Here is a 72,089-nt window from a genome sequence, read left to right on the forward strand (position 1 = left end):
CATAAGGGGGCCCAGTCAGGTCAGCCTTCCAAACTCAAGGTAATTTTCTCCATTAGACTATCTGAGAAGATAATCTAAAATATGATAATGTAAATCCAAAATTTCCTGATTCATCAAGAAATTTTTTAGGTATGATTTGTATGTAACATTGTATTCAGTGTATAACAACAATACTATATTTGTACATATTGCAAAATGTCCACAAGTCTAATTAACATCCAACAACAGTTTATATATATATATATATATATATATATATATATATATATTTATGAAGAGGACTTTTAAGAACTACTCTCTTAGCAACTTTCAAAGATAGAATATGGTATTGCCAACTATAGTCACCACGCTGTATATTATATCCTCAGACAGGACTGACTTTTATAACTGGAAGATTATGCCTTTTTACCAGCTTCACCCATTTCCTCTATCCAGCATCATCTATTTTGGGAAATATGAGTCTGTTCTCTATCTATGAATTTGATGTTATTGTTTTAGAATCTACATATAAGTGAGATAATACAGTATTTCTTTCTCTGACCCCTATCACTTAGCCTGATGCTCTCAAATTCCATCTATGTTACAGCAAATTGCGATTTCCTCCTTTTCCATGGCCAAATGATATTCCATTGTGTATTTATACCACAATTTCTTTCATCCACTCATCCATGATGGATGCTTAGATTACTTTCCATGTCCCTGATATTGTAAATAATGTTACAATGAACATGGCATCCTTATATCTTTTTATGTTAGTGTTTTAATTTTCTTCAGATAAATATCCAGAAGTGGAATTGCTGTATCATATCATAGTTCTTTCTTAACTTTTTGAGGAATCTCTATACTGTTTCCCATAGTGGCTGCACCCTTTACATCCCCACCAACAATGCACAAGTGTTCCCTTTTCTCTACATCCTCACCAGCATTTGGCATTTCTTGTCTTAGTAATAACCATTCTAACGAGTGTGAGGCAATAGTTCATTGTGATTTTGATTCGCATTTTTCTGATGATTATTGATGTGGAGCACCTTTTCATATGCATGCTGCCCATCTGTATGTATTCTTTGGAAAAATGTCTATTCAGATCCTTTGACTTTGTTAATTAGATTGCCTGTTTTGTTTTCGCTGTTGAGTTGTATAAATTCTATGTATATTTTGGATATCAACCCCTTATCAGATGTATGATTTGTAAATATTTTCTTTTAGCTGGTAGGTTGCCTTTTCATTTTGTTGATTGCTTCCTTTCCTATGCAGAAGCTTTTTAGTTTGATACAGGCATATTTATTTCTTTTTGCTTCTGTTGTCTTTGTTTTTATTATTCTTTTTTTTTTTGAGTTTTTTAGATTTATTTATTTATTCATGAGAGAGAGAGAGGCAAAGACATAGGCAGAGAGAGAGAAGTAGGCTTCTTACAGGAAGCCCGATGTGGGACTCAATCCCAGGACCCAGAATCACACCCTGGGCCAAAGGCAGATGCCCAACCTCTGAGCCACCCAGGCACCCTTGTTTTTACTATTCTTATTTGTTGTCTTTATTATTCTTTGTTCAGTCAAATCCAAAGAATCATAGCCCAGATTAATGTCAAGGAGCTTACCACCTATGTTTTCTTGTAGGAGTTTAATGGTACCAGGTCTTTTATTCAAGCCTTTAATCCATTTTGAGTAAGTTTTCTCTGTCTGGTGTAAGACAGTAGCCCATTCATTCCTTTGTGTGTGACTCTCCAGTTTTCCCAACGTATTTATAAGAGACTACCTTTCTCCATTTTATATACTTAGCTCCTTTGTCACAGAATAATTGACCAAATATGCTTGGATTTATTTCTGTCCTCTCTATTCCATTCCATTGATCTCTAACTCATGCCAATACAATGCTGTTTTGATTACTATATTTTTGTAATATAATTGGAAGAAGGGAAGGTAATGGTTTATTCTTTATTCTTTATTCTCCTTTCTAAGGATTGCTTTGGCTATGCAAATTTTTTGTGGTTCCATACACATTTTAGGACTGTTTTTCTACTAAGATTTTTTAATTCGTAAGTTTGAAGGGATTACACTGTGTATTACCCACCCTCATGTTCAGGTGTTAGAGTAACCTTTTGATTATAATCAGTAAGAAAACTTTGATAGAATTTTTTCTTTTTTGTAGGATATATTAAATTACTCAGCACACAGAATAATCATATTTCATTCACACGGATAGGGGTAACCACTTCACGTTTTTCACACTCCTTCAACACTCTGTAGTCTTTATACTATAGATTTATAATCAAGAGATTGCTTATGCCACATCAGGGGTTAGTGGTTAGTTGATACTGGTTTAAGTATTATTTAAATTTAGTTGGGCATTTATAAAACCTAAAGGAGATCTTAAATTTCAGGTAACAGAATCTCTAGGACACTGAAAAATGTAGTGATCAGTCATACTCAAGGAGTTTCTAAGATTATTTTAATTATGTATATTGTAGTGTATGTAGAGGGAAATAGTAAGAGTTTCTTCATATATATATATATACACACACATTTTAAAATTATTATATATCTTAAATATTTTCATTGTCCTGTTGCTTTTGTGTGACACAAAAGACATACTTTGTACTCATCATGGTTATGAATATTATACATCAGTGATTTAAAAATTAAATATCATACAATTACAATAATCATTTCTAATCAATTCTTGAAGGTGTATTGGTGAATCGTTGAATTTTTACTTTAAAATAGTTTTTGCAAAATATTCCTTTCTATTAAATAGTAATATGACAATAAAAAGGAAAATTCAGATTTCAGTATGGAGCTCTAATACTTCAATTACTGAGGAGCTGAAAATCCTTCCAAGGATTCATGAGATTTGGCTTAGTCTGGAATCTACAACAATGAAATATAACATATATATATAAAATGCATATTTATATTATAAATAAATATACATATTTATTATAAAATAAATATATACATTTAGCTATGGTTCATAAACTCTCAGTAATGATGACAAAACTATTTGTCATAACTCCATAAAGATATCAAAATTGGCTTAAGAATCATTATCATTTGATAGCTTAATAGTAGATAAGGAGAAACCAATCTTTGGTATTGTTCAATAGTTTTGAAAGCAAGTATTCAAAATGCAAGTTTAGGGCAGAAAATAACTGAATATTTATTAGCCAAAAAGCCTGAGGAAGTATGATCTCAGTAATGCATTTGATAGATTTTTCATTGACCTGCTGTCATGGTACTCTCCTCCTCCCTCCCTCCCTTCCTCTCTCACTCTTGCTCTCTCTTTAACTCATCTGCTTCTTTCTACATGAAAATCCCATTTGCTCTTACTGCCTCATTTTTCATTTCATAGAAAACAGTCACATTGCCTGAGTATCACAACTGCCTCAGCTAAGGAAGAACTTAAAACTAGTTTAGAATAATCATGGGGGACTTCTGTGATTGGTTCAGCTTGATGTAGGTGCCCACTAGAGACAAATCAATAGGAGCCAGAAGAAAATGGCACCTTCAAATGGAAGCAGAAATAGTTATGCTGTAGTGGATTAAGAGTTCTCAAATCTGTAATAAAGGGCTGTGTTCTAAGGAAGAGGAAGAATGACTGATTAGCATACAAACCTGTTCAAAACATGAATCTTTTTTTTTAATTAAGAAGTTATAAATAAAAATGCATAGCTAATTATGACAATGTATAAGACTTTAACCTAAATTTAATACTTGAATATCATGTAAAATATCTACAGGGTCTCCTTTTTTTTCAGTCAAGCAATTGAGTTTTCAGTGTTGGGGAAAGGAAGGATGAATATGTAAATTCACAGATTTTAACATAATAAGCCTTTGCTAATTGCTTTCAAAAAGGAATTTGTGGCTAAGATTATAATTTTTCACAGTTGTGTGAACAACTAACTCAAAATTTAGGCAGGAGAAAAATAATGATTCCAAGGGGGGGGTTAAAAAAACCCGCCCTACTTTCCAGAATGTGAATTGGGGAATTTATTTCAAAACTTTCCATTACTTAGGCTGTTTACTACAGGGAGCATTAAATAACATGAGATGGAAGTGACAGAACAGATTTTTTGATAAGCACACTATTTTTAAGAAGTATCTTCTGATAAAATGATGTGAAATCTAAAACATCTTGAAAATGAACTGCACTATTTCAAGTAGCTGAGAGCAAAAATGAGACATCTGCCAACCGAGTCAGCAAAAGGGAGACTGACAAGATAACAGAAGTTGAGTGCTTGCAAGTTGTAAAACATTTTACGACATGATCTAGATGTTATTTTTTTTTTCTTTTTTAAGTGAAAGATTGAGGTGATTCTAGAATAGAAAGCTATTTCTGGCAGGAAGGAATTTTCTTGAAATAGTCCCAACTTTGAAAGCCATCAGAGTGAGAGATTGCATATCCATACTGGTGTCTTCAAAAAGAGAATGAGCCATCTTTTTTTTTTTTTTTTTTTAATAAAGTGTACGTTATTTGACAATGTAGAATAACAAGGGACAGAGAAGGGAGTCTTGCAGATAATACCCAGTGTGGAGTTGCAGAGGGTAAACGTCAAACTGAGTTTCAGAATTTCCCACTCCATTCGAAATCCCTTGACCTGTTCTATTTAATATAAACTGTATGTTTCAAAAGTTTTTGGATTTCTCACTATGGTCAGCTGTTAGATCCCAGAGAAGTAACCACAGTCAAGGTACTCTGAATAAGTCAGGGGCAGGGATCCCTGGGTGGCGCAGTGGTTTGGCGCCTGCCTTTGGCCCAGGGCTCGATCCTGGAGACCCAGGTTCGAATCCCACGTCGGGCTCCCAGTGCATGGAGCCTGCTTCTCCCTCTGCCTGTGTCTCTGCCTCTCTCTCTCTCTCTCTCTCTCTCTCTCACTGTGTGCCTATCATAAATAAAATAAAATAAAAATTAAAAAAAAAGTCAGGGGCAGATATTGTAAACTCTCTGGATTCCCCAGACCCTAAAAGTATTCTAAAATACTACAATAAAGGGAAAATGAAACTACAGAACTATCTTTCAGATCTATTCCTCTGCAAAATGACACAGCCACATAAGATATCACAACTGCTATCTCTAATAAAAAAGAAAGACAGATAAGAACTGAACTCTGGCTACCATTGACTTCTATTTCTGCCAAAACTCATTTTGTCTCTAAACTTTATTTTGTAAAGACTTGGTACCTTTTCTTGTCACCAAAAACCCACTGATGTTGCTTCTGTAGATGCTCTCCTTGTAGCTCTTCTGCTCTATGTTTAGAGATAGAGGGGGTTTGAATCTTCTAATGATTTACATGTAACTAGATACTCCAGTTTTGTTAATTAGTCTGTCTCTGGGCTTGCAAATTCTAAACCCTCTCCACAAACATTAGCTGAAAAAGAATACTAAAGCTGTGTGCTTTCTTTCCTAAAGAAAAAAAAAGGGGAGGAAGGGGGTTCTTGGGTGGTTCAAGTAATTAAGTATCCCAACTTGATTTTAGCTCAGATCATCATCTCAGGGTTGTGAGATAAAACCCTGTGTCAGGCTCTGTGCTGGGCATTGAGCCTGCTTGAAATGGTCTCTCTCCCTCCCCATTGCCCCCTCCCATTCCCTGCCCTCCCCCCTAAAAAAGGCAAAGCTCTTACTCTCAGTCCCTTCATTGTAGTTACATAACCCAGTAGGTAGCAACTGGATCCTGGTAGTTCTGGATCCTTAGCACACTGTAGCAGAGGGATATCCATTTATACCAGGTAATGACATCTCTGGTTCCTAAGACATTCTCAAATAACTTATGCTTACTGTCCCAGCCACTGATGCATTGTTTACAAAAAGGGCAAGGAGTCGTGCTTTCTCCATCCTTCATCTGTTTCAAGGGGCAAAGGTATTCAATATTCCTCACAGTGCCCCACAATTACTTAATTTGTGTGGATTGGCTACAAATTACTGTATATCTTAAGTAGAAGAGAACTGATGAATATTTTTTACTTATAAAATACACAGCAAGATATCAACATGAATTAAATTTAATTATGAATATGGACACCAAAAAGTGCCAAAAAGTAAGGAAATATATCCCTCAGACATCTCAAAATTTTACTCATATTTTATGGTCTAGCACATGATGTTTTCAGTGAAAGATGAATAAACATTGAATAAAAATCTTGGCATGTTACAAATCACAAAGCTAATTTAAGCAATAGTTGGACAGTTTTAAAAGAAATACTGTTGAATAGAAGAAAATATCCAAGTTTGAGTTTGTCACAATCACATTCTGAGACTGAGGTTTAGGTACAAGTAGTTAATTTGGGAGATGATCCTAGAAAGTCTGATAAGGATGTGCACATGAAAAAAGAACAGGGGAAGCCAATGAAGCCAACAAAGATATGTTATTGAACTAAACAACCCCCCTCGGCAATGGAGGCTAAATCTGTGTGTGGAACACACCTTAAAATTTCTCCCATGTGGTGAGGAAATGAGTCTTTATTCATCATTTCCATTTGGTTGAGATCAGCTTCTAGATCGGTGGTCAATAAATTTTTTCAGTAAAGGGTCAGATATTAAATATCTTAGGCTTTTAGGTCACATGATCTTTGTCACACTATGCAACTCTCACTGTAACACGAAAACTGCTATAGACAACCTGTTACAAATGGCAGTGACTCTTTTCCTTTTACTTAGAAAAACAAGTGGTGAGCTGTGCTTGGTGTGAAAGCCATGGTTTGCCAACTTCTGCTCTAGGCCACTAGTTTCCTTGCACAACAAAGCTGAAGATAATCCTGGAGCTAGATAATGCCATTGGTCAGAAAGATGCAAGGAGCCATGGGCTTCTATGGAAAGGTCTGTAAATAACTTTGGGAAGATCAGGGGGTATAAGTGGTAAACAAATTAAACAATAAAGTTCAAAGTCACTAAAAGTTATTTGAAAGAAAGATAGCCATAGAGCTAGGTGGTTGTTTTGAAAAATCAGAAGGAAGATAGCATATATAATATTATGTCAATAGTATTTCAAATTATTTTTTAAACTATAAATTTCCTGAATTATAAGGTAGGAAAGATAGACTTTATATCTTTGTTTATCCCCAATGATTCAGTTACTCAAATCCCAAATTGAATCAGTTATGTTCATATGTATAATTATATAAATACTATGTAGGAAAAGGGTATTGCCCAAAACAAAATAAGGCAAATAATCATTGCCTGTGTACTGTTCTGTAGCTATTCCATATGTAATTAGAAATATTGCATGCTGTAGCTAGCTTCTCCTAATGTCTACACATACAATGCCTTCTTTCTTGCAAGTAACACAACTCTAATTAATGCATTGGCTTTAAAAAAAAATGAGATAGCGATCCCTGGGTGGCTCAGTGGTTAGGCATCTGCCTTTGGCTCAGGGCGTGATCCTGGAGTACCAGGATCGAGTCCCACATTGGGCTCTCTGCATGGAGAATGCTTCTCCCTCTGCCTGTGTCTCTGCCTCTCTGTGTGTGTGTGTGTTTCTCATGAATAAATAAATAAATAAAATCTTTTTTAAAAATGTGAGATAAAATTGAAGTTGAGATCCAACTACACTGACTTATCTACTCTTCAATTTAAGCACCTGTGACCATAAAACAATAAAATAAAATGTGAAGGTATAAAACAGTGATTCAAGAAATAAAATCATCATTTTAAAAACACTGGCTAAATAAATTACACAGGACTTGCTGTTTTAAACTTAGTATTTATATTATAAATATTTCACAAAAATACCACTTAAAAACTGGGAGGCCCCACACATATTCCAGATCAACCAAATAAAGAAACATTCAAGAGACATAATTTATAAAAATCTCAAGACACATAGATCAGGTATTTTAATTTTGTGACTTTTCTAATTTGATTTTTAAGTAGACTGTACTTGAAGAATTTTGAGTTCCAACTGTATCTTAATTAGGCATAATTTAAAAATAAATGAAAGATCAAACCAAAATGTTTGTAAGGTAACAGCATATCTACTGTAGGTTTATAAGACTATAATTGAGTTCAATCATAAGCCACAAGATTATTGCCCCATAAAATACCCCAGTAGCATTTCAGTATATGTTATGTTCAATAACTATGAACATAAACATATAAATGTATCATATTTTTCCTTTTTGCCACATCAAGACAGAAGAGTAACAACACAAGAGAAAGTTTTAAAAAATATAAAAAAATACAGGAATCAGGCCAACTGTAAAAATATAAACTAATCTCATAAATTACAATGCTGAAAGTAAAAGTGTTAATGGAGGAAAAATATCCATATTCATAATGTATTGACAAGTGAATGGCTCACAAGCTCAGTTGTGAGTTTGGAGGACAGAGCTCTTAGCATAACCAGTGTGTTATACAGACTGGTACAAAAGAGAATCACAGCAGGTTTTAAAGTTCGTGTCTCTGTACATCTGTCCTTTTCATTTGCCAGTAGATGGAGAAGCCAGGGGAGATATTGTGAAGGAGATGGTATGTGTATAATAGGCCTTCTGAGCTGAACTCAACTTAGAAATAGAAGGGCAGATATCTATGGAGATTGGATATCCTATATTTGGGCACTGAAAATATGAAAAGAATTCATTTTGTTTCCTTTGATTGTTGGCAACAGATTCTGTGGTTTTCATTTTGTTTTCCCAAGAAAGAATGATGCTATGTCAGACAAAAATAGATTCTTACATCTGTAATTTGCCATGTTTACATATATATATAATGTAAATATGTAAATATTATATATATATACATATATATGTATATATATATATAAAATGTAAAAATGCAGACGAGGTGAATGTCAAAGTTCAGGGAGGATGATCAACTTTATAGGCTATTCTTTCTCCCTGTTGTAGGCACAATTCAAAGTGACCACAATAAACCTTCCCCTTGAGTGTGAGTACAACAATTGAATAAGATGGGATATCACTATCATGATTAGGCTACCATCAGCTGACTTGGAGTTAAAAGGGAGTTTATCCTGGTGGGCCTGACCTAATCAGGTGAGTCCTTGAAGGTGAAGCAGCAGAGTAATTATCTTTCTGGCCTGAAAGGAGAAATAAACTGTTGCGTTGTGAGTGGTACTATGAGGGAGAGACCTTTAATTGCTGAGATGGACCCACAGCTGAATAATCAGAAAAACAGTCCTCACTAGCTATAATACCAAACAACTGAGATCTGTTAGCTATCTAATAGATTTTGAGAGAACCCCAAACTCTAGATGACAATGCCACATAGCCAATTCGGGAGACCCTGAACACAGAACCCATTTATTTCCAGACTCTTGACCCAAGAAACTATAAAGATTTTTTTTAAATTTATTTATGATAGTCATACAGAGAGAGAGAGAGAGAGGCAGAGACATAGGCAGAGGGAGAAGCAGGCTCCATGCACCGGGAGCCTGACGTGGGATTCGATCCCGGGTCTCCAGGATCGCGCCCTGGGCCAAAGGCAGGCGTCAAACCGCTGCGCCACCCAGGGATCCCCCAAGAAACTATAAAGATAGTAGGTCTGTGTTTCAAGTCACTAATTTATAATAATTTGCTATACAGCCTTAACAACTGATATTTCAATTTTTAATTTAAATTCTAGTAACATATAGTATATTAGTTTCAGAACTAGAACTTAGTGATTCATCACTTACGTATAATACCCAGTGCTCATCAAAAGTGCCATCCTTAATACTCATCATCCTTTAACCCATCCCCCCTCCACTTCCCCTCCAGTAATCCTATTTGATCTCTATAGTTAAGAATCTCTTATAGTTTGCCTCCCTCTTTTTTTTTCCTTCCCCTATGTTCATCTGTTTTGTTTCCTAAATTCCATATATGAGTGAAATTATATGGTACTTGTCTTTCTCTGACTTATTTCACTTAGCATAATATACTCTAGTTGCATCCACATCATTGTAAATGGCAAGATTTCATTCCTTTTGGTGGCTGACTAATATTCCATATATACCACTGCTTCTTTATCCAGTCATCAGTCAATGAACATCTGGCCTCTCTCTACAGTGTGACTATTGTTGATGATGCTGCTATAAACTTCAGAGGCTTGAGCCCCTTTGAGTCAGTATGTTTTGTAGCCTTTGGGTAAATACCTACTAGTGCAATTGCTGGGCTATAGAGTAGCTCTGTTTTTAACTTCTTGGGGAGCCTCCACACAGTTTTCCACAGTGGCTGCATCAGTCTACATTTGCCTCAGTGTAAGAGGGTTCCCCTTTCTCCACATCCTCACCAACATCTGCTGTTCCCTGTGTTGTTTATTTTAGCCATTCTGACAGACATGAGGTGTATCTCATTGTGGTTTTGATTTGTATTTCCCTGATAAGTGATGTTGAGCATCTCTTTATGTGTCTGCTAGCCACCTGGATATCTTTGGAAAAATGTCCTTTCATGTTTCTTTCCATTTATTAACTAGATTATTTGGTTTTTGGGTGTTGAGCTTGATATATTCTTTATAGATTTTGGATATTAACTTATCAGATATGTCATTTCCAAATATCTTCTCCCATTCCATAGTTGCCTTTTAGTTCTTTTGATTATTTCCTTTGCTGTGTAGAAGGTTTTTATCTTGATGAAGTCCCAGTAGTTCCTTTTTGCTTTTGTTTCCCTTGCTTCTGGTGACATGTCTAATAACAAGTTCCCATGGCCTATGTCAAAGAGGTTGCTGCTTCTGTTCTTCTCTAAGAGTTTGATGGATTCCTGTCTCACATTTAGGTCTTTCATCCATTTTGAATTTATTTTTGTGTAGGATATAAGAAAGTAGTCCAGTTTTTCTTCTGCACGTGGCTGTTCAGTTTTACCGTTTGTTGAAGAAACTTTTTTCCATTGGATATTTTTTCCATTGGATATTTTTTCCTGTTTTGTCAAAGATTAGTTGACCATAGAGTTGAGGGCCCATTTCTCTGTTCTCTATTCTGTTCCATGGATCTATGTGTTTTTGTGCCATTACCACACTGTCTTGATGGTTACAGCTTTGTAACATAGCTTGGAGTCCAGAATTGTGATGCCTCTAGCTTTGTTGTTCCTTTTCTTTTTTCTTTTTTTTTTTAATTTTTTTTTTTTTTTTAATTTACTCATAGAGACACAGAGAGAGAATGAGAGGCCGAGACACAGGCAGAGGGAGAAGCAGGCTCCACCCAGCGAGCCCGACGTGAGTCTCCATCCAGGGTCTCCAGGATCACGCCCTGGGCTGCATGCGGCACTAAACCGCTGCGCCACCGGGGCTGCCCCCTTTTTTAAAGATTCTATTATTTATTCCTGAGAATATACAGAGAGGAGACAGAGAGAGAGGCAGAGGCACAGGCGGAGGGAGAAGCAGGCTCCATGCAGGGAGCCCGACATGGGACTCCATCTGGGGTCTCCAGGGTCACGCCCTGGGCTGAAGGCAGCGCTAAACCAATGAGCCACCAGGGCTGCCCTTTGCTGCTCCTTTTCAAGATTACTTTGGCTATTTGGTTTTGTGGTTCCATACACAGTTTAGATTGTTGTAGCTCTGTGAAAAATGCTAGTGGTATTTTGATTGGGATTGCATTAAATGTGTAGATTGCTTTGGGCAGTATAGACACTTCAACAATATTTGTTCTTCCAATCCAGGAGCATGGAATATTCTTCCATTTCTTTGTGTCTTCAATTTCTTTCATAAGTGTTCTTTAGTTTTCAGCATACAGATCCATTACCTCTTAGGTTAGGTTTATTCCTAGGTATCTTATGGGTTTGGGTGCAATTGTAAATGGGATCAATTCCTTGATTTCTTTTTCTGCTGTTTCATTATTGGTGGATAGAAATGCATCTGATTTCTGTACATTGATTTTGTATCCTGCAACTTTACTGAATTCTTGTATCAGTTCTAGAAATTTTTTGGTGGAGTTTCTCAGGTTTTCTACATAAAATATGTCATCTGTGAATAGTGAAAGTTCGACTTTTTCCTTGCTGATTTGGACTTCTTAAATTTGTTTTTGTTGCCTGCATGCTATTGCTAGGGCTTCTAGTACTATATTGAATAACAGTCGTGAGAGTGGACATCCTTTATCGTTCCTGCCCGTAGAGGAAAAGCTCTCAGTTTTTACCCATTGAGGATGATATTTTCTGTGGGTCTTTCATATGTGGCCTTTATGATGTTGGGATATGTTCCCTCTAAATCTACTTATTTGAGGGTTTTTATCAAGAATAGATGTTATACTTTGTCAAATGCCTTTTCTGTATCTATTGAGAGGACCATATGATTCTTTTCCTTTCTTTTATTAATGTGGTGTATCGTGTTGATTGATTAATGAATATTGAACCATCCCTGCAGCCCAGAAATTAATACCATTTTTTGTGGTAAATAATTATTTTAATGTACTGTTGGATTCAATTTTCTACTACCTTATTGAAAATGTTTACGTTGATGTTCATCAGGAAGATTGGCCTATAATTCTCCTTTTTAGTGGGAGCTTTGTATAGTTTTAGAATTCAGGTAATGCTGGCCTCATAGAATGAGTTTGGAAGTTTTCCTTCCATTTCTATTTTTTTTGAATAGTTTGAGGAAAATAGATATTAATTCTTCATTAAATGTTTGGTAGAAATCCCCTCAGAAGCTATCAGGCCCTGGACTTTTTTGGGGGAGATTTTTGAATACTGATTTAGTTTCTTTGCTGTTTATCAGCAGAACAATTAGACACCACTTTTTTGAAACACCTTTAATTATATTGATATATTATTATTTATATATAAATAGCAATATATTAGTATTAATACATATTTATGAATACTGCAGTGACTTGTTCACTACAAATAATTCAAATGATACCAAAAATGCATATTAAAAAAACAAATCTGGGATCCCTGGGTGGCGCAGCGGTTTGGCACCTGCCTTTGGCCCAGGGCACGATCCTGGAGACCCGGGATCGAATCCCACGTTGGGCTCCCGGTGCATGGAGCCTGCTTCTCCCTCTGCCTGTGTCTCTGCCTCTCTCTCCCTCTCTCTGTGTGACTATCATAAATAAATAAAAATTAAAAAAAAAATAAAAATAAAAAAACAAATATACTTTCAAATAGACTCACTCCATCTCCCTTCCTCTCCCTTCAGTATTTTCCAGAAAATGGTTGTTAGCCATTGCTTACCATTTTGTTAGGCTAACATTGTTTTTAAGAAATGTAAATGGCAATATGGTATATATCCTCTTTTTAAACTCATTTTGTTTTTCCCTTCAAAATTATATGTAATTATAATTAATTACTCCATGTCTGTTCATCTGGAGTACCTTGTCATTCTTTTCAACAGTTTATTGTATGAAATGCTGCTTCTTTTAGTATTTGTATGATATATATGAGGTCCCAACTAGGTTACCTTCAGAAAATATGATTTAGATAACTGTAAGGCTGTAGCTTTATAAAACAGAAAAATTCTAGCCCTGGTTCCATAAACCTTTACAATCAATAGTTGCTGCAGATTTCCATTTCTTTAATCCACACTTTATGCTTTTATAAAGGCACAGTGATTTTCAGTTAAACTTCAGAGAATGCAATAACCTCTTACTACAGGTGAAAACATGGTTTTACAAATTGGTTCCAAAGATGCTCAATTGGCTATAAAACCATTAGAAGTTGCAGAGGAAAGTATCTTGTACAATGAATTAGTTTGCAGGCTACTATAAAGTCTTCATTATTTTTGGAAGATGCTATGAGACTGAGTATGTATAGCTTGGATTATGAAGGATTCAGAAAGGTAAGAAGTAGGGACAGACCTCCTTATCCAGAAAGACTAAGTAAATTAAAGAAGGTTGATATAAGCCCTGCCCCTCTTCCTCATTCTTTTTATTTGCCAAGAAATGAAAGGTTATGACAATGCAGGAATGACAACTTTGAAATGAATGCTATGATAAACATAGCATGCAATGTACAAAGGTGAATCATAACTGGCAATTAAATGAGAAAATATTTTAAAATACCCGCCTTGATATTAGATCCATTTAGGTCAACTACTCAGTTTTAAAATATAAAAATATGTAAGTCATATTCTTCCCAATCAACGGGTCAAATGGTAGACTACAGAAGTTAACTATTAGCACCTCTACTACTCTTCTCAGGAGATCTTTTAGGTGAAGCAAAGTGAGGTTTATTGCACATTCTGTTGCACCAAAGACAATAAGGCAGATTAGAGACTGGTTCACTTGTTCAAATACCTGTGTGAACAATCACCAATGATGTCATATAATTTTGGGCAAGTTTCTTATACTTTATCTCAGCCCCAATTTATCATCTGTAAACTGGGGATAATAATAAAGCCTATTAGCGAAGATTTTATGAGAACTAAAAGAGCTGCTATCAGTCAGGCACTTAGTAGTGAAGAGTGTTATTATTTTTCTAGTACTAGTGTGGGTTTAGATATAAAGCAGAACCACTATCTTCCAAAATATGCTTCAATGCATAACTTCTATATGGAAAGGCTTCCCTAAACAATAATACCTCTTTCTTAATCATTTAAATCATTTTTCTCCCTTTCTGCTGCCATGTATATAAGTGCTTTCCATATATAAAAAGGTGAACAGGGACGCCTGGGTGGCTCAGTGGTTGAGCGTGTGCCTTTGGCTCAGGGCATGATCCCAGGGTCCTGGGATCGAGTCCTGCCTTGGACTCCCTGCATGGAGCCAGCTTCCCCCTCTGCCTGTGTCTCTGTCTCTCATGAATAAAAAAATAAAATCTTTAAAAATAAATAAATAAAAAGATGAACAGTAATTTCACTACACTGATGCCCTTCAAATTAATTTCCCAGGTATTTTTGTTTTCATTAAAAGTTCTCTTTTTTTTTTTTTCTGTTTAAGATTTGAAACTACCTTAATTATTTTTGTGGGGACACTTCCATATACTCAGTGTTGGAGGTGCAAATAAAAAGTCAATAGAATTTGAATAAATAATATTAAAAATATTTGCAAAACTATGTAGTACAATAACTATTACAGTTATTATAAAATTGGAATGGAGGATTGGGCTAATAGTAATGACAGATCACCCAAAGACAAAAATTCTATATTCTAAATCCTTGATCCAGATTCTCAACTGATAATTTTCCTTCACAGATATTTTCATTTCTGGAAGGATTGGATCCAGCTACTACATTGTATTTTCTAAAAGAAAAAATATTTTTTAAATTAATGATATAGTTTTTTGATGATATAATTAGCTTACCTAAAAGGATAGAAGAATGGACTTCATTAAGTAGTTGCATGTAGAAATCATAATATTTACTTTTGCAACTGTAGAAGAGACTTAGTAATCATGTGGCATGGTGGAGTTGCTGTTCACACAGGTGACACATCACAGAAAAGTGATCTGGCCTAGAAATGCATTTTAAAAAGTGACAAACATCAAATATGTAATAATCTACACTCAACTATTGAACAGCCTAAAATTAAAATAAATTTACTATTAACATTAATAGAATTTAGTAATAGACACTGAGAAGCATGCATATTTCTTTTTTTTAATTATTTTTTTATTTATGATAGTCACAGAGAGAAAGAGAGAGAGGCAGAGACATAGGCAGAGGGAGAAGCAGGCTCCATGCACCAGGAGCCCAATGTGGGATTCGATTCCGGGTCTCCAGGATCGCGCCCTGGGCCAAAGGCAGGCGCCAAACCGCTGCGCCACCCAGGGATCCCCATGCATATTTCTAAAAAAATATTAACTTTGTTAGAAGCAAGATGAGTTGGTTATTTAGAACCTAAAGTAGTTGTCCTTTACCAGGCCTTGTAAAGTCTTAACCTTTGAATGTACAGCATAGTTTTAGGCATGAAAAAACAAAACAAAGAAACCTTTGAGAGTACCACCATGAAGAGTCTGTATTTCCTTGCCAGTATAGCTTTCATCACTGAAGCCTCTGCCCTAATCCCACCACCTCAATGACCCTGAACTACAATTTCTATCTCCTCAGCTCTCTGAGACCTCCATCACTGTTTGGCCTCCACTTCCTTTACTGCAGTCAAAAAAGGCATCCAGGCATGTTATCGGTGTATTACCAGAACTGAAATTTCATTACTCCCATCTCTTTGGGGTCTGTAATATATAGTATCTGAAGAGTGATTTCATACTTTTTATTCATTTTGAAACTTATTTTCAGTAGGAGAGTTAGTCCACTATAAGTTATTTTATCATGACCAAATGGCAGTTTCTGTTTTGAAATCTATAATATCCTAATATCCATATGAAACATTTAATCGTACTCCACCCTCTTCCTCTGAAATATTAATCAGCTCTGCCATCATCCTCCTTATCCATGGACCAAGTTTATAACTCACCATCTGCTTAGCCCAACGCTCATTAATAGGAGTGAGGTTTTTGTTGTTTTTTCAAGAAATGCTTTTTATAGTGGTTTGCTGGCAACTGGGTGTCATGCTCCCTTTGTTCAGGAGTTGAACTATTGCTATGTATATTTTAGAAATTCTGTGTGAAAACTTTGATTTCTAAATCACTTTGGAGATACGCATGCAAAGCATATAAATCTTTTTTAAAAAGATTATTTAAGAGAAAGAGAGAGAGAGAGCACAGTGGGGAGAAGCAAAAGCAGACTCCATGCTGAGCTCCGAGCCTGAGGCAGGGCTCTATCTCATGACCCAAGCAAAACCAGGAGTTGGATCCTCAACCAACTGCACCACCCGGGTGCCCAAAAGCATGTAAATCTTTTGTAGGTACTTCACAGTCTACAGAACATAACCTTTGATATTTAAATTTTCAGGTTCTAATAACTGGGAAATATTTAAAACTTTTCCAAACCAATATATATATGTGTCTTAGATATACATGTATATATATATATATATATATATATATATATATATATATATTTGCTATTATATATAAACATTGAAGGAAAAATGGAAAACACATTATACCAAATTCTACTTTGAGAAGGAACAATTGAAAGACTAATAGATATATATTTTCCTTTATGCTCAAGCTAGATGAAAATAACCGACACTATTTGAACTTTATTTGTCTACGATGTAGAGCATAGGAAAACAAATGATAGGTTTGGAAATAAATAGTTTGAGACCAACTGAAGCAGATAGAAATTGATTAGATCATCCTGAGTTTGAAAAACAGATACTTTTAATGGTCCTTTTTCCTAAAAAGTAAACTCCTACCAAATGTTGCAATATAATATCTGATTAGTCATATGTTAAAACAGTTTTACAAGGTATATGACAAGGACAGAAGGCTGTTCTAGTAAAGTCTTTCACAAACTTAGGAATACTAGCCATTGTAAATAAAAAGTAAAAATTATCTTTAACTAAACCTGCATTTTTTACTGGAAGCTACTGGAAATGTGAATCATAAGGTACCCTGATAAAATACTAGTCATCTCATAGTTTTTTGTAGGACCATGTTCAAGTTTGTAGTTACATATTATTTTAAGAAATTACTTTTGTAAAAATGTCTTCACAGAAAACTACTCAGGAGTGAGTGGTGGTGAAATCTTTTTAAGTTGTTACTGTATTCAAACAGAGAATTTGAAATTGTAACAGAATTATCTTGATTATATTTTGCATTGGTTTTATTTGGTAATATATTTGGGTTTATAGTTCATTTTTGATTTACAAATGCCCATCTAAAATAGAAGCCCAAAATATAATTTCTAGAAACATCTTAACCAAATACAGGCCCAATACCTGGATGGCTCAGTGGTTGAGAGTCTGCCTTCAGCTCAGGTTGTGATCCTGGGGTCCTGGGATCTAGTCTTGCATCAGGCTCGTCACAGGGAGCCTGCTTCTCCCTCTGCCTATGTTTTTATGTCTCTCATGAATAAATAAGTAAAATCTTAAACAAACAAACAAACAAACAAACAAACAAAAAAACAAAAACAAATACAGGTCCAATTTAGAAGTTATAAAATTTAACTTAAAGACAATTTAAACTATAGAGAACATGTCATACTTTGAATTATTAAATATACTTTTATATTAAGTATCAAAATTATTAATAAAACTAAGATTTATGGATAAGAACCATCATAAAATGTTCATCAATGTTATGTAGAGATGAAGGAAATGATTTTTCAAAATCAAGCAACATTTCCTAGCTTTTCAATTTTTCAACAGTAGACATTATGTTAGAGACAAAAGGAAAAGTAAAAAATACAGTATATGACTCTTCATGACATCCATATGTACATATATGTATACATGCATATACTTATGTACTCATGATATCTGTACTTTTACAGAGGTGTGGAGTTGGTACTCATAATTATGTTGGCTATGTTGACTCAATATTGTGGAAGCTGAATATTTCATACTTATGAAAATGCCTAGTGCAAACTGCACTGTTCTGTGTTATTAATGAGTGTGTAAAAGAAAGGATTGGAAAATGTAAAACATCTCCATAAAAAATTCAAGGTCAGGTGGTTTATTTGTCTATGAAATAAATCTTTAATTAATGCTCTGGAATATGATTTTGCAAAACAATATTTGTTCCATCTTTCCTACCACTGAAAGAAGATATAACAAAAAGATCTGTCTGTATAGGTGAAGTCCAACAAAAGAAGTAGATAGAGGGTTGGAAAGACCTAGCCGAGTGTCACCTGGGATAGGGCAGGCAAAATGCTGAAAGGCAGGTGGAATACCAGCCAGCTCACACCAGCAGTTGTAGAAGTAGGTAGCAAGGGCCCACTTGTGGCTTTGATATATAAACATGATATATTCAAGATAGGTTTTATAGATTTCCAGCTTCAAGCAGTGCTTGTGGGAAGATTGTGAAGTAGCGCCAATTGTTGGGTGATAGAGATGTGGGGGTTAATCAGATTATTACAGAAGTTAACTAATGTCCATTGGGATTGAACTTCAGAGTCTCAGACTTGAAGTTGGCTTTGACTGCAGGGCTTCCAACAGTGATGAGGGATGAAGTCATTCATAAGTAATTTGTTAATGATAGAAGAATAAAAAAATAAATGAACTGTCAATGAGTTCTGAGCTCATTGACATCAAAATGTTGGTTTTTTTTTTTTTTTTTTTCTCTCCTAATATACTTTCTGGAATGGCAGAAATAGAATTGGGGTTGAGTAAGGCTACCAGAAATGCCCATGGCAAGTGACACACTAGTGAGATATTTCTGAGATGTAAGATGAAGCAGAAAAAGGCTACAAAGCTCTGCTTTAGAAACAGAAAAGTAGCCAAAAATGCTATATTAACATCTGGTAAACTGTGGTTGCAAACACTCAACAATCAACACATTTTTTTTTTAAATTAAACACTGACTATGAACCAGGTGCTATACATTTATGTAACTGAATGAACAACATAGTCTCTGTTCTAAGAAACTGATGATGTATTAGAAAGTTAGGAGTCCAAGGAGATGTGACCAAACTTGCCTTGCTTCTTAATGCAACCCCATGTTCTTATAACATCCTAGGGATATTGCTGACTCAAGAGCCTGCTGTTTATTAGTGATGAGATAAGGATGGAGAGCAAGTGGCTTGGATTCCAAATATGAAAAGAAAGGATAGTCCCAATGTTCAGCCAGTTAACTACTCAGAAAGGATAGCTAGAAGGGTAGGCAAGAGTAGCACATATGCCCCTGGCCAGGTAACCTCAAAAGCTTTGGTTTCCTCATCTGTAATAAAAAAGGCGTACATTTTTTGTTTGTTTTGTTTTGTTTTATCATGGTGTTAATCTGAGTACAAGAGAAAAACTGGCCAAATTCCTAGCTTTGAGTAGTACCAAGTACTTTACTAGGCAAATGTATACTTTTATATAAGTGTGTGTATATAAGATTCAGAGAACACAGTTCAAAAAGTGGCATCTATGTTCTACATTATAATGGCACTGATTTTACCCTTGTGAGAAACCCAAAAAAGAAGTTCTGTAACAGGTCAGTTATTGGCCTATTCAAGGACTTTCTTCATGTATTAGATCTGCTCCTGTTTATTCTATTAACTAATGCAGACCTCTTTCATATTTCCCTATACTCCTTGCTTTCCAAGTTGGTACCCGTCTTCCTGGGGTATAAGGACTTCAAAATAGAACTACAGGGACAGACACCTGGCTGACTAGGTCAGTAGGGTGTATAACTCTTGACCCGGGTAGTGAATTCCAGCCCCACGAAAGGGGTAGAATTTACTTAAAACATATATTGTTTTGTTTTGTTTTATTTTGTTTTAATAGAACTGGAAACATATATGTTAGTTTGTTCACATAATAAAATTTATTTTCCTATAGGCATTCATTATGTTTAACCTTACTATGACCTTGAGGATAATCTTTCTCAATGGTGTTCCTATAGTAAGAAATTAGAAATAATAATCACTGTAGCACTCGAGTAGATAGTAATGACAGTAAATGAAAAATGGCAGAAATTTAAATAATGAAAAATTAAACTATATAAAAATAAAGAAGATCTATAAAATATTAGAAGGCTATGTGCTAGGTACTCACTGTCAGATTTACACTTTTTTTTCTTCTATATGGTTTCTAGTTAAAAAAAAGTTATAATTTTGAAATAACAAATTATTTTTATGCAATTTGAAAGAAAGTGCTCTGCTGTGTTTTGATAGTTAATTTCAAATAGCACAGATTCTTCAAACTGTGAAGAATGAACTAAAGAGATATTCATCAGGTGAGTCTCCTAAGAGTCTGATTTTATAAATAACTACTATATAATGGATAATTCAACAGCAGAAGGCAGCAAAAGTATAGTGAGATAATAGATTTTGAATTTAAATTGCTCTCTACATTTCTCATTATTTTTGAGTCTTAATTTTAGTTTGTTTAACAGAAATGCAAGGGCAGATAAAGATGCAATAAAAAAACTTCCTTCCAATAGGAAAGCATTTCCCCTACTTCAGAGTTGAGAACTAGAAAGAACAATTTATTATACTGTGGAATGAATTGTAGCTTACAGAAGTAAAGTGGCATGGTCCAGATTATACAGATTTTAATTGCTTTAGAAAGATTAAAAACAGAGTTGTCCCTACTTGCAGTCCTATAGTCATTACAATATTTACCAAGATGGTTCTTAAACTGCGAAAGTGATTTAAATATGATAATGGTATGGACCCCTCACTATTCATAAAATTTAAAAAACCGGTGATTCTATAGAAATTTGTTTACATGAATTTAAATTTCAGCAATGTGATTATATGAATAAGTTACTTTTTAAAGAATTTGATGGAATTGAAGTTTTCGTTTTATTGTGATGGTGGATTATATTAATTTTTACAATACCTTCATATCTAAATCTCAAAAGAAATTTAAACTCTATCAATCTAACTATATGGATGATCAGTAAAATATGTTATTTCCCACTGTCTATAATACAACATCTCTTTATCTCTCTATCCATCCAAGTAACTTGTAGATCTTTAGTTTGAGAGAAATTAAATTGCATCTGTCATTAATTCATCACAAATACACAATTCACCTAGGATAGTGTGTATTTGTTGAGGTGACTGCTTGGTCTCCTACAGAAGAGTATTATAAGGGTTGTAAGGTTCTTATAAGATTTTCAAACCTGGCTTTCTTCTCACAAGTTTGAAGTGCTTTATCGATATTAGCTCATTAATCTCCACAGCATCCTTGCAAAGAAGACAACAGGTATTATCACTGTTCTACACATGGAGCAACAAATAATGGAAAGGTCAACTGCCTTGTCTTGGGTTTATGGTGAGGCAGTAGAGAAGCAGAGCACATAGCTAGATGCAGAGAGAGCACATGCACACACCACAAGCTAAATCCCTCTGCTCCGAGCTTCCACAACTTTTTTGATAAGAATCCTGAAGAGCTTTTATTAAATACATATTCATCTTCAACAAACACATTGCAAGGAAATATAAAGGAAATTATAAGAAAATCCATCAGTTCAAAGACTTAAGATATATATAAATCAAGTGAATTACAGAATCTTTGTTTGGATCTTGATTCAAACGTAAAAAAAAACATTTATTAAATAATGAAAAATTTTAACACTGAATAAATATTTAATCATATTTAGTAATTATTGGTGAATGTTAGGTGTAGTAATGTTATATGGTTATAAGAAGGGTCTTGTTTTGAGATAGAGTTTTACATATATATGGATGAACTAATACAATCTCTGGAATTTGTTCCAAAGTCATATAGGATGGGGTATTAAACACTATCTTTTTAAATCATGAGTTGATCATTGAAGCATATGAGTTTATTATGTTAACTGTTATATTTTCATATGTTTAAATTTCTTATCATAAAAAGCCTTTTATTATTGTTTTTTATTTTGCTCTTTAAAGATTTTAAAAAGGGAAAGACATTTCTTCTGATGAAACCCTGGCCTAATAGGTATTTTGTGAAGCCCAAGAAACTTAATTTTTCACAAGCCCCCAGGTGTTTCTCATGATGAGGAAATTGTTGGAAATACTAAGCTTGGTGACCCATTCTTGAACTCCAAAGAGTCTGATGTAAAAAGCCAAATATTTTAGCATCCATGATTTGTATACATATAATTATTTTGTATGTGGAACTTTGGGAAATACCCTATTGTTGATAAAAATAATTTGTTTTCTTTTAAAAGAAAAAGACTAATTTATTGCTTAAAAAGTAATAACATTATTAGTCAAAATCTACTTATGAATTGAGTGGGATGTACAGATCCATCAGTAGACTTACTGAAAATTGAAAGAGCAAAGTTCATTTTTGCTAAGAATTTTTCTACCTCAGATCAAGATAATTTTACTCTGACATAGAATAATGTCAAAGTATATCCTATTAGACAAGAATGCAAGCTATTACCAGGTCTTGAATAAAGTTTTAATAAGTATTTTGGGAAAAGAAAAATAATTTGAAGGTAAAGGTCTATCTTTGCCTTTTCAAAGAATCCTGTAACTATGCAAATCTGACATCAGGAATGAGAATAAAATGTATCCTTGAAAAATAAACCACACTCATGTTAGTAAAATAGCAACACTATTATATTGCTGATTGAATACAGTTTAACTTAGTTTTTCATGAACTCCTAGGCATTTAGCTAACATTAACAGATTGAATTATCATTTAACGAATGCTCATTTGATGGCAAAATTAGGCCATAGGAGGAACAATTGGCAGAAGATTGTCTACAGATGATGCAGCTTTTTTCTATTCTAACATTATAAGAGGAAACCTTCAAGCAAAGAAAACCTTATCAATTTTTCTCACTAAATTTTGAGACAATATTTTTACTTTAAATTTTTTGCAATATATTTTTAACTTGAATACAATATATTTTTAACTTGAAAATATATGGAAGTACCGTATTTGATTACCCAAATTTACTTTCAGGTTAAAATTATTTCATTAATAAGAGGCTAATATAGATCACCAATCAACATCTGCATCAAATAGTCCAATTTAAGTAGGAAAAATTATATGATTTATGCTTGCAAAATCTTGCTCATAGGCTTTCTGGGCACTTACAAAAATTGTAGTATGTATTTTATAATGTGTATATGTAATTTTTTTTATCAGTGTGGACATTTTTCTCATAATGGATTTCTGTGAATGCATATTAATTATTGTTTGAGTTATTTAACCTTCACCCCCCGGAACAACCTGGTTCTATTCATATGTAGCGATGCTTATTTCCAAGATTTCTGACCTGTTGGCCCAATTCTTAATTCCAGCTTTATATTTTTGAATCAGTGGGAACTCAGCACAGGCAATAGAGTGGGGAAAGCTGAGAGAGGGATTTCTGGATTTCTGAAGCCATCAGTATGAAAAACTGTTGCAGCATAACTCAAATGCATTTTCAAATATTAGATTTGTACTATTAAGTATGTCTTTAGGGACGCCTGGGTGGCGCAGTGGTTGAACATCTACCTTCTGCTCAGGGTGTGATTCTGGAGTCCCAGAATCTAGTCCCACATCAGGCTTCCTGCATGGAGCCTGCTTCTTCTTCTGCCTGTATCCTGCCTCTCTGTGTGTGTGTGTGTGTGTGTGTTTCATGAATAAATAAATAAAATCTTTTTTTTTAAGTATGTATTTAAAAAACTTGTTTTTAGCTACTCACAACTGTTTACTCAGGACTGCATGTCTACTACTTTTGTTCTTTGGCAGGAAAAATTACTGAATGTAAAAGGATTCTCTTACAGAAATTTATAAAGCTTTACTTGCTTCTCACAAAGTATCCAAGGTGACTCAGAAGTGAGTAAATGAGAGGAGAGTTAACTGAGCTAGAAAATCCATAAGTGTACTTTGGAAATAATATCCACAAGAAAAATTTTGGCTGATGAGAGTGACTGCACCATTTTTTAAATTTCTTTTTCAGAGATAGTGAAACAAAATGCAATATTTGCTTTGGTTTTTATCTATCCAGGACGCCCTAACAAAATACCATAAACTGGGCAACTTAAATTATGGAAATGTATTTTCCTCCCAGTTCAGCAGGCTGGAAGTCAGAGATCAGAATGCCAGTACAGTTGTGTGTTCTAGTGACCAGCCTCTTCCTGGCTTGCAAACTGCTAGCTTCTTGCCATGTCCTCTCATGGCAGAAACAGATAGCAATCCCTTTTCCTCTTCATAAAGGCCACCAATCCTATCAAACTAGGAGCCTATTTAACTTTACTTGCTAAAAACTATCTCTAAATATGTCACGTTGAGGATTATTTCAACATATGAATTTTGTGGAGACACAATTCAGTACCTAGCAGCTTTCTACCCTTTATTTTAGTGTTAATTTTTTCTTAGGATTTTATTTGTTTATTCATGAGAGACACAGAGAGAGAGAGAGAGGCAGAGACACAGGCAGAGGGAGAAGCAGTCTCCATGCAGGGAGCCTGATATGGGACTCGATTCTGGGACTCCAGGATCCCGCCCTGAGCTGAAGGCAGACGCTCAACCGCTGAGCCACCCAGGCGTCCCTAGTGTTAAATTTCAACCGAATTGCCTGTCTTCCCTGTGGTGATATAGTATATATATCATGTGTATGGTTGATGGAATAAGATTTCCAAATGAGAAGTCAGAAAATCCCAGCTTTACTACTTCTTTGCTGTGGAACCTTAAACGAGTTAAATTATCTGCACTCAGTTTTCTCTTACATAACTCGGGAATAATAAATAATATGTAGAGGTAGATCAATTATCATTTTATAGATACAGATAAAGACATAATGTGTAGATGTAGATTTAATTAGTTATTGCATGTAATGTGTCTAGTACAGGGCCCAGTACTTTCTAAGTATGTGAATGTTTTTTTCTTGCGGTATAATTGGCATTATGTCAATTTCAGATGTACAATCTAATGATTTGACATTTGCGTATATTGTGAAATAATCTCCCTAATAAGTCTAGTTAACATTTGTTACTACATTTACAAATTACTTTTCCTGAGACAAGTTTTAAGATCTATTGTCTTAGAAGTTTTCAAATATGCAATACAGTATTATCAATTACAAATGTCACACCATGCACCACAACCCCATGGCTTACTTATTTTATAACTGAAAGTATACACCTTGATGTTTTCACCCATGTCAGCCACTGGCCCTACCCCTGCCTCTATTTTCTGTATGTTTTCTGTATCTGTGAGTTCATTTTTTTTTTGTTTTTATATTTAGATTCCACATTTAATTGAGACCGTATAGTACTGGTCTTTGTCGGACTTAGTTCACTTAGCATAATGTCTCAAGTTAAATCCATGTTGTCACGTATGGCATGTATCCATCCTTTTTCACAGCTAAAAAATATTCCATGGTTTTATTGCTAAAAATTCCATTCCACTGTGTATTTTATACCTAATAATATTTCATTTTGTGTTTATAAACACATTCACACACCCCATATTTTAGTTATTCATTCATCCATTGATGGACACTTGGGTTGCTTTCTTTAACACCTTGGCTATTGAGAATAATGCCGCAATGAACATAAGTGTGCGTATATCTCTCTGAGTTAGTGTTTTCATTTTCTTCAGATATACCTAGAAATGAAATTGCTATATCATATAGTAGTTCTAGTTTTAATTTTTTAAGGAAGCTCCAAACTACTTTATATAGTGTTTGTACCAATTAACATTCCTGCCAATAGAGCACAAGGGCTCCCTTTTCTCCACATCCTCATCAGCACTTGTTATTTCTTGTCTTTGATAGTAGTCATTCTAACAGATTTAGGGTGATACCTATTTCTGATTTTGATTTGCATATCCTTGATGATTAGTGATGTTGATTTGGTTTCCTTCGTTCATTCGTTCATTCGGTCAATGCTTTCATTTCTATTGCATTTCATTTTGTTGATAGTTTCCTTTTAGTTTGATTATTTGTGCTTATGTTGTCTTAGATTTGTTTTCAAGAAGAAAAAATCATCACCAAGACCAATGTCAAGGATCTTACTGCCTATGTTTTCTTCTAGGAGTTTTATAGCATAAGGTCTTAAATTCAAGTCTAATTCATTTTGATTTAATTTTGGTGTATGGTGTAAGATAGCTGTTGGATTTTATTTTTTAATGTGGCTGTCCAGTTTTCCCAATACTATTTATGTATTTTTATTTATTTTAAATATGATTTAGTTATTTTTAAATTTATTTATTTTAAATATATTTTTAAAAGATTTTATCTATTTATTCATAGAGATGCAGAGAGAGGGAGAGAGAGAGGCAGAGACACAGGCAGAGGGAGAAGCAGGCTCCACACAGAGAGCCTGACGTCGGACTCGATCCAGGGTCTCCAGGATCACGCCCTGGGCTGCAGGCGGCGCTAAACCGCTGCGCCACTGGGGCTGCCCTTTTTAATATTTAGTATTTATTTTAAATATTTATTTATTTTAAAAATACTTTATTTATTTGACATAGAGAGTGTGTGCATAAGCAGAGGGAATGGCAGGCAGAGGGAGAGGGAGAAGCAGGCCCCAAGCAGAGCAGGGAATCTGACGCAGGGCTTGACCCCGGCACCCTGAGATCGTGACCTGAGCTGAAGGCAGACGCTTAACCAACTGAGCCACAGAGACCCTTCCCAACAACACTATTTATTGAAAAGACTGTGTTTTCCTGTTTTATATTTTTGGTTCTTCTGTCAAACATTAATTGACCATGTATGCCTGGACTTATTTCCAAGCTCTGTTCTATTAACCTATGTGTCTGCTTTCATGTCAATACCATATTGTTTTGATTATTGTAGCTTTGAAACAAACTTTGAAATCAGGAAATGATGTTTCCTGCTTTGTTCTTCTTTCTCAAGATTGCTTTGACTATTCAGTATCTATTGTGGTTCCATACAAATTTTAGGGCTGCTTGTTATATGTCCATGAAAAATACCATTGGAATTTTAATAGGAACTGCATTGAATCTGTAGATTGCTTTGGATAGTATGGACATTTTGACAATATTCTTCCAATCTATGAGTAAAGAATATGTTTCCATTGATGTGTTTAATTTCTATCATCAGTGTCTTATAATTTCTAATGTACAAATTTTTCACATCCTTGGTTAAATTTATTCCTAAGTATTTTATTTTTCTTACGTAAGTTGATTGTATCCTCTTTCTAACAATGTGTCAGTTTATAGAAATGCAATAGATATTTATATATTTGTATCCTCCAAATTTTCTGAAATTGTGTATTAGTTCTAAGTGTTTTTTGATAGAGTTTTCAAGGTTTTCTATATATATTATCTGCAAATATGCCAGTTTTATTTCTTTCCAATTTGGATGCCTAATTGCTCTGAGAAGGACATCCAACTATGTTGGAAAAAAGTGGCAATTGTTATGTTCCTGATCTTAGAGAAAAAAACTGAGCTTTTTATTTACCACTGGTGTTAGCTGTGGGCTTATCATATATGGCCTTTATTATGTTGAAGTATGTTCCCTCTAAGCCCAGTTTATTGAAAGGTTTTACCATAAATGATGCTGAATGTTGTCAAGTGCCTTTACTGCATCTGTTAAGGTCTTATGTTTTTATTCTTCCTTTTGCTAATATGGTGTATTGCACTCATTTGCAGACATTGAACCATCCTAGTATCCCTGGGATTAACCTGACTGATCATGGCGTATGGTGTTTTAATGTACTGTTGGTGTTTAATAGTGTTTTAATGTATCATTGACTTTGGGTTGCTAATATTTCATTGAAGATTTTTGCATCTCTGTTTATTAGGGATATTGGCCTGTAGCTTTCTTTTCTTGTGGTGTGCTTGCCTGGTTTTGATATCAAGGTAATGTTGGCCTCATAAAATGAATTTAGAAATTTTCCCTTCCTCTCCATTTGGAAGAGTTTGAAAAGGATAGTATTAATTATTCTTTAAATGTGTGGTAGAATTCATCAATAAAGCTCTCTGGCTTTGGACTTTTATTTTTTGGGAGGGTTTTTGATTACTAATTCCATCTTGTTACCGGTAATCAGTCTGTTCAGATTTTCTATTTCTTCATGTTTCAGTATTGCTGGATTGTATGTTTCTTGGAACTTATCCATTTACTATATTGTTCAATTTGTTGGTATATAATTGTTCCTAATGGTCTGTTATAATGGTCTGTATCAGTGTAATATCTGTTTTATTTATGATTTTATTCATTTGAATATTCTTTATTTTTATCTTGGTGAATCTAGTTAAGGCTTGTAAATTTTGTTTCTTTTCAAAAAACAACTCTTAATTTCATTGATACTGTTTATTATCTTTTTAGTCCCTATTTCATTTATTTCCACTCTAACCTTTATTCCCTTCCTTCTATTGATTTTGGGCTTCAATTGTTCTTCTTTTTCTAGTTCCTTGAGAGATTAAGGCAAGTTGTTGGAAATTTTTCTTGGCTCTTTAGATGGGCATATATTTCTATGAACTTCCCTCTTAGAATTACTTTGGTACATCCCATAAGGTTTGTTATGTTGTATTTCCTCTTTTACTTGCTTCATGATTTTTAAAATTTCTCTCTTGATTTTATTCTTTTAACCCATTGGTTGTTCAGGAACATATTATTTAATCTTCACATGCTTTAGAATTTTCCGATTTTCTTAAAATTTGATTTCTGATTTAATTCCATCGTGTTTCAATCTTCTTAAATTTAAGACTTGTTTTGTGATCTAATATATGATCTATCCTGGAGAATATTCCTGGTGCACTTTAGAGGAATATTCTATAGCTTTTTGAATGAAATATTCTGTATGTATCTAGTAAGTCCATCTGGTTCGTTGTACCATTTAAGGCCAGTGTTTCTGTAAAAATTTTCTGTTTGGATGATCTAGCCATTGGTAAAAGTGGGGCATTACAGTCCCCTTTTATTTTACTGCTGTTTATTTCTCTCTTTAGTTCTGTTAACATTTGCTTTGTTATATTTAGGTGCTCCTATGTTAGATGCATAATTATCTACAAATGTATATCTTCTAGTTGGATTGACACCATTATCATGATAAAATCACCTTGTCTCTTATTACAAAAGAAGTGTTTGTTTTATAATGTATTTTGTCTAGATATAAGTATAGTTTCTCTAGCTTTCTTCTGGTTTCTACTTGCATGGAATATCTTTTTCCATCCCTTCACTTTCAAACTATGTGTGCCCTTACATCTGAAGTGAGTTTCTTATAGGCAGCATATAGATGGGTCTTATCTTTTACCTATTCATGTAATCTTTCTTTTCATTGGAGAATTTAGTCTATTTATAATCAGAAAAAATTTTGATACATATGTACTATTGCCATTGTGTTCATTGTTTTCTGGATGTTTTTGTAAACTCTGTTCCTTTCTTTTCTTCCTTTCTTCCTTCAAATGACCATTTTAGTGGTATGGTTAGATTCCTTTCTTTTTTATATTTTTTGTATCTCTTAGAGGTTGCTGCTTTGTGATTACCATGAGGCTTCCAGACAACAACTTATAACAGTCTCTTTTAAGTTAATAACAACTTATGTTCAAATGCATCCTAAGATTCTGCATTTGTATTCCCCTACAAAAAAAAACATTTCATTTCTTGATGTCATAATGTTTTGTGTTCTGTATACACCATCAAATAATTGTAATTATTTTTACTACATTTGTCTGTTACTCACCATACTAGTTCTATAAGTGATTAACCCACCATCTTTACAACATTAAGTTATTCCAAATTTTGCTATATATTTACTTTTACCAGTAAGATTTATGCTCTCTATGTTTTCCTAGTATGACAGTGCACTTTCATCAGGTTAAAGAAATCCTTTTAGCATTTCCTATAAGGCCAGTCTAGTGGTGATAAATTTCTTTGCCTTTTGCTTGTGTAGATAATTCTTTATTTCTCCTTCAATCTTTTTTCTCTTTCTTCTTTCTTGGTTGCGTGCTGCTTGATGGGGGTTGCTGTTGTGTTCGTGAGTGGGCGGGGTCTTTGTGTTGTCGTCTTGCTGGTTGCGGTCGGTCTTTGTTCTCTGTGCTTGGGAGGTCGTTCTTTATTCTTTTTATTGTTCTTTCTTGCTGTTCTTTGTTGCGTTCTTTTTTCTGCTTTTCTTATTTTTCTTTCTTTTTCTCCCCTCTCCCACTTTCTTTTCTTTTCTTTTTTCTTTTTTTTTCTTTTTTTTTTTTTTTGGTTTCAGAGGGGAGAGGGGCAGAGGTAGAGAGAATTTTAAGCAGGTTCCACACACAGCATACAACCCGACATAGGGCTCAATCTCACAACCTTGAAACCATTACCTGAGCTAAAAAGCAAGAGTCAGACACTGAACCAACTGAGATACCAAGGGGTCCCTCTTTCAATTCTTAATGACACCTTCCCTAGGTAGAGTGTTCTTAGTTGGCTTTTTTTTTTTTTTTTTTAGCACTTTGAAATATCATGCCACTTTATTCTGGCATGCAGTGTTTCTGCTGAAAAATCTGCTGATGGTCTTTTGGGGGTATTCCCTTGTATTTAACAAGTTTTCTCTTGTTGCTTTTAATATTCTGCTCTTGTCTTGAACTTTTGACAGTCTATAATATGTCTTGGGTCTGTTTGATTTCATATTATTTGTCATTCTCTGATCTTCCTGAAACTGGATATCTGCTCCTCTCCAAGTTAAGGTAATTATCAGTTGTTAACTCTTCAAATGTTTTCTGCTGTTTGCTCTTTATCTTCTCCATCTGTAGTGCAAATATTGGTCTGCTTGATGTTGTCCCATCAATAAGTCCCTTAAGATAAGTGTACTTTCATTTTGTTTTTCCATTTTGATTCTCTTATTGGGTGAGTTTTATTGCCTTGTGTTCATGTTCATTGATCTTTTCTTCTGTTGCATCTAGTCTGCCTGCTACCAAGGCAGAAAAAATACTCTAATGTATTTTTAAGCTCAGTTACTGTATTGTTTGTTTGTGACTTTTATCCTTTTATTTTCTATCTCTTGAAGTTCTTACTTTGTGTATTCATTCTTCTTGCAACCTTGATAAGCATTTTTGTTTTTATCAGATAAATAACTTATCTGTTTTATTAAGGACTTTTTTTTTCTTGCTCTTTCTTGGTGCTTGTTTTGCTTGACTGTCTATGTTGATTTCTATGAATTAGACAGAATAGCCACCTCTCCCCCATTTGGATAAAGTGATCTCATGTAGATGAGTATTATTATTCAATTCTGTCCTTACTCTTAGTTCTGTCTCAAATCTTTGTCATTGTCTCAGAAACCTACTTTATTCTTAGGGGTTTCCAGTAATTGAGGATGTGCCAAAGCCTACTATGGCCCAAAGAGGAGGATGTCATTCAGTACCTCAGATTCAGGCTGACTGGAAGCCAGACAGCTATAGACAGCTAATAGGCAGCAGCTATTAAATTATGCAAATATATACAGTCCTGTGAGATCATAAACACAAATTCTACTGGGCATCAGAGCCAGGTACTCCAGAGATGTTCCATGGTAGCAGCTATAAAAATAAAGGTGCCAGATGAGGGCACAAACTCTTTTCTGGAAAATACTGGTGAGCTATGGTGAAACAGAAAGAAAGTGAAAAGTGCTTCCAGTGGCCTCCATCCCCTGAAAAAAACACCTTAGTAGGACTCTAGATATATGCCAAACCAGAAACTTGCCTCTTATATTAAAGCTCTAGAGCAATCAAATAGGCCTCTTTCTTTTCTTTTTTTTTTTAAATTTAATTTATTTTATTTATTTATGATAGGCACACAGTGAGAGAGAGAGGCAGAGACATAGGCAGAGGGAGAAGCAGGCTCCATGCACCAGGAGACCGATGTGAGATTCAATCCTGGATCTCCAGGATTGCGCCCTGGGCCAAAGGCAGGCGCCAAACCACTGCGCCACCCAGGGATCCCCAAATAGGCCTCTTTCATAGAAAAACTGGTGATATGGATTAGTCTGTTATCTGTGCTTTGCATTGAAGATGGTAGCTGACAAAGAATGGCCTTTCCAATTTTTACAGTCATGTAGGACCTGACAACCAGAGCCCCACTTGCCATCAGAGCCAGGCAATAAAGGGTCATCCCTTTACCAGTAGGAACAAAATTGTGGATTCTAGATGTAAAAACTGGGACACCAGATGTGTTTACAAGCTTTCCTCTGGGGAATACTGGCTCTCTGGAGCACAACAAGGAAAACCATAAAAACAGGCTAGCCCTCTGAGAACTATGCAGAGAATTACAATTAGTCCTTAGATGTATGTTAATTAGAAGCCTGCCCCTCAAGCAGTAGCTATGAAGACAAGCTAATAGGCCTCTTTACTGGGAGATTGGGCAGCTCAGTGTGTTGCTTCTCTTCTTTGTCCTGGGAGTGGTAGCCAGTTGAACTTTCCATTGCTTACAGTCCTATGTGACTCACAAGTGTAAACTCTGCTGGCCACAGAGGTAGGCAATCTAGAGTTCTGTGAGTGACAACCACAAAAACTGGGGTACCAGATGTAGGTGTAAGCTCCTTTCCATGAGATACAAGCAAGTTGTAAAAAGACAGAGGGAAAGCATAGAGATGGATGGTGCCAGCCAGCCTACATCTCTATAGAGTATTCAGTAGGCCCCTAGATGTGTGTTAAATGCCTGCCATTCAGTCTGAAGCCTCAAGATAAGCAAATTAGCCTCTTTCATAGAAAGGCTGTTTAGTTTGCTTGCTGTCTTTGTGTTGGATCCTGGGTGGGTGAGTCTGTACATGTAAGCCCTTTAAGAACTGTTTCTCAGTTCACCATAGCCTAGGGATCTCATGGATGTAAGTCCCATTGGCTTTGAAATCTAGAGGTTTTGGAGGCTCATATCTCAGATGCAGGCCTTAATAGTTGTGGTGCCATGATCTCATCTGTGGAATTTCAGAAATAAAACAGGATCATAGAGGAAGGGAAAGATGGACTGGGGGGACAGGATAACTGGATGATGTAATGAGCACTGGGTATTATATAAGACTGATGAATCACTGAACTTTACTTCTGACACACATATGTTAACTAATTGAATTTAATTTTTAAAAAGATTTTATTTATTTATTCAGAGACATAGGCAGAGGGAGAGGCAGGCTCCCTGTGGGGAGCCTGATGTGGGACTTGATCCCAGGACCGCAGGATCACAACCTGAGCCAAAGGCAGATGCTCAACCACTGAGCCACCCAGGTGCTCCAGAATTTAATTTTTTTAAAAAAAAATTAAAAGGAAGTTAAAAAAGGAAGGAAAAGGAAGTTAAAAAAGGAAGTTAAAAAAGATAGTTGGGGTGCCCAATGTTAGGTTCAAGTCCTTTGTTCCTCAAGAAGAAGTTTGTATTTGTGAGTTTGGGGAATTTTTGTTTCAGAGGAAGTTGTTGCACACGTAGTTGTAGATTTGGAGTATCCATGAGAGGGGTGAGGTCAGAAGTTCCTATGCCACCATCTTGAACCAGAACCTTGAATATTTTATTAAAATGCTACACTGATCTGCTATCCAAATGTAAGTGGATTATACTTGATCATTCCTTCACTCTGTGCATCCTCTATCATTCATTGTTCTCATTGAGGATGAGGACACATCAGTGGACAAGAAAAAACAAAGTTTTTATTGTTATGGAGTCTTCTGTGAGAAACAAAAGATACAGTATACATAAAAGACCATTACTTCATAGAGAGGTTTCCACAAAATTATATAAAATTATGGAAAAAAGTGATGAGGACGTGCCAAAGCCTACCAAAGCCACCCAATTTTAGATTGGGTGGTGGGAGGATATCTCTCTACCCTATGAGTTGTAAGAATGAACTGATTTTTTAAGTACTAGGTACAACATTTATGGTAAAAAAAAAAAAAAAGAAATAGCAGTGAATTCAAATAATGAAAGATGAGAATCATTCAGAATAAGGCTGGAACAGGTTGGGAGCAGCAGAGTGGGTAAGTTAGCAGAGGGAGTCTAGGCACAGGCCAGTAGGGTTTCATGAGATTGGGAAGCATAGGAATTTTCTTCTATGTGAGATGCTAAGAATATTAACAGTTTTACACAAGGGAATGATATCACTGGAAGTATAAGAAAGTTTAAGAAAGTATAAGTTTAAGAAAAACACTGGCTTTTATGAGAATGAATTATAGCTGGCAATGGAAGCAGAATGTGCAGATGAGAGGTCACTGCAGTCTGTAAACATCAACTCATATCAGAGAACAGCCTCTTTCTTACCCTCTACTCCAGCCAGGTCTCATCAGTGCTATAATTCTGGGGGACAATGAATATGCCTTTTGAAGAATATCATATATAGCACCTTGTACAAGATGACTTTGTGCTATTATGGTTGTCAACAGATGGGTCCTGGTATAAAGTGTGCATTGCATAGAGTTGGTGTTCAAATATGTCTATTGGCAGACCACATGATAATCATCTCCTTCTTGTTGACAGTTGGAAATGCTGTCATTTCTTCTTCCTCTATTTCCTCCTTCTTCATATAGTCATGGAAGATTATATATATATATATATATATATATATATATATATATATTCTATCTTTATATCTATATATTTGTATGTATATTATATATATCTATATTATATAAAAAATTAAATAAATATACCTTAAAGTCAGGACTTTTAAGGCTAAGTTTCAATCTAGTTATATAAAATAATATGAATTTACCTAACAAAAAGCTATAATTGAGATATAGCACAGCCAGATGGTCAGACTGAGGCCATGTATCAAATGTAACTTAAAAGTTAATTTGTGCCATGGTAGGGTTTATGGTACAGAGTACCACATGGTTCACAGTACCATATTTACCAGTATGATACAGAGGCTGTGGCAGGCATCTAGTATAATGTGGAAAAAAAATAATCCAGTTTTATTTTTTTTATTTATTTTTTTTTTTAGTTTACTTAGGTTTCATTATAGACAAACATTTGCTTTGTATCTGGTAGTCCTGACACTGGGGAAAATTGTGGGTGGGGGCACTTTCATTATATATACTTATTTTTATAAATTAATAAAGAAGGAGCAAAGATAGTACTAGGAGACTTAAATAACATTAATATGTTTGTAATTGTTATTATTTGATCCTCTGCTATATTAAAAGAAAAGAGACCCTTACAAACCCTTACAAAAGTAATTAGGGTCAATTAATCTATCATTTGGATTTATATAAAATGGATCTTTATATAAATAATTTTAACCATGTACATCTTTCTCTTTTTCCTAATGTTCACATAAAATTTAGCAAAGAAAGACTGATTGCCTCCTCTGTAGTAAGGACAAAAAAAAAACAAACAAAAATAACCCCAAAAAACAAATGTCACACTTCTGTCTGAAAAGTTAACAGTAAAGAAGTTAGGAACCTTATGGCACCTGGGTGGCTCAGTAAAGTATCTGCCTTCGCCTCACATCATGATCCCAGGATCTTGGCATTGGGCCCCACATCAGGCTCCTTGCTCAGTGGTGAGTCTGCTTTTCCCTCTTTCTCTGCCTGCCACTCTCTGTGCTTGTGCTCTCTCTCTGTGTCAAATAAATAAAATATTTATTTTTTAAAAGTTAGGAACCCCAACAAGTTATTTCAATGTAATATGCTTAGAAAGCTCTTTTTTTTTTTTTTTTTTTGAAAGTGTTTTCTACATTAAAAACAAAACCAGAAAGCATTGGCTTTGGCTTCCATTTTTGTACAGCATATAGCAAACAGGCCTCTGCTTTCCTTCTAATACATTTAGTTACCTAAAGTCAGTAGTACATTTCCTTTCTTAAAGGTCATAAGTGACCTTCTGCATGCTGGGAGAAAAAGTTTTCATTCTTTATTTTATGGAACCTCTGCTGTATCTGACCTAATGTTTATTCTTTCCTTACATTTTTCTTTCCTTATTGCCTCCCTCAGTATACATTCTTCAGTTTTTGTTTGTACATGATTGTCTATATTTCTTTCTTGGTTAATTTTTGGGCTCCCTTTTTGTTCCTCTATCCACCTTCAGGTTTAGCAATTGACCCTCAGCTGACTTGACTGTTCTATTCCTAAGTCATTTGGTTTATGAAAACTTGCCTCCTGAGATCTCAAATAATTACATCTCTAGCATCTCTTCAAATACAACATACTATTAAATATGGATAAAAAAAAACAAGAATTTTGTTTAAAGTTTAAGTTTTTAAAGTACTTATTTTGGGGGAACCTGGGTAGCTCAGTTGGTTGAGCATTTGCCTTTGACTCAGGTCACTATCTCGGGATCCTGGGATCAAGCCCTGTTTCAGGCTCTCTGCTCAGTGGGGAGCCTGCTTTTCCCTTTCCCTTTGTGCTCTCTTGCTCTCTCTCAAGCAAATAAATAAAATCTTAAAAAATGAATTATTTATTTTTAACTCAATGTCAAAATACAAAATATAGGAACTTTTAACATCAACTATATTATTTCAATTTTCACTATTTTTCTAAAGATAGGATCATATATTAAATTTGGTAAATTTGGTATATACTTCACTCTTAACATGATAAAAAACTAATATTGAATCTACTTTTATGATAGGAGAGTATTAGGAAAATATGTTCTCTTACAACTAAACCTCTCATCTTAATAAATTACTACTGCCTGGGACCTTAATAGTGTTAAATTATCATCTACCTTCCTGTATCTCAGAAGGAATAATTTACTTTAAAAGAACAAAAATTTACTTTCAAAATAGAAGTTTGTTTTTATAACTATAACTCTGAGTGATATCAACTAGAGGAAAAGTAGTATCAATGGCATTCTCTTTGGAAAATCCTGCACACCTGTTTAAAAGATAATGATAATATGTGTGTGTGTATAAATTTATGTGTTTGTTTATTTATGTATTTATTTATTTTAAAATAAGAAATATAAGAAAAAGCCCTTAAGAGAAGGCAAGAAATAGAAAATTTGATGATGACTTGTGTCTTCACATGGACATCATTCTATATTCAGAACTGGACAAACCATTTAGAAAGTCTAAGTGGATTTCATTTCATTTTTACTATAACTCAATTTACCTGCTGTTTTCAAATATTCCTGGATGCCTATTATATGCCATAATCAACATCAAACACTGAAACAAAATGACCTATGTCCAACAGTGGAAATGCTAACAGCACAGAGGCTGAAAACTGGCAGTGAGAGCATTTCACCTTCAAATACATGTGCTTTGTCTGCTTAGGTTACCACAATTCCCACCACTTTTTATTGTTTCTTATCCCTACCATTCATTGTGTTTACGATCTCTAATCATGTTTGTCCAACCCTGTGGCTGTGCTAAAACATAACCTAAAGGAAAAAATGGGAAAAGAGAAATAAACTGTCATAGAATAATTACCAGACCAAATACTAATATGAAAGAATATGGTGAACTTGTATTTGATTAAATAAGCTTCTTTATTCAATAACACATATAATGGGTAACCCAAGAAAGAAGATGTGAGTTTTTCAATTGGTTCATTTGAAATAATGAAGATGAATAAAGTTGTCTAGATAATGATGTATTGGTTTTTGCTTGTTGTTGTTGTTTCCCTAAACCACAAATCTTTTTTTTTAATAAATTTATTTTTTATTGGTGTTCAATTTACCAACATACAGAATAACACCCAGTGCTAATCTCGTCAAGTGCCCCCCTCAGTGCCCGTAACCCATTCACCCCCACCCCCCCCGCCCTCCTCCCCTTCTACCACCCCTAGTTCGTTTTCCAGAGTTAGGAGTCTTTATGTTCTGTCTCCCTTTCTGATATTTCCCACACATTTCTTCTCCCTTCCCTTCTATTCCCTTTCTCTATTATTTATATTCCCCAAATGAATGAGAACATATAATGTTTGTCCTTCTCCGATTGACTTACTTCACTCAGCATAAGTTTTAAATAATATTCAGAAAGAAAATGTATAATGCTGATAAAAGAGGAGTTACAACTATATTACAACTATGATTGAGTTGTATGAAGAAGTATGTAGACTCAGTTTAGAGTCCAGAAACCACAGGAAAAGATTCAAGAATGGAACTCTAAAGGATACCTACATGTGAGGGTCAAAAATAAAGAACCAGCAGGGAACAGTCTAAACCTGAATGGTCAGTGTAATAGAAATCAGCATAGGAGGAAGTTTCAAAAAGAAAATGTTTGATATGGTAAGGATAAATAAATTAAAAATATCTTCACATTTAACTATTTCTTCACATGAGATTATGTGAGATGGAGAGAAGTCAGATAGCAATATTTCTAGAAGTAAAATGAATTGAGAAAGAATTTTGTTACAATATGGAAAAATACAATAGGTAGCAGCTTGAGGGAAAGGAGAGTAACAGATTTTTTCTGTTGTTTGTCTAGCACATTTAGAGAAAGAGAAATACCTGGAGAATTAAAGCAACACAAGAGTAACAATGAGCATAACAAGAGCCTGGATTAAGTGAGAAGTTCTTGGATTAAGAAAGCAAACTAAGGGATTTATATCTAGAAAGGACAGATATCCACATATTTATAAAATAAGGGAATGGTGAATTGTTTAAAGATTGAAGGGGTTCACATAAGATAGCTCTAATTTTCTCTGTGATATAAAGGACAAAATGTTTGTTGGAATGAAGTTAAGTATAAATGGGTAGAAAAACTGAAAACTGCAGATGAGAAAAGCCCAAAATCATATTAGCCAGGAGCAAGTTTAAGAAACAAAATTGTTTTACTGTGCTGAGGGTCTAGTTTTGTTACAAACCACACAGTTTTTACTGGTGTTAACTTGAATGTCAGCTGTCATTGTCCTGATACATTTTTCTCATTGGTAACGTAGTAATAACTTTTCTAATTTTTTTAAAAGATTTTATTTATTTCTTCATGAGAGACACACACTCAGAGAAGCAGAGACACAGGCAGAGGGAGAAGTAGACCCTGAGCCAAAGGCAGATGCTTAACTGCTGAGCCACCCAGGCATCCCAACTTTTCTAATTTTAAAATCAGAGAACCTTTGCCCTAAAATATTCCATGTGCATTGGAGTGATTTAGCAATACAGAAGTTATAATTCTAATGGGATCAAAATCAGCCTGTAATTAAATATTTCAAGATTAGTTTTAGAATATTTTCATCAGCACCTCAGATTTGGAATCCACAGCGAAAATTGGATATCCAAAATGTAGTTATATCTTGGTTCAGATTAGTGATGACTCTGGATCAATTTCATTTGACTGTCAGGACAGATCCATCTTGATAAAATTGCTGCACAAAGATTTTGATTTATATAAAAAAGGGCCCTTTATCTTATACGAATTTTATGGTCAATAGCTTCTTAACGTCTGGCTGTTACACAATCCAGGATTGTCACTTTTTAAAGATACTGAGTTTCAAAATACAGTAAATGGAATACATCTTTCCGTTTATGATGCTGACCATTCTGGGATTATTATTCAAAATCCTGAAAATATCTTTTTGAAAATATTTTAGCAAATTATAATTATACTCTGAAAGATTAAAAACTAGCCTATATATTAGAGTTTCCTTCAGTTATAAATTTGAGTCCACCTTCAAATACAGTGTTGCTACTACAGGTCTATTATTGGATCTATTGTTGATAGCATATATGCTTTAAATTATTTCCCAGATCCATATATGCATGCTCTGAACTGCTTCAAGCTCTTGCCTTTCTGATAGGAGTTTGTAGTGCATATTTGCAAAAGACCTAGATTATGAGTAGCATCCATTATCATGAGGAGGATTCTTTTTTTTTTTTTTTTTAATTCAAAGCTAACTGACACTCACATGGATCTATGACCTCACCCTCATTAGAACAGTCTTTAACTGGCTGGGCATATTGCTTTAGGCTATAATTATTAAGATATTTTCCTAAGAAAATTCCTCAATTCCCATTTAAATGATCTAAATTTCATAAGGTTATTTTAATGTCTTTTCTTTTTTACTCCTTTTATGGTCATGCAATCAGAATAGCTGAGATTATTTAACCTCAAATTTACTAGTCTCAAGCCAGATACTGGGTCATAATCAAGAGAGCAATTCAAGCTTATCCTCAGCCATCCACTAGATCAGCCTTGTCCCCAAATCATACTTGACTTTTCTGTCAGGCAGTTTTATAGAGATGCCTAATCACCCTGAATTTCAGTCCTCTCAGAGGCTAAATTTACTGGCCTGACCATATGCCTAGTTCCATCATTACTAGGGGAACAAAATAAAATGGAATATTAAATAACCAAAAGTAAGGTTTTGCCAAAATTTCAGGCCAGAGTTTTGAAGATATGGGCTGGCAGGTTATTGATAGAAATAAAGATGAGTATAAATAAAAATAATAGAAGGAACAATAGATCATAGAGTATGGAAGACAGTACTCCAATAAGATCCATCACACTATAATAATGGAGTGTGCCAAGTAATTAATAATGAGGGTGGCCTGAAAGAATGAGTAATGACCCAACGCCGAAATTACATGATCTTAATTTGCTTTTGATTACCCTTATTTTGTGTAATGACACACATATTTAAATTTGTCTTTCCAGTTTTATTGAGATGACACACAGCACTGAATAAGTTTAAGGTGTATAGCATAAAGATTAGACTTACATATATTGTGAAATACAATTAAGTTTACTTAACATCCATCATCTCATAGATACCAAAACAAAAAGAAAAAAAAAAGTATTTCTTTCTTGTGATAAGATCTCTTAGGATCTACTCTCTTAATAGCTTTCAAATATACCACAAAGTAGTGTTAATTATAGTTATCATCATGTTGTAGTTTACATCCCTAGTACTTATTTATCATATAACTGGAAGTTTGTACTTTTTGACCAGCTTTATCTAATTTCCCTTCCCCTAACCTCTAGTAACCACAAATTTAGTATCTTTTTCTATTTATTTTCTTAGGGTTTTGTCATTTTTTTTTTTTGTTTTGTTTTTTGGTTCCACAAAAAACAAAAAAATTACTGTAATCCAAATAAATACCCAGCTTTTAAAATTTTTTTTTACTTATATACACACATAAGTAAAATAATACAGTAGTCTTTTAAAAAAGATTTTATTTATTTGTTCATGAGAGACACAGAGAGAGAGGCACAGACACAGGCAGAAGCAGGCTCCCTGTAGGGAGCCTGATGCGGGACTTGATCCCAGGACCCCGGGATCACATCCTGAGCCAAAGGCAGATGCTTAGACACTGAGCCACCCAGGTGCCCCAGTAGTTGTCTTTATCTGACTTATTTCACTTAGCATATTGTCCTCAAGTTCCATCCATGTTGTTACAAATGGCAGGATTTCCTTTTTTTATGACTGAAGATTGTACCGTATATATGTACCAAACTTCTTTATCCATTCATTAATTGATGGACACTTAGGTTGTTTCCACGTCTTGGCTGTTGTAAATAAAGCTGCTATAAACATGGGTTGCAGATATCTTTTTAACATGATGTTTTCATTTTCTTTGGATATATTCCACGAAGTGGAATTACTGGATCATATGGTAACTCTATTTTTAATTTTTTGAGAAGTCTCATTCTGTTTTCCATAGTGGTTGCAACAATTTACATTCCTACCAACAGAGTGTAAGAGTTCCGTTTTCTCTATCCTTGCCACCATTTGTTATCTCGTGTTTGTGATGCTTCCCATTCTAGCAGATTTGAGGTATTATGTTACTGTGATTTTGATTTGCATTTCCCTGATTAGTGACATTGAGCTCCTTTTCGTGAACCTGTTGAGTATGTATATATATTCTTTGGAAAAATGTATATTTAGGTCCTTTGCTCACTTTTTAGTTGGATTATTTGTTTTGTTGCTATTGAGTTGCATTCTCAGATACATTTTGCAAATACTTTTTTTCCCATTCTGTAGATGAGCTTTTTACCTTGTTGGTTTCTTTTACCATGCAGAAGTCTTTAATTCATTTCAAATTAATTTTTATGAGTAGTATAAAATAGAGGTCTAGTTTCATTCTTGGCTCCCTTGTCAAATCTTAGTTGACCAATATGCTTGGATTTATTTCTGGGTTCTCATTTCTGTTCCAAAGGTGTATGAGTTTGCTTTTATGCCAATACCATACTTTTTTGATTACTATAGCTTTATAATAAAGCTTGAAATTATGAAGTCTGATGGAATGTTTCTCCAGCTGTGTTATTCTTCTCAAAATTGCTTTGGCTATTTGAGACATTTTCTGGTTCAGGACAAGTTTGGATTGCATTCAATCTATAGAGAGGGCTGTGGGTAGTATGAATGCTTTAACAATATTCTTTCTAATGTATGTGCTACTGAAGCGAGCATAAGTAGAGCATAAGAAGAATAGGTATTAATTCTTCTAGTTCATCAACACAGATTCTTTCAATTTATTTGTATCGTCTTCAGTTTCTTTCATCAATGTCTATAGTTTTCAGTGTAGTGAGCTTTCACTTCCTTGATTATATCTAATCCTAAGTATTTTATTGTTTTTGATGCCACTGTAAATGGGATCATTTTCTTTTTCTGATAATTGACAGTGTATAACATGACGGATTTTTGCATGTTAATTTTATATCCTATAGCTTCAGTGAATTTATTTATTGTATAATAGTTTTTTGATGGAGTCTTTAGGACTTTCTAGATCTATATCATGCCATCTGCAGTCATTTATATTTCTTCCTTTTTAATTCTCATGGCTTTTTCTTATTTTTCTTGCCTGATTGTGTCAGCTGGACTTCCAGTACCATGTATAATAGCAGTGGTAAGAGCCCCTTTGTCTTAGTCCTGATCTCAGTGGAAAGCTTTCAAACATTCACCATTGAGTATGAGCATGAGTGTATTTGAGGCGTATATGACTTTTATTATGTTAAGATGCATTCTTTCTATACCTAATTTGTTGAGTTTTTATCGAGAACTAATGTTAAATTTTGTCAAATGCCTTTTCTGCATCTATTGTGATGATCAACTGACTTTTTCTTCCATTCTGTCAATGTGATGTGTCACACTGATTGATTTGTATATGTTGAAGCATCTTGCATCCCAGGACAAATCCCACTTATTATGTTGAATGATCCTTTTAGTGTACTGATGAATTATTTGTCAGTATTTTATCAATTATTTTTGTATTTATACTCATCCAGAATGTTGGCCTATAATTTTCTTTTAGTCTCCATTTCTGGCTTTGGTATAAGGAGGATTTTTGTCATTATAGAATTGGAGTATTCCTTCCTCTTCTCTATTTTGGAAAAAAATTTCAAATTAACAGTAATTATTCTTTAAATGTTTAGTAACATTACTCAGGGAAGCTATCTGATCCTGGACTTTTCTTTGTTGAGAGATTTTTGATTACTGATTCAATCTCCTTTCAACTAATAGGTCTGTTCAGATTTTCTATTTCTTTCTGAATCAATCTCGGTAAGTTGTATGTTTCTAAGAGTTTATCCATTTCTTCTTGGTTGTCCAGTTTGTGTGTAGTTGTTCATAGTAGCTGCTCTTGATTCTTTGTAGTCCTGTGGTGTCAGGTAATGTCTTCTTTTTTATAGATAGCTTTGCGGATTTGGGACTTCTCTCTTTTTTACATTATTCTAGCTAAAGGTTTGTCAATCTTGTTTATCTTTTGAAAGAATCAACTTTTAGGTTGGTTAAACTTTATTATTATTTTCCCTTTCTCTGTTTCATTTATTTCTGCTCTTTTTTTAAGATTTTTATTTATTTATTCATGAGAGACACACCATACACACACAGAAGCAGAGACACAGGCAGAGGGAAAAGCAGGCTCCATGCAGGGAGCCCGACATGGGACTTGATCCCGAGACTCTAGGATCACACTCTGGACCTAAGGCAGGTGCTAAACCGCTGAGCCACCCGAGCTGCCCTATTTCTGCTCTTTTATATTTCCTTCCTTCTGCTAACTTTGGGCTCAGTTTTTTCCTCACTTTTAAATTCCTTAAGGTATGAAGTTAGATTGCTTGGGATCTTTCTTATTTTTAATGTAAGCATGTATTACTCTAAAATTCCCTCTTAAAACAGCATTTGTTGCATTCCATAAGTTTTGGTATGTTTTGTTATCATTTTTATCTGTCTCAGGATACTTTTTTATTTCCCTTTAGTTTCTTTTTTGATCTATTGGTTGTTCATGAGTATTATTTAATTTTCATGTAGTAATGAGGTTTTCCAGTTTTCCTCCTGTTATTTATTCCTAGTTGCATATCATTGTGGTGAGACAAGATATGTAGTATGGTTAAATCTTTTTTGAATTTGCAAAGAATTGTTTTGTGACCTGACATAGGGTTTATCCTAGAATATGTTCCATTTGAACTTCAGGAAAAAGTATACTGTATTATCAGATAGCATTTCTGTATATGTCTTTAGGTCCATTTGGTCTACAGTGTTGCTTACATTCACAGCTTATTTTGCGTTCTCTATCTGGATGATCCATCCACTGTTGAGAATGGGGTATGATAAGCCCCAAATATTATCATATTGCTATTTATTTGTCTTCATAGTTCTGTTAGGATTTAACTACTTAAGTAATCCAATGTAAATACTTAAACTTATTATATCTTCTTTATGAATTGACTCCTTTATCATTACAGAATGACTTTATGTCTTGTTGTACCGTTTTTAAAGTCTATTTTGTCTGAAATAAGTATAGATACCACTGATTTTTTATTATTATTGTTGTTACCATATACATGAAATATCTTTTTCTATCCCTTCACTCTCAGTATGTGAGTGTCTCCAAGCCTAATCTGAGGTCTTTCTATGCAGCATATCACTGAATCCTCTTTTTCTTTTTTAATCCAATCATTCTGTGTCTTTTACATGGGGAATTTGAGCTCTGTACATTTAAAATAATTATTAATAAAGGCTTACTATTGCCATTTTCTTTATTCTTTATGACTCTGGTAACATTACTATTCTTTGTTTCTATTCTTTGTATGTGTGTATTTTAATGACTTTTCATAATTGTATTGTTTGACTTTTTTTTATCATGTTCTTTGTGTAATTATGATAAATTTTCCTGTGGCTTACATAAAATATCTTAAAATCATAACACCTTACTTAAGCTGATAACAACTTAATTTTGATACTCTCTCTAAACTCTGTACTTTTACTTCTCCTTCCCCTCACATTTTAAGTTGTTGATGTCAGTTTACACATTTTTTAAAGATTTTATTTATTTATTTATTTATTTATTTATTTATTTATTTGACAGAGAGAGAGAAAGTAGGTGAGCTTAAGCAGGGGGAGTGGCAGAGGGTGAGGGAGAAGCAGGCTCCCCACTGAGCAGGGAGCCCAACATGGGGCTTGATTTAGGACCCTGGGATCATGACCTGAGCTAAAGGTAGATGCTTAACCAACTGAACCACCAAGGTGCATAGTGGTATTTTTATATTGTGCATCCAATATTATTTTGTTGACATATTTTTATATTGTGCATCTAATAACATATTATTTTGATTATGGTTATATTTTAATATATTTGTTTTCTTTAACTTTTTTGAACTAGAGTTTTAAATGAATTATGCACCACCATTACCAGGTCATAAAATCTTACTTTGACTTTATTTACCATTACCAGTGAGTTTAATGCTACCTCTTATGTTTTTATGTTGCTAATCAGTATCCTTTTTCCTTCTAGCAAAATCCCCTCTAGCAAATCTTGCAAGGCAAGTGTACTAGTGATAAAATCCTGCACTTTTTGTTTGGGAAAGTTTTTATCTCTCTGTCAAGGACAGCTTTGCCCAGTACAGAATTCTTAGTTGACAGTTGTTGTTGTTGTTGTTGTTGTTGTTGTTTTTCTTTCATTGTATCATCCCATTCCTTCCTCGTTTTACAAGTTTTGTTATTAATCTGCCTAGTGTTTTATTCAGGATTCCTTGTATATAGCATCTTTTTCTCTTGCTGCTTTTAAAATTCTTTGATTTTGACCTTTAACAGTTTTGATTATAATGTGCTGTGATGTAGCCCTATTTGAGTTTAACAACTTGGAGTCTTTGGGGCCTAGTGGCTCTGGATGCCCATTTCTTTTTCCTGGTTTGGGAGTTTCCAGCCATTATTGTTTTAAATATACTTTCTGTTCCTTTTTCTTTCTCTTCTTCTGGATTTCCCACAATGCAGATATTGCTTCTTTTCATTGGTTCCTTTAAATCTAGTAGGCTTTCTTCACTCTTTCTTTTTTTCTTTTTTTACCACTGGCTAATTTCAAATGCCCTGTCTTCGGCATTGCTGATTCTTTCTTGTGCATGGTGAAATCTGCTTTCAAAGCTCTCTATTGCATTCTTCAGTTTAGTCATTTTATTTTTTAGCTCTATAATTTTTTTGATGATACCTATTACTTTATTAAACTTCACCTCTTGTTCTTTCATTGTTATCTTAATTTCATTTAGTTGTCTCTGGGTTCCTATATTTCACTATACTTCAAGAGTATTATTTAGGGGCACCTGGGTGGCTTGGTGGTTGAGTGCCTGCCTTTGGCTCAGGTAGTAGTCCTGAGATCCTGGGATTGAGTCCCACATCAGATTCCATGTGGGGAGCCTGCTTCTCCCTCTGCCTATGTCTCTGCCTCTCTGTGTCTCTCTCATGAATAAATAAATAAAATCTATTTTAAAAAGAGGATTATTTAGAATTCTAAAAAAAGTTATACTACAATCTGGTAAATGTGTAATAGTATTGTCTTAATTTTAAAAAATACCTTATTGCTAAAAAATGCTAACATTATCTGAGCTTTCAGATAATAATTACTGTTTGCAGCTTAGAATAACAAATATAATGATAAATTGAAAGTTGGTAATACTGAGGCACCTGGGTGGCTGTCAGTAAAGCATCTGCCTTCAACTCAGGTTATGATCCCAGGGTCCTGGGATTGAACCCTATGTGGGGCTTCCTGCTCAGCAGAGAGTCTGCTTCTCCCTCTCCTTCTGCCCCTCTCTCTTATTTCTCTCTCTTATGCTTTCTTTCTCTTCTAAATTAATAAATAAAATATTTTTTAAAAAGTTAGTACTATTGCAAAAATTACCAGAATGTGACACAGAGACACAAAATAAGCAACTACTATTGGAAATATTATTGGAGACTTGCTCAAAATAGGATTGCCACAAACTTTCAATTTGTTGAATGTGTGTGCACACACACACACAATCTTAAAGCACAATAAAATGAGATATACCTGTATTTGTTTCCTTTTGTTATGTTATGTTTACCTGATTTTCCATGGTCTTTCGTTCCTTACATTGATATCATGAATAATTATCTCCTCTTCCAATTTGTATAGTTTTGCTCTGGTAGAGACAGTTTTTCACCAGTCAACTCAGTTTGGATTTCTGGATATGTCAGGTGGCAAAGTCTTTGGGCAGGTGAGGCTTGCTATCAGAATCTACTTGGGGATGAGGCCACTGCCCAAGCTCTGAGATCAAGGGGTAGGGAGGGCAGCACTGTTTGTTAATGTGATAGGACTGCTGGCTTTGTTCCCAGCCCAGAGGAGGATATAGGATTGGTTCCACAGTTGACTGGGTTCTCTGGTCAGGCTTGCTAGATGGTCAAGACTGGGTACTATATTCAGTAATAGGTTAGGATATGAATTAGCTTTCCCGCACTGGTTGCAAAACAATATTCCCTAAGGCCTGCATTGCTTGTTGTTTGGGGACTTGAATTGGGCAAGAATATGTACTGAATTCCCTAGCCACACAAAGTCTCCGGTTTTGCTCTGCAGATGGGGAAAGCCATGGGCTGTGCTGTCTCTTCAATGCCACTTTAAGTAAGGCTGTTGAATGGGGCTATGTAGCTTCCCATGTACTTGGTTAGGTTTCCTGTAGGTCAGGCTGAAGCTTGTCTTCATCAATGGGCAGAGTTATAGATTAGTTTTACTTCCTATCTCCAAGGTTGATAAGTTCTTTATTTATGGTCTTGACTCAAGCTGCCCCATGTCCCAATTACCCTGGCTGAATGATTTCAATGGCTTTGGTCTACAGATGGTCAGGTATACTCTGCTTCTAGGCATTCTGGCTAGGCTTTCTGTTGGTAGGGGCCGAGGGCTATACTCAGAGGTGGGCCTGGCTATGACTCAGCTTCCTTTCTTTGGTTGACCAAAGCAACTGGCTCTCTGATTGACAAGTCTTTATGTTTGAGGACCCAAATCAGGTAGATTTATATATGAGGAAGTTTCTGGTCAGACTACATGACTGTCCTGGCTTTGAGATGAGTAAAGCTGCCAACTGGCACTACTATTTGAGTGCTACAGGTAGCAACTTGTTCTGCCAATATCCATGTGATACTTGTTGCAATCCTCTATTCTCTATCCTCGCCCCCATCACAACTGATTTCCAGTGGTAAAGCCTTATAGATTCTCCCCCAATCCTTATGAAGCAAAACTAGATTGGGGATTCCCATATAGTTTCTATGAAAAACTGTAGTCTCTGGGGAGACTCCTCTGTCTGGGAGGCCCCATATACTGGGCCTATGGGAGGAGCACTGAGGTTGGTGTGCAGATGTACCTATAACCCTTCTGCAGTCTGTCTTGGTCTCTGTTGTACAAGGGAATGTGTCAGCATCACTGCCGTGATCTAGAATACTCTCATGACTACTTGCCCATGAATAGCTGTCAGTTTTCCTTCTTGAATGGGACGAGCAAGTCAGGAATGACTTATATGTTACCCTCTTGATGATATTACTCTTACAAATTTTGAATGAGAATTTTTTGGGGCAGAATTTTGGTCTTGCTATGTAATCCATAAATAGAGTGTTATATTTTCTTTTAATTAATCAATCCTCTGCCTAAAATACATTTTAAAGGAATTCATATCTGTAATTGAAAACTTGCTTGTTCTGTTCATCTGTGTGTTATATGAGTATAGAAAATTAATTTTCACTGTTGAACAACTTTTATTTAATGCCTAGCATGAAGCCTAGTACTAGGTTATAAGTGAATAACACACAGTGACAACTACCACCATGGGAATTATAGTTTGGAGAATTAATAAGCATTTCTACCTCACATTAAGGGTTAGAAAACAAAAGTAAGAGCTGTTTATAAATTGTAATGAGTTTCATGAAGATGGTAAAAATTTATGGGAAAGAGAATAAATTGAGTGACAAGAATAAAAAAAAAAAAAACACTTTTGAATTTATAGGAATCTCCTAGGTAAAAACTTGAAGTTGGGGTGGCGAATGTATTCCTGGCAGAGCAAACAGATCATTGGTGCAATAACCTGAAGTGGGAAATGACTGGTTATGTTAAAGGTAGTTTAAAATCCAGGGTAGTTATAAAAAAGTTTCATGTCCAGATAATGGCACAAAACAAAAACAAAAATAGGCAGTGGCCACAGTCTTAATAGGTCATGCTAATAGGTCTAGGAATCAATTAAAGAGCAGAAATCAGAAAAATGGCATTAATATCTATTGTCCATAAGATTATTAAGAGTGTTGTGTAAATTATAGATCAGAATCTATAAATCTTGGAAATAATATGTTGATTGGGAAAAAAATCCTGGAAATCCAAAAATAGTGCAGTATGCTACTTACAGAATAAACAAAACGTGATTAGATAATTTTTAGGTATATATAACACACATAGAAAATTATTTTGACAATTAAGACAAATTAAGGATATACCCAATATTCAGGATAATAGTAAACTATAAGGAAAGGCAGGAAATGAAGTAAATGCAGCACTTTTGGTTACATTCTAGTGCTTAATTTTGGTGTTAGTAAACAGTAGTTATTTTGATTTCTAAGTTTCTATGTTACTATTAGCTATTATAGAATGGATTGTTGGTGGGGGATGAGAGGCAAAAATAGAGGTTAAGAAAACAAGAGACCCCTTACCTTGGTCTCAACTGGATGGAATCTGTGGGGAAGAGTAATGGTTCAAGGATGTCTCTTAGGTTTCTGGACCTAGCAACAGGAGAAAGAGAATTGCCTATTTCTGAGATGGAGAAGATTAAAGGAGGGCTGAGAAAGGTAAAGTGTTTAGTTTGGAACACTAGATTTGAGATTCTAGACAGATCTCCTAGAGGAGGTGTAAAGCCAGAAGAGGGGTTTCCCTCTGCACAGTAGAGGCATTGCCTTCTTCACTTACTGACAACGAATCATTTGCCAAGTATAATTGTATCTCAACAATGTACATGTCTTTTCTTGGTCTTTTTCCAAACATGGCTACCACCCTAACTTAGAATCTTATTAATTCTTACCTAAGCTAATCATTTAATCCCTTCAGATACTATATCCATATTATACACTCTAAAATGCAGACTGAGTAAATTTTATTTACTTAAAAGTCTTGAAAGATTCCCACGTTTCTCTACATCACCTATAACCCCTTCAATCTTATATGCCTGGATTTTTGTGATATAATTCAACACTGTTTTCAGGTCATCTGATACTTTTCACTGCTTATACCCCATAATTCTGCCAAATGGATGTATCTCTTGTTACCTATTACATCTTACATTTTTATTAATGCATTTTTTTCATTAAGCTTTAGATTTTATAACTGTAATACTCCCACCTTCTAAGCTAATTTTTTTCACCTATACTTTAAGCCAATCTCAAATCCCATCTTTATTATTATGGATTTTCTCATCCTTCCTAGCAGGTAAGATCTTGTTTTCTACTTTATTTCCTTTCCCCCAGTTTCCTAAAATCTTAATTTGTGCTTTTGTGTGCCTGTGGTAATTGTCATATTCTGCTCCATAGAGGCAGATGACATGGGTTCAAATGTATACTTTATCTAAGAAAAAAAAAAAAAGGAAAAGCTTGATCATGGTTAAGTAACTTAAGATTTTGAGCTTCAGTTTACTTGGAAAAAAAAACCCCAGAAATTATATTACATTAGTATGAAGTTATTATACAAAAATAAAATATTAGATCTCAATCCTCTCTTCTCTTTCTTTTATTTTTACCATTCTATAACCTAAAATAGTGCCTTTCACAAAATATCCATTCTATTAATATACCAACTTAAATTGAAATGTTAAAAGTTGAATTTAATAATTATCTTTAATAATCTTTAAAAATGTGAATGTAGAGTTTATATGGTATCAGTCATAAACACCTCATTTGGAATTATTTTCAGGGAATTTTACATAAAAACCAATTGAGCTCTAGATAATAAAATAATAGATTTGTGTTTCCTTAATAGTTTTCATTTTAAGATAGGAAATTAAGGCACTATCCACACACACACACACACACACAAAAAGACCAAACTGCACTGCTACCATGAGAATAAAGAAATTCAATGGGGAAAAAAAAAAATGAAAGGAAGGTGGAAAGAAAGCAAAGTAAAACCAACTTTGTCTTAAAATTTTAGCTTTGGACCAGTCTTAAAGAGAAGAAATTCAGAGAAGAAATACAATGGCTCAAGAACCAAAGTTACAAAATAAAACAATGGAAAATTGAACTCCAATAAAAAAATAAAAATTAAAAATAAAAGAATAAAAGATAAATGAAAAAATAAAACCACCTTTTATTAGGTCCCATTATTGTCCTTTAGGAGATGTAATTGGGTGAGATCAGCCTTCTAAGTACTAAAATATGTATATAGAAAACAAATCACACATACAAGTTGTGATATTTAACTCTTATTTCATTATTTTCACAAACATTTGAAATGTATTAAAATATTTCCTAGGTACCAATTACAAAATACAAAGCTTGGATCCCCAAGCTTTGGGTGGCTCAGCAATTTAGCGCCTGCCTTCGGCCCAGGGACTGATCCTGGAGACCCGGGATCAAGTCCCATGTCGGGCTCCCTGCATGGAGCCTGCTTCTCCCTCTGCCTGTGTCTCTGCCTCTCTTTCTGTGTCTCTCATGAATAAATGAATAACATTTTTAAAAAAAATACAAAGCTTGCTTCTTTTTTGTTGTTGTTAATCACATAGACATTTTCAAGTCAGCAGGAACCTCCTCTTGATGGAAACAAAGCTTTGAAATTCATATGTGCTATTTTTATTCCACATTTTAGCATAGTTACCAGAAATGTTTCTAATTCTGTATAAAGTACAAAACTCTTATAGACTCAGTTTGTTACTTGAAGGTTGGATTATGGCTTTGTGTTTTGGTGGAATAATACTTAGCTGCATTTGTTGTTTACCATTTCAGAATATTGCAAAAAGCCATAGGGTTTTAAATCTGCCATGGAAAGTGAAGGTGCCTTACTAGGAATCCAACATGGATCAGGAAGAGTAATAGCATCTAAAAAACCAGGACAAATTCTTGATATGGGATTGTTTCAGGGAGTTCACAGGGAGTTTCTGAATTCCACAATTAATGTGGACATTATTCAATTTAGGGTTCAGCAAGCCTCAAAGGCTTGGAAATCACCTATTGGTATATGCAATGGATTTTTTTCCCCATAAAACAATGTTATAGTGGAAGTAAGTACCTCTATACCATTATATGTATAAAACATAACGTACCATTTTGTAGTTTGGGTTTTCTCTTATTTCGTGGATCTGCATCTAGGCTTAGCAGCATTATGTTCAAACTTTCTGCCAAGTTCCTCCTGATTTTTGGTTAAGGGAGCAATTAAATAAGTCCTGATTGGAATTGTTTGTATGCCCAGATATTTATAGTCAGCTATATAGCTAACATATATTGATATTCTTGAAACTGATCAGTTTATTTATTTATTTTTTTTAAAATTTTTACTTATTTATGATAGTCACACACACACACACACAGAGAGAGAGAGAGAGGCAGAGACAGAGGCAGAGGGAGAAGCAGGCTCCATGCACCGGGAGCCCGACGTGGGATTCGATCCCGGGTCTCCAGGATCACACCCTGGGCCAAAGGCAGGCGCTAAACCGCTGCACCACCCAGGGATCCCGGGTCTTGCTTTTTTTATCCAGTCTGAAACCCTGCGCCTTTTTTAAGTTTTTTTTTTTTAAATTTTTTATTTATTTATGATAGTCACAGAGAGAGAGAGAGAGGGGCAGAGACACAGGCAGAGGGAGAAGTAGGCTCCATGCACCGGGAGCCTGACGTGGGATTAGATCCCGGGTCTCCAGGATCGCGCCCTGGGCCAAAGGCAGGCGCCAAACCGCTGCGCCACCCAGGGATCCCAACTGATCAGTTTAAAGAACAGAAGAAATATATCAATTTCTCCATTAGAAGATCTGCCTTAAAGAAAATAATGATGTCTGTCCATGAGCTCGATCCTTAGGCCTCTTTAGTGTCCAATATAGTCTATTGGCCTTTCCTCAATATAGGGTGGTAAGAATATTTCTGGAAACTTCTGTATTTCCAAAATTCTGCCCTCTTCTTGATTGCCTTTATCTTGATCTTCTTATTCAACATATCATTTACTAAGTCCTTCTTTATTCCCAAATGTGTTCTTAGAGTTCAGAGATTGATGTCAGGCTTTTATTTTTTTCATAGGCATTATCTTGGGGGGAATCTTAATATTTTAAATAGTTCCTACATTATGTAGTAGATAGATGCATAGGCTTCTAGATGATCATATCTGATTCCAAGGTTTCATGAAAGCCCAGACTTTTCATGTGGTCATTTTCCATACTGCTAGTACCTTCCAGTTTCATACCCTTTGCTTCAGTTAGGCATACATTTTAACTCTTTGCTCTTTGAACCTAATTACTTAGTTTTCCCTGTATTGCTTGTTGTCATAATTTCCACAAAGATAGAAACTTGATGGTGTCTGCCTTTGAGTCTCTTGTGTTTAATACTGTATCTGGCACCAAGTAATTGTTTAAAAAATAAATATGTATAAAAAATGTAAAGACAAAAATAATTATAGTATGAATTACTGATCAAAAATTATCCTTTGTGTAAAATCTGTGCTCTGTAAATGAATTTGGATTTTGAAAAAAATCAGCAAGAGAAAATTTATATAAAATATGTAGTAAGTATATTAAAAATCTTTTAAGTGCTGCCCTGAATTTGCATGTGGAATAATAAACTGTCAAGAATATCCTTTATGGTCATTAGAAAACCAGAATTGAAATAAGTGATAAAAATTAATGGAAATGTTACATAATCCATGTAAATACGATAGGCAAACCTCACCTTATGGCTCAAGTATTCCTCCATGACCAGACTTTGCTCCAATGCTTTACTTCTCTTAATAGGCCCTCTGTTAACCTATTTAGGGATCAGAGAAGAGGCAATAGGAATAAATAGTGAGTCTTCATCTTTGTAATGCTGCTCAGAAGACCTTAATCAAACTATTGATTTTAAGTCTAGAGGGAGGTCAGCCATAGTCACATACATTAGTACTTATTAAAAGTTGTAGGTGAGGTATAACAAAAATTAGATTTTCTATTTATCTGCATTTAGATGGCAAGAAAATTATGCTATAAAAGCACCAATAATTGATTTCAGTTATTTTCTTTACTTTAGCTTGGTAGGCTTCAGGTGCTTACTTGTGAATAAACTCAGAAGGTGATATTTACACAAATCAGACCTGGAAACAGAGGACTCCAGTACTTTTATCACAAAATTAGAATTAAGGGACAAGCAAGCAGTTATCTCCATTGCAGTAGCAATACAATCTTAAATTTTCTGTAATGTTTTTTTCTTGTTCTTCTTCTTCCATAGGGGATATTAAACTCACAGAAGACTAGTAAGGGTGATAAGAGGGAGCTTGGTATGACTCCACGCATTTAGGAATCTCATGTAACTCAAAGATGGAGAAGTCAACTGAGAGCAATCCATTCAAATTCAACAAAGGCTGATTTTATCTACTGAATTGAATGTTTGCAACATGATATTAAAGGGAAGGAAGGAAGGAAGAAAAGAAAGAATGATGAAAGACATCTTTTATATTTCAGTTTTTATAGTTCAATTATTCTCTTCTACATTTTTAACATCTCAATATTGATGAACTTGATTATTGCTAGGGTACAAGGTGGAAGGTGTTGTGAAAATAATGCTACAGAGAAAACTACAGGGTATCTATCACCTGCTGGCCAGTCCATGGTTATTGTGGCAATAGAACGGCAATCTGCAAAAAGATATATTTAAAGTTTGGATCATTCTTATATTTGAGAGACCAGGCAGAAATTCAAATTTTGTCCCTGATATCTGTTCTTATACTCACAGAGGTCACTGCAGGAGATTATTCTACTACAAAGCAATAGGTACCTAGAATATGACAGAGCCAGAAAGTGCAACAGAAAGGATACAATGCTCCCGATCAGGATAAAGTAGCCACACAGTATCATGTAATTTGCCTTAATATTAATTTGCATTTACATACTTATGCTCTTTCAATGCATTTTCACATGTCATTAGAAATGCACAGCCGTTATCTCCAAGTTGTAGGTTGCTGAATGATGTCATGTTTATTATGATAGCCTCCTCACACGACAGCCATATTTCAAGAAACTATTGCTAATGAGTATTCAATAATCTTTAAGGAACCTGGAAATAGAAAGGATTTCAGAAACAAAGGTGAATAGAAATAGAAGACCTGGCTTACTTTTGAGAAATTTGAAGAAATAGTAGCATATCCCACTATAGGACATGACAAATATGAACTGAATGATGTTGTCAATCCAAAGAGATGCAGAATGAATATTCAAACCCAGATACCAGGTGTATCAACATCAATTAAGTGCCTTTAAACAATCCTGTGTTTATAATAGAGACTCGGCAGCTATTCGACCCTCCCCACACACACACACACATACACACACTTTTTTAAATTGCTAGGTACATAGCTACACCACGATCCTTGAATCACTACTAGATAGGTGACCATAAGTTCAAAATTTTTTGTATTCTTATGTGAACAAAAATAGTGTCAGTCATGTTTTAGCCGCGGATCCTTTTCATCGGTCTGCAAGGACAGCTAGAATAACATTGACTTATATCATACCCCAAGTGCATATAGTCCTCCAAAGGTCAACCAGTGTGCCTCAGTCACTCTAGTCTCGTTTCTGGAAAATGGTCTGATCATTTTTATTTTACTTCCTCCTCTCTCCATTTATTTGCTTTATTTCAGTGACTTCAGTCTCTTTGAAACTAACACAAGGATTTAGATTTCCCAGTTTAACCCCTGGTATGTCCTAGAATAAGACCTGCATATAACTCTACATCTGTCATGTTTATTGCTACTAGACTCTTTGTATAATAAGATCCTTCTCCATTCCTGGGACCTGGATCCTACTAAGTACTGACACCTTCACTGTTAGTGCTCTGGCCATGTTTGGTTCATGAAAATATTATAGATTCTGCCACTGGGAATGTTAGAAGATGTTGCAGTTCCTCACTGATGAGTTACTATGCAGAAGGACACTGAAACCAGAAATCAGTAGCCAGAATTATGAAAGCTGAAGTCGAACTTCTGGTAGGATTTTTTTTCTTAAGATTTTATTTATTTATACATCAGCGACGTAGAGAGAGAGAGGGGCAGAGACACAGGCAGAGGGAGAAGCAGGCTCCATGCAGGGAGCGTGACATGGGACTCGATCCTGTGTCTCCAGGATCACTCCTTGGGCTGAAGGCGATGCTAAACCACTGAGCCACCGGGGCTGCCCTCTGGTAGGAATATTTTAAAACGTGGAGGAGTTATAACATTTGTCACTACCCAGGTCAAAAAGCCTCGGGTTCAGAAGTTCAGATCATAAAGTATATTGAAAATACTGTGGCTAAAAAGAGTGTATTAATGGACATATTTGAAATACTTTAAAATCATAGTATATGTTTGCTTATTTGTGTTGAGAAGTTACAGCCCAATTCAGAACAAAACTCCTTGCCTACAGCTGCAATAATTGCAGACTTTTTAGCAAGTAGAGATACGTTCAGGTAAACCTTCATTAGTAATTACTCAGGAATTGAGAGTACCTGATCCCAAAGATTGAGAGATCAATATATATAGGTGAAAACGGCTGGGACAAGTAGACTGACAATGATTTGGGCTAAATAGCCAATTCAACAAATACTATTGTTTGCAAGAATGACCAAATCTGTGGTCTGTGGTGCCACAGTTATTATCTATAGTAGGTGAGTTGAGAGAGGAGAAAAAAATCCTAATTAAAACAAAACATATATATATATATATATATATATATATATATATATATGTTGGCAGGGCCATTATATACATATATAATATGTATATAAAATGAGGAGATATATATATATATATATATATATATATATATCCTCATTTTAAAGTTTTTTTGACATATGGCCAGGCATCATTTTGAGTCTCCTTGGTCTCCTCAGAATATAGATTCATGAAAGAAGTGCTCTTAGTTGATTTTTTTCAACTGCAGGGGTCATACTAAGTTCTCTCTTATCACTCTTTTTCATGCAATAACCCTCCAAGGAAGATTGCAAGACTTCTGTCTCCATTTCTAATAACACATTGACAGCATTCAGTTTCACATATATTTTTCATTCAAATACCAATTTTACAAAGTTTTAATTTTCTTTGGTCTGTTTAGCACATTTAAATGCAGATGTAAAGTAACAGAATTATAGTCCCAGATTTGTGTTATTCATTAACAATATTTATTTCCTTTTAAAATAGTTAATATCTATAGTGACCTTTTTTTTTTGTTTTCTCTCTGTTCTAAATTATTATTTCCAATTATTCTTCTGTATTGTTATGGTTTCAGAATAACTTTTTCAACATTAAAAGTAATGTTCTAATACATGTGATAAATACCCAAGTAAAAGCATATGAAATATAAAATTAATTTTGTTAGCATAATCTCTTATGCTTTAATATGTTTTCATGGGCAATTTTAAAATGGCCACTGGAAAAAATAGAAGTAGGAAATGCTCAATTAAAACTATTATAGCAAAATGGTCAAAAATGTATAAAACTAGCAAAAAAATAAATGTCAGCATGCCAACTATGATATTTTACTTTGTTATTAATGAGTGCACTGATGTGTTCAAACAAAACATTAAATAGATATTCAACAAAAATATTTTAGCAAAATTGGAAAGCAATAATTTCTAAATGAGGCCACAGTCAAAGCTGGTAGACAGTATTATATAATCCCTATTTATCAGTGTCATGATTTATTACCATTAATTTCTCTCTAACAAAAGGACCTATGTATATATATTCTATTTTTTAAAAACTGCAAAACAAGTACATTCTAATTGAATGTATTTTATAAAAATATGAAGGAAGGTAACCTTTTCTATTATACCCAAGTTAATTCACCAAAAGAAAAAGTATATATATTCCTATTTATTATTATAGATCTCTTTTATACACAGATTGTATAAGCATGTATATGTTTTTGTGTACACACACATTATATTTAGTGTGAAAATGCTATATATCCTATTCTATACTGTGATTTTTTCTACTTAATACAATACGCATAAAATTGTCCATATGAATGTGCATATTCTTTTTGAGGTTTGTTATTCTGTTTCAATGCATAATTATTTATTTATTCATTCTCAACTTAATTGCTATTTGAGTTTCTTCAATTTTTAATATACCATCATGCTGCAATGAATATCCTTGAGGATATTTTCTGCAGTTCTGTATTTTAAGACAAATTTTTAAATACATTCAAGTGACTAATATACATTTCTCGTTATATTTGACATGTAACACTAAGCACACTCAAGATATTTATTGTATATGATTGCCATTGTGGCAATCATTAGCATGTCTATCACATCATCCTAATTACTTTTAGAGGTCAGAATAATTAAATCCTAGTTTCTTAGAAAATTTGATTATCGTACATTATCCTTGCCCACATAGACTATACATTAGATCTCTAGGGCTTATTTACTATTTGTTGCAAATGGGTACCCTTAAATGACATCTATTCTTTTCCTCTATCCTCATCCTCTTATAACCATGACTTTACACTCTATTTTTACAAGTTTGGCTTTTTTGGATTCTGCATATAAGTGATACTGTACACTATTTGTCTTTCTTTGAGGTATCTTACTTAGCATAATGTGCTCAAGGTCCAATGATGTTGTCACAAAAGGCAAGGTGTCCTTCTTTCTTATGGCTGATAAAATTTTATTATATACATATTCATCACATTTTCTTTATTTATTCTTCCTTTGGGCACTTAGGTTATGTCCATATCTTGTGAATAAACATGGGAGTGAATATATCTCCTCAAATACTATTTTATTTCTTTTCAGTATATATCCAGAAGTAGAATTGCTGGGTCAGATGGTAGATCTATTTTTAATTTTTTGAGGAAACTCCATATTGTTTTTCCATAGCGGCTGTTCTAATTTACATTCCCACCAACAGTGCACAAGGATTCTCTCTTCTCCACATCCTCACCAACATTTATCTCCTGTATTCTTGATGATAGTCTACAGGTTTGAAGTATTATCTCACTGTGATTTTCATTCTTTGATGATTAGTTATGTTTACCATATTTTCATGTGCCTGTTGACCATTTGTATGTCTTCTCTGGAGAAATGTTTAGTTTCTCAATTTTTAAATGTTTGTTGCTGAGTTATAGGCTTTTTATACATTTTGTATATTAACTCCTTATCCAATATGTGGTTTGCATAAATTTTCTATATTCTATAGGTTACTTTTCATTTTCTTATTTTTTTCTTTTAAGTTTGATGTCGTCCCATTGATGGATTTTGCTTTTGTTTGCACTTTTGGTGTCAGATCGAAAAAATCATCACCTAGATGATGTTGAGAAGCTTCTTCTCTGTTTTCTTTAGGGGTTTTATGGTATCTGGTCTTTGAACCATGTGATTTAATTATTGTAATTGGTATTAGACAGGGGTCCAATTTTATTACTCTGCATGTGTTTATCCAATTTTCCCAGCACCAATACTTGAAGAGACTATTCTTTCCCTATAGTATACTTTGAAATTGGGAAGTGTTGTATCTCCAGCTTTTTTGTTCTTTCTCAGGATTGCTTTGGCTCTTTAGAGTCTTTTATGGTTCCGCGCAAATTTTAGGATTGTTCTATTTCTGTGAAGAGTGACATTCAAATTTTGATGGGGATTGCACTAAATCTACAGATGGCTTTTTGTAGTATAGAATTTTAGTAATATCAATTCTTCCAATCCATGAATATGGGATGTTTTCCCATTCATTTGTGCCTTCTTCAATATACTTCAGCAAAGTCTATAGGTTCATTGCACAGACCTTTCACTGCCTTGGTTAAATTTATTCCTAGTTATCTTAGTTTTTTTTTTTTTTTTACTTTATTGTAAATATTAGTTTTCTTCATTTTTTTTAAATTAGTGTATACAAATGCAACTTATTTTTTTATGTTAGTTTTATATCCTGTACCTTTACTGAAATTGTTCATAGGTTTCAACAGCTTTTTGATTGAATTTTTGGGGATTTTGTATATACAAAACTACATCATCTGCAAATAGTGACAGTTTTACTTCTTTCTTTCTGATTTATTTCTATCTTATTTCTTTGTCTTGCCTCATTGCTCTAACTAGGACTTCCAAAACAATATCATATAAGAGTAATGAAGCAGACCTCCTGTCTTATTCCTGATCTTAGAGGAAAAGCTTTCCATCTTTCTTCATTGACTATAATGTTAATCATAGGTTTGATATACACGGCTTTTATTATGTTGAGGTATATTCTTTTTATACCCAATTTGTAGAGGTTTCCTACAAAAAGATGTTATTTTGCAAATGCTTTATCTGTATGTATTTCAATGATCATGTGATTTATTTTCTTTCATTCTATTAATGTGATGAATTGCACTAATTAATTGGCATGTTTTGAACCATCCTTGCATCACAGGGGTAAAGCACATTTGGTCATAAAGTATAATCCTTTAAGAGCACTTCTGAATTCAGTTTTCTAATATTTTGTTGAGAATTTATACATCTGTATTCATCAGGGATATTAGTCTGTTAGTTTCTTATAGTATTTCTTATCTGGCCTTATTATCTGGCTTTATTATCAGTGCTGGCCTCCTAAAATGAGTTTGGAAGTGTTCTGGGTTTTTTTTTTTTTGGAAAACTAAGAAGAATCGGCATTAAGTCTTCTTAAATGTTTGGCAGAATTTGCCAGTGAAGCTTTCTGGTTCTGGGATTTTCTGTATTGGGAAGTTTTTGATTACTGATTCAATTTTTCTTGTTATAAGTATGTTCAGATTTTCTATTTCTTCCTGGCTTATTCTTAATAGGTAATTTTTCTAAGAATTTATTAAATTGTTCATAGCAGTCTCTTATAATACTATGTATTTCTGTAGTATTAGTTGTAATGGTAATATCTCATCTTTAATTTCTAAGGTTTTTTTCTTAGTCTAATTAAAGTTTGTCAATTTTGCTTATCTTTTCAAAAAACCACCTCTTAGTTTCACCAATCTTTTCTATTGTTTCTAGTTTCTATTTATTTCTGCTATGATCTTCATTATTTCCATTCATTCTTCTGCTAACTTTGGACTTAATTTGTTCTTTTCCTAGTCCTTTGAGTTGTAAAGTTAGGTTGTTTAATTGATATCCTTCTGATTTCTTAATATATGTATTTATTGCTATAAACTTTCCTCTCAGAACTGCTTTTGCAGCACTCCATAAAACTTGACATTTTTTCCCATTTGTTTTGAGATAATTTAGTTTCCTTTTGGTTTCTTTGATCTAATGGTTGTTCAAGAATGTGTTTACTCTCTATCTATTTGTAGATTTTCCAGCTTTCCTCTTGTAGTTTTATACTATTGTGGCCAGAAAAGATAGTTGGTATGATTTCAATCCTCTTATCATGTAATTTGTCATGGAAAATGTTCCATGTGCACTTAAGAAGAATGTGTCTTCTGTTGCTGTAGGATGGAATTTTCTATATGTCTGTTAAATCTATTTGGTTTAATGTATGCTTCAAATCTAATATTTCCTTTTATTTTATCTGAATGATTTATCCATTGCTGACAGTGGGGGTATTGAAGTCCCCTACTATTATCATTATTTATTTTTTCTTTTAGATCTGGTTATTTAGATGTTCCAATGTTGGGTGTGTATATGCTTATGATGGTTATACCTTGATTTATTGCCCTCTTTATAAATACATAATGATTTTTTTTGTCTCTTGTTACTATTTTTGGCTTGAAGTCTATTTTGCTGATAGAATTACACTCACAAATCTTTTTCCATTCCTTCACTTCGAGTCTATGTATGACTTCAAAATTGAAATTAGTCTCCTATAGGCAGCATAGTCTTACTTTTTGTTCATTATTATTAATTTTGAGTCTTTTGAAATTCATGCAGCCACTCTACGACTTATGGTTGGTAAACTCAATGCATTTGTAATTAAAATGATTATTGTTACGTAAAGCCTTACTGCCATTTTACTATTGTCTTCTGGTTCTTTTTTATCTCCATTGTTTCTTTTTCCCTCTGTTTCTGTTTACCATTGTAAATTAGTGATAGTCCTTGGTAGTATGCTCAGTCTCCTATTTTTTAAAATGTAACTCCAAATCTATAATAGATTTCTAAAACATGAGGCTTATATAAAACATAGATAAAACCATTCTTTTTATGATGACAGCAACTTATCTTTACTTGACTATAAAGCTTCATCTTTTAATTTTTCTCCTTTAATACTTTTATAATTTCACAACTTCTTTTTATGCTGTGTATTTGTTAACAAATTATAGTACCTACATTTATTTTTAATACTCTATTCCTTTAAACTTTATACTATAGTTAAGTGGTTAACACTACTCTAACATAGATTTTTCACCTGTGCTGGAGTGTTGTGTACATTAATTTGATTTTGTGTCATTGATTAATGTCTTTTTATTTCAGCCTGAAGAACTCCTTTCATCATTTTTTTGAAAGCAGTTGTAGTCATAGTAAACTCCTGTGGCTTTTGTTTATTTTTGAGAAAGCCTTTCTCTTTTATATAGCAAGGTCATCCTTCCCATATGAAGTATTCTTGGCTGGCAGTTTTTATCGTTTAACCCTCTGAATATGTCAGTTCACTCTTTGACCTATAGACTTCTTATCCTAATGGGTTCCATTGTAGGTTTTTTGCTTTTTTGCTTTTAACTTTCTTTTCACGAATTTTTATTTTTTAAAAGTTTTAAAAAGACTGTATTTCTTTATTCATGAGAGACATACAGAGAAAGAAAGGCAGAGACATAGGCAGAGGGAGAAGCAGGCCCCATGAAGGAAGTCCGATGTGGGACTTGATCCCGGGAGTCCGGGATCACGCCCTGAGTCAAAGGCAGGCACTCAACCACTGAGCCACCCAGGCATCCCTTTATCATTAATTTTTGATAGTTTCATTATAATGTGCCTTGGAGAAAGTCTTTTTGCATTGAGATAATAGGATCTTTTTTTTTTTTTTAAGATTTTATTTACTCATTAGAATACACAGAAGGGAGAGAGAGAGAGAGAGAGAGAGAGAGAGAGAGAGAGAGAGAGAGAGAGGCAGAGACACAGGCAGAGGGAGAAGCAGGCTCCATGCACCGGGAGCCTGATGTGGGATTTGATCCCGGGCCTCCAGGATCGCGCCCTGGGCTGAAGGCGGCGCTAAACCGCGGAGCCACCCCGGGGGCCGAAGGATCTTCTTTTTAGATTCATGGACTTGTATATACAATTCCTTCCCTAGGTTGGAAAGTTCTGGGTTATAATATAAGTAAACTCTTTCTTCTCCTTTCCTCTGGTACACTAATTATTCTTATATTTTCATTTCTGATGGGTCTGATGGATCTTGTAGGGTTTATTCACTTTTAAAATAACTTAGTTCTCTCTCTTCAAATTGAATTCAATCTCCATTCCTATCCTCCAAGTCACTTACTCTTTCTTCCATCTGCTGTGCCCTGTTACTGATCCTTTCTATGATATTTTTCATCACATTCTTTAGCTCGGGAATTTCTGTTTGGTTTAGTTTTCTAATTTCAGTCTGATTGATAAAGAATTCCATTTCACATTGGAAGTAGTAGACACCTTCCTTAAAGTTTTATTTTTAATTTGGATCTTATAGTTGAAAGTATTAGAAAAAATTTCTTTTGTAGTTCAGAAGATGGCACTAGAGATCAAGTTTGTGCTTTCTCCTGCCAGAGGTGGCTCATAACAAATGCCAGCAGCAGGAGGGTGTGGGGGAGAGGGAGCTGTGAGCCATGTGTGGACCTCATGCTGAAGTTCTAAAGCAGACAGCACATTCTTCAAACCTTTTATATATATAGGTGAATCACTCCAGGATCACAACCTGACCTGAGGGCAGTCGCTCAACCACTGAGCCACCCTGGTGTCCCACCTTTTTTCTTTTTTTTTTTTTTTTTTTTTTTTTTTTTTTTTTTTTTTGTTTTTTTTTTTAAAAGATTTTATTTTTTAATTCTTATTTATTTATGATAGTCACAGAGAGAGAGAGAGAGAGAGAGAGGCAGAGACATAGGCAGAGGGAGAAGCAGGCTCCATGCACCGGGAGCCCGACGTGGGATTCGATCCCGGGTCTCCAGGATCGCGCCCTAGGCCAAAGGCAGGCGCCAAACCGCTGCGCCACCCAGGGATCCCCCACCTTTTTTCATATTCTTCTCTGCCTCTTTCCCTTTCCTTTTCCTTCTTCTAGACATAGATTCCTGCTCCTGATGTCCCGGTGCTGCTGGGGAAAAAACAATCCCTTCAGCCACAACCTGCACAACTGGAACAACTAGGAAGTCACTTTTGCTTTCCACATTTTTGAGGACATTGCCATTGTCTCTGCCAAAAACCCTGTGCCTTGCTGTGTTGCCCCGAGAAGGGGCCACCTTGGTGAGTTCTTCCCTATTTTCTGACTCCAAATTTATCTCTATCCTATTCTGATGGCATGCTGGATTCTCCTATTGTGGAGGTCCAGCCTGGCTGACTTCTCTGTTGTCTGTGGATAACCACCCAGATTAGGACTCTTCAGATTTCCTTTTCCTTGTTGCTGTGAGTGGGGTAAATCCCTTGGATTGGCAGTCCTCACTGAGGTACTATCTGCATACTTTCAGATGCACAGGAAGGTAGAAAACTCCCAGGTTGCCCTGCCATATTGTGAAGAGATACTTTTGTTAGGTTGTTAAACAATCAGTTGGACACTTATAAAGAGGAGAGAAAAAAGGGATGGCTCATGCCGCCATTATACTAATATCTCTCTTCAATAATATACACATTTCAAATTGTCATAGATACTTGCAAGTTGAATTCTCCAAAGTCTGAAATCAATCAAAAATAGTATATATCTCTTTTATTATCACTTACTAATGATAGGTAGTATTAAATAGCACTGATTTAACAAAAAACATTTTTCTATGTGCCTATTACCTATTTGTACTGTTCCTTCTTTGATTTGCCTGTGTTTTCTCTTGAATTATATTTTCAAAGGATTAATCCTACATCACAAATATTTTCTCCCATTTTATCAATTTTAACTTTATTTAATGTACTCACCTTTTTTAAAAAAAATATTTTATTTATTTAATCATGAGAGATGAAGAGAGAGGCAGAGACAGAGGGAGAAGAAGGCTCCCTGCGGGGGAGCCTGATGCAGGACTCGATCCCAGGACCCCAGAATCATGATCTGAGCCAAAGGCAGACGCTCAACCACTGAGCCACCCAGGTGCCCCCATGTACTCATCTTTTTATAAAAATTTTCTATAAGGCTTTTCTGAGCTTTGTATTTTGTTCAGGAAGTCCTTTTCTACTTGAAAAAAAAAATCTAAAATTTTCTTACCCTCTAGTACACATATAAATACATATATTTAGCTCTTCACTGCTTCTTATATTCTAATTTTAATTCTGAATATGTACTGTGTCAAAGTCTTATGGTTTCAATCCAATCGGCAAGTACATACTGTCTTTGCTATTCTCATTGGCCTTCAATTTCTTTAGCTGAAGAAGTGCTTCGTACTTTATAAATGTCCCTTGCACTTCTGATATCTTCACCATCTAGAAATAAGGAATATGTTGTGCTAAGAGAAATGATATGAGTAACCGTCATAGTAGAAAATCTTAGTAGCCGAGGAAGAACAACAACAACAAAAAACAAACCAAAACAAAAACCCCACACAGTTAACATAGCAGTGATTATTCAAATGAAAAAACAACAACAACAACAAAACCAAAACAACGTGAATATATGAATTTATCATCTTAGAATTTGCCACCTCTGTAGCTCAATGTGGCCCAAGGGAGCTGCCTCACTTTAGTCCATTGGCCAAATACCACCTCAATTTTCGTTTCTAATACTTTCAATTAAAAAAAAAAAAAAAAAACAAACAGATGTACCTAAAGTATTACAATATCAACAACAACAATAATAAAGTAAATCTGTATTTACCACTGGCTGGGAGGCCCTAAAGGGGAGGAACTGGCTCAGAAGTGGGGTCTTTGTCCCCTAAGGAGTAATAGCAGCCCTACTAGAGACCACTCTGTAGGAGATACTGATTAGGGGAGAAATTGCATATGGACTGAGCATCCTCTGCAGGATTCCTCAAAATGTAGTTAGAAATTTACACACAGACACAAAATGACTAGTCCTGAAAAGAAGATTGAACTTAAGGGCAAGGAAAAGTTTAGGAACTGGGTGCATCCATAAAGTTCTCGTTGGACTAAGTGAAAAACTATATAATTTAAAACTTCTTTACCTCATTTGTAGTAATACTTATTTGGCACACTAGTACATTTAGCATATTAATGCCATATATGAAAATAAGGGACAATCAAGAAAAGAAAAGAAAGCCTGCCCCATCTCAAGTCCCAAGTAATGCTTTTTGGGTACATATCTGATTCAGGAATGAGCATCTAGTCTCTGAACATGGAGGGGTGGGTTTCTAAATTATACTTAGTATCAAAATATATTTATAATTAATTTGTAATATATTTCAAATTTTTAAAAATATAATTATGATCAATTAGGTATGTATGATATTCTATGAGCCTAGCACTGTTCTGGGGACTGTTGATAGGAAGTTTCTGACATCTTGGACCTTACAATTGAAAGGAGGAGAATACATTTAAAAAAGTGATATACCAACCTGCACTCAGTAATTTCAGAAAGTGATAACTAAGGAAAATAAATAATACAAACTGAGAGAAGGAAACAGACAATGGAATAGGTTTACTTTAGGTTACAGGATAAGAAAAAGGTCTTTCTGAGAGAGTGGCATTTGATGAGACAAGGAATAAAAGGACTACTATAGGAAAACCAAAGGAGGATGTTTCAAGCAGAGGGAACAAATACTGCATTAAGCATAACTGCATTAAGCCAAAATGGATTTTGCATGTTCAACAAAGAGAAAGGAACTATGTGGGGCTTTAAGGAAATGGAAAATAGAGAGTAGTTTGGTAGTTGATTGATGATATAGAGTACTTGTTATCAAACTTAAGCAAACATGGAACAAGATTTATAAAAACAATAAAATAGACTGCTGGGTCCAGTTTGAGGTCTTCTAACTTCTAATTCTGTAGGTCTGGGATGAGGCCCAAATTTTGCATTTCTAATGAGATCCCCAGGTGATGGCTGATGCTTTTGATCAAGACCTACCTGGTGAGCCAAGGTATCCTAGGTCTTTGAACACAGGACAAGAGATTTTGATTTACTGTTTCTATATGTAGTAGAAAATGATTTTAAGCAGTAGACTCTGAATAGAGAATGGATTGAAGGAAGGGAATAGAGAATGAAAGTAAAATATATGCTCAACCTATTGTATCTTTGGATCTCAAGTGTGTCTCCTATAAAAGACATACAGTTAGATGTAGTTTGTTTTGTTTTTGTTTGTTTTTAAACCAGTCTGACCACTTCAGGCTTTTCATTGTTTCATCAATTCACATTTAATGGTATTATTGATATGGTTGAATTTATGTCTACCATCATGCTTTTTTCTCCTACATGTCTCATTACTAATTTATTAGTCTATTTGTCCTTTACTAAATTCTTAACTATGAAGTAGGTATTTTCTAGCATTACATTTTAATTCCTTTAATAATATTTACCTGTGCTTTTGGAGTTATTTTCTTAGGAGCTGCCTTAGATCTTAGAAAGCATGGTACACTAAATTGAGACTGCTATATAGAAAATGCTCCAAAATATAAGTAGTTTAACACAATGAAAGCTTTTTCCTCCCTCCTCATGTAACGTATTATGGATATTAGCCTGGCAACTTTTAATGCAATGATTCAGGGATGTAGATTTCTTCCATCTCTTGGCTACTCTATCACTGTGACTTCATAATCTTTTGAGTTTAGCCAATAAATAGGAAACAATTGTTAAAGAAAGTGCACTTGCTTCTCAGTCTCCTGAGCTCAGAAGTAATGTTGTTCATTTTGACATATAATTTATTGGCAAGATATGATCACATCCCTTCCCAAGTTGCCATTGCAAGGAGTTTTCAAATGTACTGCCTAACTGAGCAGCCAAGGAAGCAATGATGCATGATAGAAGGGGAGACTAAGTCTTTGGTGGACTGCATATTGTTCCTGCTACGTGAGGAGACATGCTAGGAAACTACTTCAATGATCTAGGATAGAGATTTTAATGACTTAGATTGTAATAGGAGAGGTAGAGAAAATGGTAGGTTCAGAATATGTTATGGAGATAGAATCAATAGACTTACTGTAGGGATATGAGATACACTGTAGATGGTAATATTATTTACTGATATAAAAAAGGAGGGTTTGAAGAACAAAGAACAAATTAGTTTTTGACACATTAATTCTGAAGTGCTAATTAGGTGCCCAATGAAAATATAAAGCAGGTGTTTGGTTATATGTATCTAGAATTCAGTAAAGAGCTGATGACTGGATATATATACTTGGAAGTCATTGGCCTAGAAATAATATTTAAAGCTATAAACATGATTTTCTAGGAAACATGCACACATAAGAGCAGTCAGCTCAAGCTCTAAGCCCCGTGGTTCAGCAAGATTTTAGAGGACAGAGAAGGTTGAGGTGGCAAAAAAAACACTAAGCAGCTGACAGTATTTTAAACGGAACACGTTAGATATGTGTGGTCTTGGAACCCAAGGGAAGATAACCACTCTTTATCTCTTGTAATGCTAACTGTGCCAATTATTTCTGACTTTCAAGTAAGATAAACAAATGTTACTGAGGTCATTTGTGACCTGAAAGGAACAGTGTCAAGTCCTATCCCAGTCCAGATATCATAATTGCTTTAATGCAGAGGAAGTGATACTATATGTCTTCCAAAGAGAAATGTGGTTTCTCCACAGTTCTCTTTCTCTCCATTAGAGAGTGAGGAATCGTGCTGTAAAGAATCCTGTAATATTCCACATGCAAAGATTACATGGAGAAGGCCATGTGGAAGAAACAAGGCTTCCAGATGATAGTCATTATCAGTTGCCTGGTATGTAAGTGTAGTAAGTCCTCAGATGATTCCAGACCCCAGGCTCAGTATTTTCAAGCTGAGGGCAATACATTATAGAAAAATGACAGACCATCTCTGCAGTATTCTCTCCAAATTCATGACCTTCAAAATCTGTGACCATAATAAATAGTTGTTTTACTCCATTAATAATGTTTTACCGGTACTATGTTTTGTGATCATAGTAAGTAGGATATAGAACTGAATTCAAGGAGTAACTAAGGGATAAATGTGGTTGGGGAGAGGTGACAAAAAGGATGTTGCTACAGGATGCATGGGGGTAAAGTGTAAATGAAATGGATTAGATAAGGCCTTTGACTTTTACTCTAAGAGCTTCTGGAAGGTTCTGAATAGAGGGATAACATAATCTATGTCAAAATATGTATTTGCTTCATATGATAGCAAATTTTTGGCATTCCTTGTATTCTTTGTTATAAACAAACACAGTCCTATGGTAGTAACTTTTTGTTTAGTAGTAATCTTCTACCTCAATTTTCCTGGAAGTGTAACTTCAGATGGTAGCAAAGAAGCCATATCATACAGTAGACAATTTTATATTATTTTTGTTTTTCAGTTTTCTTATTTGAAGGAAGTTACTCACAAAAAAACTATTAAAGGATACATTCGCCTAGATGACATTTCTAATATTTATCTCTGTTTCTAATCATGCCAAAGAATGATATATTTTGAGCAGAGAATACTTTGACTATACTGCAGATTATTATCTAAATTAAATACTGAAGGGGAAAATATTTTGGAATTTCATAGGGCTGTTTTACTCCAGCTCTGTGTGCCTCCTTGAACAATGCCCAAGCAATTGGTTAAAAACTGAAAATATCAGGAGCATACTACTCTGCAATATGTTTTTTCAGAAATGCTTCTAGTTGGCAATAGTTTGCTTGCAAGATGATATATATTTTTCTCATATGAGAAACAGTACACTACCATATTTATAGTCTTACTAAATTTTTTCAGCAATTGCATTTTTTTCAGGGATGAGGAAAATCTGAAGTTTGCCATAACTACAAATATTGAGCATAATATATTCTAAATTACTAGTGTTTCATTTTTCTTATGAAACTTATAAAAGATGGGAATCCCACTATAATTAAATAATGAGCAATTCTTATTAAACACATACTTTTCATAAGGTATAAAATATTTAATGAAGAGGAAAGATCTCAATGCAAAGTAGTCCATCTCTGATATCTAAAGGATTTACAAGACATTAAATCGAATGCTTAAATTAACTGTACCATATCATGAAGAAGTTAAAGGAAAAAAAAAAAGCCATCCTAAAAAACTATAAAATAAGCACATTTTAAAGCACATAGTAGTGTATTTGATTTGTTTAAACAATCATATATATTTTTAATGGCATAATTATTTTCAACACCACAAATTATTCTGATGCTTCAGTACTTAGTAAGGTTGATGATGTTGTTCCAAGCATACATTTACTGTGAATGAATTAAAATTATTTTTACAATGCACTTCCATTACACAATTATATCAAAAGAGAGTCATTAATAGATAAAATATATTTTTCATGGACTCAACACAGTTCATAAAAATGAAGTCAAGGGATGCCTGGGTAGCTCAGTGGTTAAGCCTGAGCCTTTGGCCCAGGGCATGATCCTGGAGTCCCGGGATCAAGTCCCACATTGGGCTCCCTGCATGGAGCCTGCTTCTCCCTCTACCTATGTCTCTGACTCTCTCTCTCTCTGTCTCTTGTGAATAAATAAATAAAATCTTTAAAAACCCCAAAAAACTGTGTTCTGATATTTTTTGCTAACATTTATTATTTGAATTTACCATTGGGCAAGCGGGTCTAAGGTAATTACATTTTCTATATGTAAGGACCATAGGCTGTAATGAAATAATCCTGTGCAGCCAAAGCCATCTCTTACTGTGAGCAAAGTTAATTTCAGGAATGACCTTAAAGATCTAGGCAAAATTATTTTATTATAAAATACTGATTTATTTTTTAAAGAAGGTACTAGATTAGCTGAGACAGATCTGAACCAAAGATATGACTAAGAATTTTCCTAAGAGTTAAAGAATTAAGTCATAATAGAATTCACGTGAGACTCTCAGCTTATGAAAGAACTAAACATGAAGTCATTAAAGAATAACTTCTGTTATACCGTGGTCATTGACCTGGTTTTATGAATACAATTGCCTTCTTCCCCTCTAAGGAGGTTTTAGGGCACAAGGTTACATTTTATTTTATTTTATTTTATTTTATTTTATTTTATTTTATTTTATTTTATCTTATCTTATTTTTAATTAATTAATTAATTTATTTATTTATTTATTTTTATGATAGTCACACAGAGAGGGAGAGAGAGAGAGGCAGAGACACAGGCAGAGAGAGAAGCAGGCTCCATGCACCGGGAGCCCGACGTGGGATTCGATCCCGGGTCTCCAGGATCGCGCCCTGGGCCAAAGGCAGGCGCCAAACTGCTGCGCCACCCAGGGATCCCCACAAAGTTACAATTTTAAAATATGTATGATATCTATAAACTTATGTAGAAAATGTGTATTGTGTGTGTATGGTCACATTTCAATACTGTCATGCTACAAGAGAGAAACAGTACAGATACTGCACAATTGTGACTGGAATGTTATCTGATGATGTAAGCAGAAGGGAGAAAGTATAGTGCTACAATGAGACAGATGAAAAAAAATCTGCACCAGAAATAAGGAAGATACTCTTTGAAGAGAAGC

The sequence above is a fragment of the Canis lupus genome, chromosome 31, assembly GCF_011100685.1.
Source record: "Canis lupus familiaris isolate Mischka breed German Shepherd chromosome 31, alternate assembly UU_Cfam_GSD_1.0, whole genome shotgun sequence".
In the NCBI taxonomy this organism is placed as follows: Eukaryota; Metazoa; Chordata; class Mammalia; order Carnivora; family Canidae; genus Canis; species Canis lupus.